A 62,500-nucleotide genomic window follows, 5' to 3' on the forward strand; every position below is an offset into this window, starting at 1 on the left:
CCCCAGTCTTCCTCCAGACTCTGGCACCTTGATTTCCGAATGACATGCAAAATTTGCTTTCATCCGAAAAAAGTACTTTGGACCACTGTGTTTTATCAAGGGCAGGGTCAATGCAGCTAGCTATCAGGAGATTTTGGAGCACTTCATGCTTCCATCTGCTGAAAAGCTTTATGGAGATGAAGATTTCATTTTTCAGCACGACCTGACACCTGCTCACAGTGCCAAAACCACTGGTAAATGGTTTACTGACCATGGTATTACTGTGCTCAACTGGCCTGCCAACTCTCCTGACCTGAACCCCATAGAGAATCTGTAGGATATTGTGAAGAGAAAGTTGAGAGACGCAAGACCCATCACTCTGGATGAGCTTAAGGCCGCTATCGAAGCATCCTGGGCCTCCATAACACCTCAGCAGTGCCACAGGCTGATTGCCTCCATGCCACGCCGCATTGAAGCAGTCATTTCTGCAAAAGGATTCCCGACCAAGTATTGAGTGCATAACTGAACATAATTATTTGAAGGTTGACTTTTTTTGTATTAAAAACACTTTTCTTTTATTGGTCGGATGAAATATGCTAATTTTTTTAGATAGGAATTTTGGGTTTTCATGAGCTGTATGCCAAAATCATCAATATTAAAACAATAAAAGGCTAGAACTACTTTCAAATGTGTGTAATGAATCTAAAATATATGAAAGTCTAATGTTTATCAGTACATTACAGAAAATAATGAACTTTATCACAATATGCTAATTTTTTTTAGAAGGACCTGTATAACGGCGTGGCTCTGGTATGAGACGGGATCGATGGGCGGAAGGCACTCTTTTATGTAATGAAGATAGACAGCTTTAAGCCTGACAGTGAAGCTCAGCTTTGATAGTGCCGAGTGCTCCGCTGGAGCAAAGCCAGCACACACACGCATAAAATCACACTGCTCCTATAGGCAGATTTCAGACGTATGCAGACGGAAATTCATTACTTCAGTATATGTTGTTTCTAGGAGATGAGCCACATGCTCCATGTCATATTTACCCTCATGACCTCTTCAAATAGAAGGTCTGGCCTTTATCTAATAGCACAACAGCGACTGCCCACTTTTTCATCAGCATACCGGAATTATTTTTCAGATTAATATTTTCCCCATAAAACGTTTTCGATACAGAATTCTAAGCCTTAAACTAAGCCAAAATAAATTATAAATGATATTTAAAGCAAAAAGAGAAAGGTAGCTTACATGACTAATGTATACTTGATGTATTTCATGATTGAATAAATTATTAACTTAATAGTAATAATGACTGATTTTAATGCATACCATTGATTTTAATATATACTGTGAAAGTATTACATAATAGCGTATGTTAATACCTTACGATACTATATATCACTTAAGTATTCATAATTTTTTTTTGTACTTTTTATTAACAAACATCTTCTTGCACGACATATGAGAATAACATAGTATTCATAATTATATTAATATATTATATTATATATAAGCTTACATTTTGTATAATAATTTTGAAGCTCCAATACTAAGCACAATGTTGTAAACTTTATAAAATGTAAAGCAAAAAGACAGACAATCAAACTATAAAAATAATGTTTACTTGATATATTAGAAAATTATGTATTATATTGTAATATATATCAAATGTAATATTAATATTATAATGAACTATTTCATAATTCATTATATTGATATATAATAATATAATATATTTCGCAGCTTCAATACTAATCACAATATTATAAATTATTTAAACTATTTAAAGCAAAAAGTCTGCAAAATATAACTCTAAAGTATATATTATAATGTATATAATTGTAGAAGTACTCCTAATTAATTATTATATTATATTATATTATGTTATATTATATTATATTATATTATATTATTATTATTATTATTCAAATATATAATTTTATATAATACATTTGAAATATTCCTAATGAATTATGTTATATTATATTATATATTTGAAAGCTTAAATACTAATTACAATATTATTATTATTATTATATATTATTATTATAAACTAAACTATTTAAAGCCAAAAATAAATAAATCAGCTAAATATATGTTTTAAATATATTATATATTTTAATAGTAAAATAAATTTTTAAATATTTCTAATTATATTATATTATATTATATTATATTATATTATATATTTGAAAGCTTAAATACTAATTACAATATTATAAACTAAACTATTTAAAACAAAATGACTGCACCATATACTTTTGATAATATGTATAATATATATAATTTTATTTTAATAGTATAATGCATTTTTAAGCATTCCTTATTAATGACATTAATCTATTATATTATGTTATATTATATTATATTATATTATTTTTTATTTTAAAGTTTAAATACTAATCACAATATTATAAGCTAAACTATTTAAAGCCAAAAATAAATAAATCAGCAAAATATATGTTTTAAATATATTACATATTTTAATAGTAAAATACATTTTTAAATATTTTTAATTATATTTTATTATATTATATATTTTGAAGCTTAAATACTAATCACAATATTATAAACTTTAAGGCAAAATTACTGCAAAATGTACTTTTAAAGTAAATATTATATTATAATGTATATAATTTTATTTTAGTTGCATAATGCATTTTTAAGTATTCCTAAATAATTACATTATTATATTATATTATATTATATTATATTATATTATATTATATTATATTATATTATATTATATTATATTATATTATATTATATTATATTATATTATATTATATTATATTATATGCATAATTTATTTTTTACTCTTTAGGTAGATTCTTCTAAGAAAATTGATGTAATTTCAGCTATCTACACAGGTGAAGAATCCCATATTGCTTATCGTAGCCTTTCACTTTTTTTTTCAGCAAACAGAAGGCAGACACTTGTGCTCGGATGAGATTAATTAGGTCTTATTTTTTGTAACAAGAGATCCATTTTAGATACAGAAACAGATGGTGGTGGAAAAAAGGTGTGTATTCTTTCTGCAAGCAAAAAAGGGGCCAAAGAGGGCAAAAGTGTGCTTGTTTGAGCAAATGAAACCATCCCGACATAAGGTATTTTTACATCCCCTATAAAGATGCAATGCCACATCAAAGTTGATATAAGGCATCTTGTAAAAGAAATGCTACTTATTTTTACTTCTTTACTTTTCACTGTATAAAAGCCCATATTGCTTATTAGAGCTTTTTCACATTTTTTTCACCAAACAGAAGCCACTTGTACTCGGATGAGATAAATTAGGCTTAATTTTTTGCAACAAGAGATCCATTTTAGATACAGAAACAGATGGTGGAGGAAAAAAAGTGTGTATTCTTTTTGCAAGCAAAAAAGGGGCCAAAAAGGCCAAAAGGATGCTTGTAAAAGAAATACTACTTATTCTTACTTCTTTACTTTTTACTACAACTGAGCTATTTGTAGGTTGATTGCCCTGAAACACTTCTCTTCTTATTAGACAATTCTGATATAGCAACATTGGCTCAACCAATGGCGTGAGTTTGGGGCGGGACTATCTATTTTGACCGACCAATAGCAAATGGGTGAGTGTTAAGGAAACCTGTTCAAAAATACTCATTATTTTGCCATTTCTGCACAAAAAGGGCAAATTTCTTCTTTTAAATGCATATTTATTTTAAAAAGCTACCCTTGACTGTCCATTCTCCTATTCACCTTCAGTCCTCCTTTCAAACCTGTCTCTCCCTCCTTTCTCCATTCCTGTTCCTCCGTGTTTGTTCTCAATAATCCTCCACACTAATGTGGACGGATTCATAATTAATTTTCTTTCTGTGGTCTGACCTCGATTCTCTCCAGCGCCCCTCCACCCGTTCCCGGTTCTGTCTCTTTCGCTTGCCGTCTCCGCACAGGTCTATTTATAAAATGCTTTTGGGAGGGTCCAGACAATCCTGATGCCTAATACTCAGACTGGGCATCCCAAGAGATGCCATTTTCATCGCCTTCTCGTTTTTTTGCTCGTTTTTCACTCCGTCCTGTCTCTTTGTCCCACGTCAATATCTAGTTCATCATTTAGTCTCTCCTCTGGTGTCTCTATCCGCTTGTCTCTCTGTTCTTCAAGGAACAGTCATCATTTACTCCCAAGATGTCATTCCAAAGCCTTATAGAACACAAACGGAGAATCATCACACAGTCCATATAACCACATCACAACAGAAGAATCGGAAAAGTGGACCGTATAAATTATTTCCAAGTCTAAGCTAAAAATTTGAACAAATAATTTTGCTTGTTGTGCAAGACTTTTCAGAGAACGCATTCTTAAAACATGATTTTTTTCACATGATTTGAATAACAGTGTTGAAAAGAAGACTTAATATTTTATGCAGCGTTGCATATTTAGTAAATTTAGCTTATTTTAAATATTTTTAGATACATATCCAATGTGCATCTTGTCAGAAAGCCGCTTTTGGTTTTGCACAGTTTGCCAATGAACTACAGCTCTGTGTAGTAAATGCTGCTCTATCTGAAAGCACACATGTGAAGATTTACTACTGACTACAAAACCAGCTTTACTGACAAGACGCGCATTTTGATATTGCATGTGATTTATCCTACTAGATATACACTACCATCAATAAACACACTGCGGGCTAATCCTTTTATATAGAAAGGCTGAATTAAAATGATCAAAAATGACAGCAAAGTCATTTAAAATGTTAAAAAAGATTTATATTTCAAATAAATGCTGTTTTTGTAAACTTTTTTCTTAGTAATCTTTAAAAAAGTATGTTAAGCATTAAAATTGAAAATGGTTATTTTAAATTGCAATAATACTGTTTTTATTGTAGTTTTGATCAAATAAATTAAGCCTTAGAATGTTAAAAAACATAATATTTTATTTATTCATTTTTTATTACATTTTTATATGATAATTTTTTTAACCAAATGTACACTTTTTGAACACAGTTTGAACTAAAATGATCAAAAATGACATTTAAAATATTACATTTATATTTCAAATGATTGCATTTAAAAAAAAGTTTCATAGTAATCCTGAAAAAAGTAATTTAAGCATTAAAATAGAAAAAAAGTTATTCTAAATTAAAAATTCAATTTTATATATATATATTTATTTATTTATTTATTTGTTTATTTTTTGAAAAAATTCAATTATATACACTGCCGTTCAAAAGTTTGGGGCCAGTAAGACTTGTAATAGTCTTTAAAGAAGTCTCTTATGCTCATCAAGGCTGCATTTATTTGATCCAAAATACAGGGGGAAAAAAACAGTAATATTGCATAATGTTTTTACAATATAAAATAATGTTTTTTATTTTAACATACTTTAAAATTGAATTTATTCCTGTGATGAAAAGCTGAATTTTTATCAGCTGTTACTCCAGTCTTAAGTGAAACATGATCCTTCAGAAATCATTCTAATGCTGATTTATTATTAGAATGATCAATGTTGGATAATATCAACAGTTGTGCTGCCAAATATTTTTTGGAACCTGTGATTTTTTTTTTTCAGGATTCTTTCATGAATAACAAGTTTAAAAAGTACAGTGTTTATACAAAATATAAGTATTTTATAACAATGTAAATTATTTATTATTAACTTTTAATAAACTTTTAATAAACTTTTAATTATTAACTTAATGCATCCTTGGTGAATAAAAGTATTCATTTCTTAAAAAAAAAAAAAAAGAAAGAAACTAAATAAAATAAAATAAAATAAATAAAAATGTACTGACCCCAAACGGTAGTGTATTTGAAAAAATTCAATTATATATATATATATATATATTATATATATATATATATATATATATATGTATATGTATGTATATATATATATATTTTTTTTTTAACTAAATTATATACATATATAATTTTTTATTTATTTTTTTTTACCAAAAGTTTTTAAATTAATACATTTTTTATTTTTTTATTATTATTATTTTAAACCAAAAGTACACTTTTTCAAAGCACAATTTAAACTAAAATGATCAAAAATGACATTTATAATGTTAAAAATTATTTATATTTCAAATAAATCTCCTTTAAATAAATATTTCTTTTAAACATTTTACATAGTCATCCTAAAAATATATATATTAAAATAGAAAAATGTTATTTTAAATTGCAATAATATTACATAATAATAATAATAATACTATTTTTGTTGTATTTAAAATAAATTATATTGTATATTATCAAATAAAGAAAGCCTTGAGATGTTCAAAATCATTTAAATATCATACTGACCCCAAATGTTTCAATTGTAGTGTACTTATATATATGCATACATCTAAAAAGCAAAATGTGTGATATCATTGTTGTCAGGTTTTATATTGCTGATTTAAAACATCTTATTAATGCATAATCTTGACATATGTTTAGATTTTTTCCATTTAAGTAGACATGAGCTGCACTGGAATGAGAAATAGCTGCTGAAAGATGGCAGCCAAGTAAACTGATTTTGAAAACAACTTTCAATCTGTTCATCTCACAAAGTTATATCATATGGCTTCAGAAGACTTGGAATGTAGCACACCTAACTTTTAAGGTTTTTGTGTGTGTGTGTGTGTTTTTTCATTATTAGGACCAGAACTTGACAGTTGTGGTCATTACGAACGGCCATTTGTTCAACAAGCTGAGTGAAGTTCCCTCAAAACATCTCCGTTTGTGCTCCACAGAAGAAAGATGGTTGGGTTTGGTTTTGAGAGTGAGTAGATGATGACAGAACGTTCATTTTTGGACAAACTATTCCTTTCACCCTCTTCCTTTCTCTCATGTGACGTTTCATCATTCTATTTGGCAAACCGGAGAGTGATTATTAGTCACTGGCCCCTGCGTGCACTGGCGTCAGCAGCAGCCATCAGTAAACACACATGCATTACTACAAACGCTTCACAGAGTGACAAATACACCTATCACCGCTCCACATATTACACGCCACATTCTTGATGTCACTCGAATAAACATTTGTCTGTGTTATGTGTTAATCATGGCGTTTCAGCGCACTGCTCTCAATTGCTTTATATATCACTGTCTCTGCACTGTTCTTCTGCCACTTTGGTATTCATTGCATGCAAACTTTTTTAAACAGATGCTCCGTTCCTGCATGCAAGTACAAGAGTTATTGTTTTCTGGAAAAAGTGAAAGGTATGTGGGACATGTTTATACATCTGAAATAGAGTGCAGACTTATTTTTAAATGTGGTGGAGACAGTGTTATTTTAGTATCAGTGAGATACTGTTATAGTTTTATCAATATTTTGAATTTGTTTAATTTTAGGTCACTTTTTTAATAATTTTGTTGCGTGTTGTCTTTTTTAGTCATTTTTAAAAGTGTTTATGTAATTTTTATTTCAAGTTTAACAATAAAAATTAGAGATGTTTCCTCTGCAACTGGCTAAAATAAAATAAGTTTAAGGGTTTTCTTAATATTTAATTTAATTCATATATTTATTTGAAGTAATACAATTTTTTATGGTTTTAATTTTAGTTAACTATAATAACCATAAATGAAAATGATCTGCTGTTCAATTATGTTTTTTATCTCTCAATTTAGCTAGAGTTTTAACCAATTTGTTGAACACAGATCTAAACATTAGAGTCATAAAGTATTTGAACACTTAAACATTTATGAATTTCATTGCATATGAAATTGTGTTGATTTTAAAGAAGGATGGAGCATGCATGGTTTCATGCAAAACATTTCACACACACAAAATAACCATAAATGAAAATGATCTGCTGTTAAATTATTTAACATATATTTTATATATATTTTATCTCTCAGTCTAGCTAGATTTTAACCAATTTGTTGAACACAGATCTCAACATTAGAGTCATAAAGTATTTGAACACTTAAACATTTATGAATTTCATTGCATATGAAATGACATTTATTTTAAAGAAGGATGAAGCATGCATGGTTTCATGCAAAACATAAATTTGTTATGTTTTTAATGATAAATAAGTAAATCTGCTGTTTAATTATATTTCTATCTCTCAATCTAGCTAGATTTTTAACCAATTTTTTGAACACAGATCTCAACATGAGAGTCATAAAGAATTTGAACACTTAAACGGTTATTAATTTCATTGCATATGAAATACCATTGATTTTAGAGTAGGATGAAGAATGCATGGTTTCATGCAAAACATTTCATACACACAAAAAATAATATTGTTTTAAATGATAACTAAGTAGATCTGCTGTTCAATTATATTATTATCTCTCAATTTAGCTATATTTTTAACCAATTTATTGAACACAGATCTCAACATTAGAGTCATAAAGTATTTGAACACTTAAACATTTATGAATTTTATTGCATATGAAATACCATTGATTTTAAAGAAGGATGAAGCATGCATGGTTTCATGCAAAACATTTCACACACAGAGTAGATATGCTGTTTGTAATTAAGTATTTGGAATCTTTTTTGATGTCAAATGTCAAACCCATTGATATTTTTTTGCTAGCACACCTGTGTGAACCTGAGGGCATTTACTTTTGCACTCATATTTACTTCACTGCATTTTAGTTCCTGGCTGTTTATAAAATATCAAATATAATTTTTTTTATTTTATTCAGGACATCAAATATCATCATATTTTTAGTCCATGCACCATGAGCAGTTCTGCTTTTGGAGTTATAATTAGGGCGTTAGATTGCTGCTTTCTAGGGCATTTTGACAGGTCCATTACATAAATGTCACTAACGTGACCTCTTTCGCACTTCTTGCTCCCCAAATAAGACATTTTTACTGTCAAAAGTGTGAGTTCTCCTGGTCAGAGATCCAAGAGATCTTTGGAAGAGTAACTCAGAAAATGCATCAGTCTTTAATGTAAAACTGTAAAAGCACCTATAAAAGAATTATAACAACTATGCTTTTTTATAATTTTTTTATATATTATAATTTATAATGTTTATTGATCTTTATAAAATTTGCAATACATTTAAATGTAAGGTTTTGCAGAAGACAACTGTCAAGAAATAATGCTCTATACAATTTTTTAATATTTTTTTCCTTTTCAATTTTTAAAAATGTTTTAATAATGATTTTTCTAATGTTCAATTATCTTTTTTAATTGTAGTCTTAAAAGTGCATTAAAAACAGTAACATTTTAAAATATTTTTACTATTTAAAGTAACTGTTTTCTATTTGAATATATTTAAAAAATATAATTAATTCATGTGTGTTCAAAGCTAATTTTTTTTAGCATAATTGTTCCAGTCATATGATCCTTCAGAAATTATTGTAATATTCTGATTTGCTGCTCAAAAACAACAAAGTAGATTTTTGTCAGGTTTCTTTAATGAATGTTCAGAAAGTTCAGAAGAACAGCATTTATCTGAAATAGAAATCTTTTGTAACATTATAAATGTCTTTATCATAATTTTTGATCATTTAAAGCATCCTTAGGAGGTATTATTAATAATAAATAATAATAATAATTAATAAAGGTATTCATTTCAATAAAAAAAATATTAAATTTAAATTAAATTCAAAAAACAAAATTATACTGCCTCCAAGATTTTGAATGGTATCGCGTATAATGTTTATTTCTGATAAATGCTGATCTTTGGATTTTTCTATTCATCAAAGAACCCTGAAAAAAAACTTTTTAAAATATTGATAATAATAATAATAAAAATGTTTCTTGAACAGCAAATCAGCATATTAGAATGATTTCTGAAGGATCATGTGACTGAAGACTGGAGTAATGATGCTGAAAATGTAGCTTTGATCACATAAATAAATTAAATTTTAAAATATATTCAAATAGAAAACAGTTATGTTAAATAGTAAAAATAGTTCAGAATTTTACTGTTTTTGCTGTACTTTGGACCAAATAAATGCAGGCTTGGTGAGCAGAAGAGACTTTATGTCAACTTTATCTTGTCTAAACGGCAAGTTACAAACAATATCCAATGGAAACAGATGAAATAAACACTAGATACTGAATAAATAGAAACCTCCATCAAAGTATATCTGAAAATGCCACTGTATCAAATCAGCCTTGCTCAATGACTTTCTGTCAGTTGTTGTCAAAGCCCAGACTGACAGTGAGCGTTTATGTAAAATATGTTTTACTCTATTATGTATTCATAAGATGCATAAGATGCAATGTAATATGGTAAAATATCCTCAGCGGCAGCCAAAACTGTAATCCCCGTGCTCCATAAACTGCACAGTAATCCTGCTGAATTGGGCTGGATTTTACTCCCATGATGGAGATCCACAGGAAGAACATCTGACTATATTACATAAGGTTTGCAGGGAGTTTTTGTCTGTTTGTGAATTTCTAATGGCGCTCTGGGTATTGGACAAAGAGTTTGAGCGGAAATATATGCAAAATAGACCAGCGGTTGAGCAGAACATATCGTTATAATTATGTAACTGAACATATTGTTTGGAAGTGAACTACAAGCGCATTTCAGAAGTTTGGTCATTAATGAGTTCTTATTTTAATGGCTTTGTCTGAATAATCTTAATGAATATATTTAAAGTTTACATCATCTTCCATCCTCTCTTTCAGTTTTGTCCCAATACGTTTTGTCTTAATTATCAAATTCAATGACATTCATACTTTATAAGTGTGCCTTACATGTCCAAATAGTTTTGGGCCACAGTATGTCTAGTAATAGTTGTTAATTAATTTAAGGTGAGACACTGCAGGTGAATGCAGTAAAAAAAAAAAAACCTTACTTACCCAGTTGATTGATTATACATTGATAATTGCAAACACTTTTTGTTAAGCTTTCTAAAATGCAAATGAGGTATTGTTTAATGAAATATGCACTAATTTGCATAACTTTCTGGTACAAAAATCTGAACACTGGAGGAAGTCAGTTTTAAAAATCTTGTTTAATTTTGTTTTTGACATATTAGAGTCAAAAGTTTTTACCAAGGGAATTTTGGTTATCTTATTTTTGTCACTCCATAATTCCGAAAATACTCAGAACAGACAGAAAGCAGTATAGTTTCAAAATTTTTAGGGAAATGTTAAAATGTTGTATATAATCACACAAATTATACATGAACAAATACCTCTGTAAAAACCTTCAGGATACTGACAGGAATAAAAATGATGGAGATTTATGGCTCAGTGTAGGACAAAAACTCATTTTGAGAAAATTTTTTAAATAGCCTTTAAAAAGCCTCTAAAAGTACATATTGTAATTAAAATCTATTGAAACAACTAGATAAAATGCTATGAACAAACACTTAACAGTGTCTTTTGGATGTTTTCTTTCCACTAGTCTGAAAAAACATTTTATGAAAAACCAAAAAGCCCAAAATCTCAGATTTGACAGGTACAAGAAAAAAACGTTTTTATTTTGCCTTAAAAAATTAATTTGTTCAATGAAAAAATAGCAATATTATTTACTATATTGTGATAGTCATTAATATACTATTATGTTTTTAATTAATATTTTGAATTAGATTTTGTTTTTTGGTGTGCATTTTTATTCATTTGCATTCATATTTCTATTTTAAACATGTCTATATCATATTTATTAAATATTATTTTCTTATTTATTTTGTTTATATCATTTATTTAGTTTTAGTTATTTTAGTACTTAACTAGCTGAAATAAAACTATTTTAAAAATATTTTTTACTTACTATTTCAGTTAATGTTTATTCAATTCAAGTTACGGGAATGTTTTTATGGGTTTAGTTTTCGATAATAATAAAAGCCCTGGTTCAAACTAGCCTAAACCTGCAAATATTTTCTTCATTTATGTATAACAACTTTCTGGCACATTGGAACTGAAGTTAAACAGCTTTTGTCCTCACAAATCTAAAATAAGACTGCATCACGCAAAACCCAAAACCTTCGTCTTTGATGTGACACAACTGACAGTGTCCAGATCAGAAATGAGTTTACAGTTCATCAACACAGAAGGTCTGATCTCTGGATTTCATTCAGAAACGGAGCAGACAGAGAAAAGGTTTATTACTGAGAAAGAGGGGTTTATATTGTGGGTTATGTAACTTATGGGAATACCTCAAAGACTTTTTATTTATTGCTCAATATAAGATATAAGCACAGTCTCCTGAGAGTTATTGGATGAACATCCCTGTTTCTAGAGAAATGTAATGCAATAACACATACGATGTATCCCAAACCAATAAAATGGGAATGGAGACCTGTAATTCCTGCAAACAGTAATTCACAACCGAGGGTTTTTAAGTCGATTCCAGATTTTAATTTTGCTTTGTTATTCTGGTAATACCGAAACTATGATTTTTAATGAAAATACTAAGGTTGTCAAAAGATAGACAAAGAAAAAGGAAGATTTGTCTGGATGAAACTTGTAGCTGAATATATCCAAAGGCTAGAGTTCTCAAGCTCTTTTCTCATCTCACCTGTGCTTTTCGTCAGTAATGCAACACCCTTTCCTATATTTATCCCATCAAATGTATCACCTGATACAAAAACTGATAACAAACGGAATGCTCTCGCAAAATAACAGATTCTATATTTGTCAGATTTCTTCAGTTTGAGAGGAAGCAGTCAGTGTTGATTGCTGTCTGTAGATTTAAAGTGAAACGCAGTGTAAAAATGGTTATTTTTACAGTATTAGTAAATGGGTGCCGTCAGAATGAGAGTCCAAACAGCTGATAAAAACATCACAGTAATCCACAAGTAATCTATACCACTCCAGTCCATCTTATGATGTGAAAAGTTGCATGTTTATAAGACACAAATGCATTATGAAGAGGTTTTTAACTTCAAACCATCACCTCCAGCCAAAACACAAGTCCTTAATATCTATAATACTGCTTACACTAGTGAATCAGAAGAGAAATATGCAACCGTTGACAAGTTAAAACAGTCTAAAACAGACCTAAACAAATATGTTGGTGTATTTTGATGTGAAAGGACAACTTTTTACTGGAGGAAACTTATTATGCAATATAGTTAAAAAAAAAAAAAGTCTTAATGATGGATTTGTTTCTTACAAACATGCAGTTTTCACTTCACTAGATGTTAAAGGAGAAGTTCACTTCCAGAACAAAAATGTTCAGATAATTTACTCACCCCCTTGTCATCCAAGATTTTTATGTCTTTTTTCTTCAGTCGTAAAGAAATTATGTTTTTTCAGGAAAATTTTTTAGGATTTCTCTCCATATAGTGGACCTTCTATGGTGCCCCCGAGTTTGAACTTCCAAAATGCAGCTTAAATGCAGCTTGAAAGCGCTCTAAACAATCCCAGTTGAAGAAGAAGAAGGGTCTTATCTAGCGAAACGATTGGTTATTTTCTAAAAAAAATTGTCAATTTGTATACTTTTTAACCTCAAATGATCATCTTGTCTAGCTCTGCATCAACTCTGTGTATTCCAGTTCAAGACAGTTAGGGGATGTCGAAAAACTCCCATCTCATTTTCTACTCCAACTTTAAAATCAAAATTGTATACATCCTACAAAGTGAACGTACAAAGTAGATCAAACGGCCTTTACAAAAAAAGGTAGAACAGCACTGAAGATGAATGAGATGGGAGTTTTTCTACATACCCGAACTGTATTGAACTTCACAGAAAAGACGAGCATTTGAGGTTAAAAAGTATATAAATTGTCAATTTAAAAAAAAATAACCAATCGTTTTGCTATATAAGACTCTTCTTTCTCGTCTGGGATCGTTTAGAGCACTTTGAATCTGCATTTAAACTGCATTTTTGAAGTTCAAACTCAAGGGCACCATAGAAGTCCACTATATGGAGAGAAATCCAAAATGTTTTCATCAAAAAACATAATTTATTTACGACTGAAGAAAGAAAGACATGAACATCTTGGATGACAAGGAGGTGAGTAAATTATCTGTAAATTTTTGTTCTGGACGTGGATTTCAGTCCATCCTTTACCTGATGGACTAAAGTGGTGTGGATTATTGTGATGTTTTCTTATTAGCTGTTTGGACTCACATTCTGACGGCACCCATTCATTTCATTGGTGAGCAAGTGATGTAATGCTGAGTTTCTCCAAATCTGTTCTGATGAAGAAACAAACTAATCTACATTTCAGATGGCCTGAGAGTGAGTAATTTTCAGCAAACGTTCATTTTTGAGTGAACTATTTCTTTAAAATGAATTAGTATTTTAAGATTTATAATACTCACTTTCCCTCTGAGCCGTAGCTGTTCATGCTGTCCTCTATAGATTCGTGGCTCGCCTGCCGGACCGTACGGCTGGGCATCTCTACGGCCAGCCCTGTCTCTGTACTCCTCTGAATGCCCTTTAACCTGCGACCCTCTGGATCTGAAACAAAGAAAGAAAGGTAAGTTCACCTGAAACTATTAAAACCAAGTCTCTGATTTTAGCCCCTCCTTCAGTGTAATTTTGTGGCAATGTTTACTATCCAGTAGGTAAAAATTGTGTTTCATCATCACACATCTCTTCATAAGCCGCGTGATTCAAGATATCATTCATGTCTGTAGCACAAACTCTGTCTGAACGGCAAGGCATGGAAAAAGCAAGTTCTATCCTCTCCATATCAGACTGAATAAAAATGATGCGATAACATTGCCGCCAGGTAGAGCACTGGTTGTATTAAAAATAAATCCTTTGAAAAATATAATCTTCTTGTATAATTCAAGTATGTAGTGGTGCCTTACTGAACTCAGAAGGCTTAGAGGACAGATTCACAAAGCCTGGACTTTTTCCTAGTAAAGGTGAAGGGGATCAGCCACAGCCTGATCGCTTTACTAGCCCATGACCTCATGAATAAATTTCTATTCAGAGAATGAGTTTCAGAGTCATTTCAAAGCTGAATGTCATCTCGTAATGGTTTTGTTACTCATATTTTTGCATGCACTTTATATAAATCAACATATGTCCACAACCCATTTTGCTTTCAGTGACTAACATATTTGTGAATGGAAATATATATGGTCAGTAAGATTTTTTAAATGTTTTTAAAAGAAGCCTCTTATGCTCACCAAGGCTGCATTTATTTGATCAAAAATACAGTAAAATCAGTAGGATAGTGAAATGTTATTACAATTTAAAATAACTATTTTCTGTTTTAATATATTTTAAAATGTAATTTATTCCTGTGATACAAAACTGAGTTTTTAGTATTATTACTCCAAATTTCAGTGTTACACAATCCTTCAGAATCATTCTAATATGCTGATTTGCTGCTCAAGAAACATTTATTATCAATAATTTAAAACAGGTGTGCTGCTTTTATTTATTTTTTTTTTTTGGAAAATTATTTACTTCAAATAGAATTTTTTTATTATAATTATAAATGTAACTTTTTATCAAAAATAAAAATAAAATCTTACTGACTTCAAAATGTGAAATTATACTATATTTTGTATTATTTTTTATTATCAATATTTTTAATACATTACATCACCTTTGATTTCACACTGATTTTAAATGTTAATTAGAGAAAAACATTTTTGTTTTTGATCATTGATCAAATTATTTCTATTTTCCGATGACTAATTAATACATATCTTAATTTCAAATTTATTTATTTTTTTTCTTTAAATGCAACAGCAAGTAAGATTGATACATATTTCTTTTTTGTCATTCCGGAAGGCTGCATGTTATCTACTGAAATGCGTTCGATCCACATGAAAAGCACATGCTCTCTGCAGTGATGGGAATGCAGCCATTTTCACAGCTTTCTCCTGGACGTGAAGCACATGGCCTAGTTAGGCCATTCCTAAAAATACAGTCCTCTTTTGTCTTTTCCTGCATTTCTGGAGCACTCGGCACATGCTAACTAGCATGTCAGTGTAACCTTCCAAAACAGAACATCATGTATCAGGAAATGCACTAGAAATGCCAGGGTTGCTATGGGAGACAAGCACAGTGTGTGCTTCACTGCATCTCTCTCTCTTTCTTTGGCCTTTTTATGTTGGATGAACATGCCTGAAAAAAGTGATTTCACCTTTTCACAAAAAATCAGTCAAATCCTAGCAAAACTCGATTTTTACATGTGCATTTGGGTGGTCTTCAGGGTGTTGCCATGTGGTTGCTAAAATGTTTTGATTGGTTGTTGACATATTGCTTACAATTTGTAAGTTTTTCGCCGATAGAGGGCGCATATTCAGAACATTAGAAAAACAAAGGCATAGTTTGACGATGCCATGATTTAGTGTGGAATCATGGGAGTTGTTGTCTTCATCCCCCATGCAATCTGACGGGACTCGGGCGGAAATCATGTTCATGGATGAGCTAATGTATTAAAGACTTATTAAAGTCACTGTACCACAAAGCAGGGTGAATACATTTGAGTGTGTTTAAAGTTCTGTTATAAAGCTACTCTGTGGATAATGCTACTCTGTTTTCTACAAAATAAAACCAGGTAATCGGGGATGTACAGTATGACGTCATTGGCAGGCAACGCAATGACATGGTCCGTTAAACTAGTTAAAATTGCTTATTTCTCTGGATTTAAACGTACTTTCTAGATAATTTCGGGATAATGTAAGTACACAAGTCAGCAAAATATATAACACTGTTTTAGCATTTTTAACATATTTTAATAAAAAAGATATTGTGCCTTTAAAGGAGTAGTTCACTTTCAGAACAAAGATTTACAGATAATTTACTCACCCTCTTGTCATCCAAGATGTTCATGTCTTTCTTTCTTCAGTCATAAGGAAATAATGTTTTTTGAGTAAAACATTTCAGGATTTCTGTCCATATACTGGACTTCTATGGTGCCCCTGAGTTTGAACTTCCAAAATGCAGCTTCAAAGGGCTCTAAACGATCACTGATGAGAAAAGAAGTGTCTTATCTAGCAAAACAATGGTTTATTTTCTAAAAGAAATTACAATTTGTATACCTTTTAACCTCAAATGCTTGTCTTGTCTTGTTTGGCAAGACAAGCATTTGAGATTAAAAAGTATATAAGTTGTTAATGTTTTTAGAAAATAACCCATCATTTCGATAGATAAGACCCTTCTTCCATGGCTGGGATCATTTATAGCCCTTTGAAACCACATATAAACTGCATTTTTGAAGTTCAAACTCGGGGGCACCATAGAAGTCCATTTATATGGAGAGAAATGCTGAAATGTTTTATTTAAAAAAACATAATTTCTTTATGACTGAAGAAATAAAGACATGAACATCTTAGATGACAAGGGGTTGAGTACATTATCCGTAAATTTTTGTTCTGAAAGTTAGTGAACTACTTCAGGCCTACATTTATTATAGCTAAAGTCCGTAATTTTTTTGTGTTCAAAATGTACATTTATATAATAAGTGAGTACATTATGAATCCATTTTCCAAACCGCGTTTTTGGCTTATCCTGAATCACTACGGCACACCTATAATACGTTTTTATATTCGGACTATTTCAGGCTGGTTCTGCGGAGTAGCTCAGTACCTGCGTGATTCGTCATAGATGTAAACAGAGAGAAGTAGCTCCGGCTACAATGTTCTTCCGCATGTTCTGTTTATTAACCGCTAGAGCGCCAAAACGTTATCGGAGTATTTTTATTTTGGGAAACTTCACTACATTCCAAATCATAATATCGTTTTTTTTTTTTTCATTTCATTTCTTAAAAATATGTCGTACTTCGTTATTTTGAAGCGACGAAATCGTCAACACCCGTTTGATTCATTAAAGAGCCGATTCTTTTCTGATTCGCAGACCGCACTGAATGATTCGTTCACGAACTGTTCAAATGATTCAGTCGAGTCTCCAGTAAACAATTTAGTTAATTCACAAGCCTCAAAATGAGCCGAGACTGGGATATCCTCGGAGGTCGACTGATGGTGCGAAAAGTAAGTTACTATTGTAGAATTTTAGGATTTATTATTGTAAATGAAAATCATTTTTAGGTCACCACTGTCGGTTGTTTGTGGACCTGCGTGCTTGAATGAGAACATGTGAATCACAATTATGTATTTTGCAAAACAATTAAACAATACCGTAATAAAATAACGAAAATTAATGCTCAAGGATCTTCCCCACTGCCGAACAGTTTAAAACATGTATGTTTGCATAGTGTTCTGCTTAAAATTGTATATATTTTTGCCCCACGTGACGTCTGTATATTGTCAACACACATTCTGTTTTTCCTCATTTTAAATGCTTTTAAAAAAATAGTGTATGACAAGCCCCCCTTCCCCAGATATTTTGAGAAGTAGGATTATATAAAATATATAATATGAAATGATCAAATATTAAAGTACACTACCAGTAAGATTTTTATTGTTTGCTGAAATTTGTCTCTTCTGCTCATCAAGTGCATTTATTTGATCCAAAGTACAGCAGTAAAAATTATGAAATATTTTTTCTATTTAAGATAACTGTTTTCTATTTTAATATATTTAAAAATGTAATTTATTTCCATGATTAAAGCTACATTTTCAGAATCACTATTCCAGTCTTCAGTGTCACATGATCCTTCAGAAATCATTCAGATATTCTGATTTGCTGTTCATTTTTTTCATCAGTATTTAAAACTGTTTGATGAATAAAACTCTTTGGTGAATAGAAAGATCCAAAGATCAGCATTTATGTGAAATAAAAAGCTTTTTTAACATTATACACTAAACCATTCAAAAGCTTCAATGTAATTTATTTTTTATTTTTTGGGAAAGATTATAGAATTATAAATTACAGAAATTAATACTTTTATTTAGCAAGGATGCTTTAAACTGATCAAAAGTGATGATAAAGACATAATATTACAACAGATTTCTATTTCAGATTAAAGCAGTTATTCTGAATTTAACTGAACATAATAATAATACATGTTTTTTTAAGCAGCAAATCAGAATATTAGAATGATTTCTGAAGGATCATGTGACTGGAGTAATGTTAAAAATTCAGCTTTGAAATCACAGGAATAAATTTCATGCTTTTACTGGAGTAGGTACTTGAAACTTCATACACCACTGGTTATGAGTTGTTGCTAGAAAGTTATTGGGAGTTTTTTCAAAATAAGTATGAGCAATAATGAATTTGCTCTGTAAATACTCCATTTTGACATTAATTATATCTTGTGTAAGTGTGATGTTTCTGTTCCCTGGACATCTCACTGGCGTTTTCTGCGCTGTCAAGTATTGTGCAACCACAAGTAGATCTCACCAACCAGATCCCCTGACAACAGATAAAGCATCTAATTTTATCAGTATGGCCAACACTCATTAATCAAAGTGACATTCATGAATTTACGACGAACAAGAAAGAAATAAGAGGCTTTTCTAACAAGCCCTTTTAGTTGCTATCTCATCTGGCTTGCATTTTATGACCCAAGCTTGTCACTTGTCAGGGTGCTCAAATTTTTTTCCTATCAGTTTGATTACAAGAACAAAGAGGCTTCTAGAAAAACCTATTATAAGACTTAAAGGTCCACTGAAGCGCCTTGAAACACGCAGCGTTATTCTATGTGGTGACGTACTTTTAACTGAAACAAAAACATATCGCCCAGCCCCGCCCACTAATTTTGAATAGCCAATAGCGTTCCATTTATATCTGCTCGGGCAAGAGCCGTTGAGCTCGGTAAAGCCGCATTTGTAAGCTTATGACAGCCACAGACTAATAAATTACCCCACAGATTCAATATGAAACTTGCTTAAACGAAATAGTGATCATTATCATGCTGAGGCTGTGTAGTTTAATACATGCCGACCGCACATATCTCCTCCGCGTCTCTGTGTAGGGGGCGGGACACTACGGACTCTAGAGAGCATTTGATTGGACAGAACGTTTGATTAGAAACTGAAGTGCACGGTGATATCATCCAAATCCTTGATTCATATTGGCGGAAGTGACGAGAATGTAAGTTTTGAATGCCCATATCTTGTAAATGCGAATTTTGTCTTTGTTTTGCAGCACACTAGCTTATAGATCACCTTAAGGCTAATATATTCATACTAAAAGCCAAAAAACTTTAATTTTGATTTCAGGGGGACTTTAAGACTACAAGGCCTATTGTTAAAGCAGATATGAAAATTTAAATGCAAACAGATGCATCGTTCACTTAATTACAGTCAAGCCTGAAATTATTCATACCCCTGGCAAATTCTGACTTAGTTACTTTTATTCAACCAGCAAGTTTTTTTTGACCGGAAATGACACAGGCTTCTAGACTTTTGTTTACATTTTAACAAAAAGTGCCATGTCCAAAATGATTCATAACCTTTGCAAACTGTCACAGTCTATGGGAAAATCCAAAGTTCTATACTATTCCAAATAGTCCATGCTGTTCTAAAGCATCCTAATTACCCTGATTCATTGGGAACAGCTGTTTTAATCAACTCAACAGGTTAAAAAACAGAAGCTCTCTGCTGTTGGTTTGTGGACAGTCATGGCTAAGACAAAGGAGCTCACTTAGGATCTGCGGCTGCGCATTGTGGCTGCTCACAAAGGAAAGGGCTTTAAGACCATATCTAAATGTTTTGAAGTTCCAGTGGCTACAGTGCAAAGTATTATTAAAAAATACAAGATGTTACGCAATGTGAAAAATCTCAGAGGACGTGGTCGGAAGCCAAAGTGACACCTGTGCTGGCCAGGAGGATAGTGAGAGAGGTAAAAAAGAATCCAAGGATCACCACCAAGGTCATCCTGATGAATCTGGGCTCTGCTGGTGGCAACATCTCAAGGCAGACAGTCCAACAGACACTGCACACCACTGGGTTCCACAGATGCAGACCAAGGAGGACACCACTTCTCCAGATAAGGCACGCAAAAGCCCACTGTGCCTTTGCAAATGCTCATCTGAACAAAGAAGAAGACTTCTGGTCTTCTGTTTTATGGTCAGATGAAACAAAAATTGAATTGTTTGGCCACAATGATGTAGCCTTCATTTGGCATAATAAAGGAGAAGCCTTCAACCTTAAGAACACCATCCCCACTGTCAAACATGGTGGTGGGAACCTAATGTTTTGGGGGTGTTTTTCAGCCGGTGGACCAGGGAACCTAATCACAGTAAACAGCACCATGACAAAGGAGCAATACATCAAAATTCTCAACAACAACAACATCAGGCAGTCTGCAGAGAAACTTGGCCTTGGGCACCAGTGGACATTTCAGCACGACAACGACCCAAAACACACAGCAAAAGTGGTGAAGAATTGGTTAGCAGAAAAAAACATTAACGTTTTGCAGTGGCCCAGCCAGAGTCCTGACTTAAATCCAATTGAGAATCTGTGGAGGGAGCTAAAGATCAGGGTGATGGCAAGGAGACCCTTCAACCTGAAAGAGTTGGAGCTCATCGCTAAAGATGAATGGGCAAAAATACCAGTGGAGACATACAAAAAGCTGGTCAGCAATTATAGGAAGCCTTTGATTGCTGTAATAGCCAAATAAAGGCTTTTCTATTGATTATTGAGAAGGGTATGAATAATTTTAGACATTCCACTTTTTGTTCAAATGTAAATAAAAGATGAGTAATACATTTTTCCACATTGATGCGTCTTGTACATCGTCTCATTACCTTCTGGGAAACGTCTGTGTCATTTCTAATAAAAAAAAAACAACAACTTGCTGTTTGAATAAAAGTAACTATAAGTCAGAATTTTCCAGGGGTATGAATAATTTCGGGCTTGACTGTAAATGCTTCATCCATAAATGATTTTTTTTTGTCATTTACCATCTGTCATGTTCTTATGAAACTATATTACATTTTATTTAACAATAGGACATAACCTTGTCCATCAAGAGCTTTCAAACTCCAGAAAGGATCAAAAATAGGCTACTTTTATGTTCTTTCAGAGCTTAAAGCTGTAAAAGAACATTGAGAACATTTTCTTTTGTGTTGCACGGCAGAAACGAACAGCATAATTGAAATTTTTGTGTGAACTGTCTCTTTAAGAGTGCAATGTTTTGATGTGTTGCTAATGGACTGTGCACGTCCCAGGTTAACAGGAATAGGATGCTCTTAACTTGGATCTGATTTAAACATAGCTTGCTGAAGATCATTAGGCCAGTCATTGATTGTCATCTTAATGAGCATGTCAGTTTTCTGGTTTGTCCATGCTATTGATCATGCCATTACCTCTCATTACCCCAGCCTGCCTTAATTACCTATTAACTCTTTGATAAATCAGAAGCACTAGAGGCCTATTGATCTACAGTGATGTTGATTGATGCCTGGTTAGAGGCTATAACCTCTGCGCTCTCTAATCAGATGCCAAACCTGCTTTTGAAGTAAATACCAGAGCTTTCTTTCTTGCCAAATTTCCAAACCAAAGCACTTTTCTTAAAATTACTTTTACTACAACTACTTGTTAGTGGTTGATACTCATTTTATTCTCATTACTTTAATGCAAAAACATGAGAAATAAACCTTTTTTTTTATTTGTACATCATATAACAGTTCTTCAATTGCCTTTATTGTATAGAAATAGTTTATTGTATTTTTGTCATTTTTTATTTTACTTATTTTATTTTTTATTTTATTTATGTTTTTGTCCTGTAAGGATTTTAGGTTTGCTCATTACCTGTCAGTATTTTTATATTTATTCTATATAACCTGGACATTTTTTGATCTGGTAAAGTTTTTTGCTAAATTCCCTGTCAGCTCCTTTATACAATTATTTTCAGTAATGAGAACAACTACTGAATGGAATTATTAAAAGAAAGAAAGAAATAAAGAAAAATTGATTATAAATTTAATTTACACACACACAAAAAAGAAAAACTCAAAACTATAACTTACAGATGCATTATGAGAAAAATACATTTATTTTTTATTTATTTTTATGTATTGGGTGTATATAAAAAAATATAAATAGTTTTGAAGATATTTAAATAATTTTTATAACCTGATCATATTTTTATCTGTAAAGTTCACTTTAAGTTTTAATGCTCAATTCGATCACAATTCATACTAAAATTAATAAATAGGCTCTTTTTTTAAAATACTTATTTAGAAGAATTTTCTTAGTTTAGTTTAGTTTAGTTTAGTTCCTATTTATGTTAATATAATAATCAATAAAAAATGTATTTACACACATTTTAAAAATAACTCTCAAAACTGGAACTTACAGATGCATTATGAGAAATATACATTATGGACAAAACACTGTTATGTTGTCTAATTAAAATTAATAAATAATCTTTAAAATATATAGATTTTTTAACCTAGGTTTTTATCCTGCAAAGTTCACATTTATTTTATTTTATTTTATTTTATTTATATATTTTAATGTTCAATTCCCTGTCAGATCCTTCATAATATTTTCTCAGGAATGAGAACCACTACTGAGAATAATTGTAATTATAAAAAAAAAAGAAAAAAAAAAAGAAAAAATGTAATTTGCATTCAAATTTTGAGGTTTGATGTTCAATTCAATCACAATTCAAAAATCTTAATCAAAATAAAATTAATTCTTAGGCTCTTTTTTTTCTCAAATTACATTAATTTTTTTTTTATTGATTAGAAATATTTAATTTTATTGTGATGCTCAGTTTCCTGTCATCTCCACATATGGATGTATTAAAATCCTTTTAAAAGGCCCAAATACAGAAGTGTTTAGCATTTGCTGGTTGTTAGATGAGGGCCCATCTGTTTACTCACAGTGGAGGATCTGATCATACACAGATGTATCCTTCTCAGCCAAAAATCATGCCAAATATTTACACATATACTGCCCAACTCCGATGTTTTGCGCACAGGCTCAATGAGACGTGCGCTTTAGGAGTCAGGAGACAGAGAACAGCGCTTTGATCTGAGCTATAAATGGATGCAAGGGGGAAAAATGACCTCAGAAGGTCATTTATCAGAAGCAAATAAATGAGAGTTATATTAATATACCTGAGATATTTCTGGGATTTTATGAGTTTGATTTTTCATACTGGCGCTTCGGTAACTGCAGACCAGAGACAAGACGGCGGATATGAGATGAAAAACATTTGTCTTGTGTCTTATAATTTGAGTATTTTATCATTGTTTTAGTTTAAATTGATCTATATTCATATGATTTATATATTTTTTAAATGTGACCCTGGCTCACAAAACCAGTCATAAGGGTCAATATTTAATTAAATAAATAAGTTCTTCATTGATGTATGGTTTGTAAGGATAGGACAATATTTGGCTGAGGTACAATGAAACGTGAGGGTTCAAAAAAATCAAAATACTGAGAAAATCACCTTTAAAGTTGTTCAAATGAAGTTCTTAGCAATGCATATTACGTTTTGATATATTTACAGTAGAAAATTGACTGAATATCTTCATGGAATGTTATCTTTACTTAATATCCTAATGATTTTTGACATAAAAGAAAAATCTGTAATTTTGCCCCATACAATGTATTTTTGGCTATTGCTACTAATATATACCTGTGCTACTTAAGACTGGTTTTGTGGGGGCCACAAATAAACATAACATGTAAGATCAGAAAGTCAAACAAGCCAGGTTCAAACTCATATTCCCTGCATGATCACCACTTTACAACTAAGTCACGGCTCTGAATTAATTTCCTTTCAGAACAATGCATTCATTCAAAATATGGGCCAGCGGATGCTTTTTCAGATACTTCAGTCATAACGTGTGGGCGGCAATAATTGAGCGAGTGAGTGTCGACATTGTGTGAAGCTTCTAACGGTCTCATTGTGCAGATCAGCTCAGAGTGGCTTATATAAATGCTATAAGGCAGACGAACCACGCTGTGATTTACTACACAAGTCAACTGCTACTTAAACTGATGTGCCCGCCGAACGCTTCTGCCAAGCGGCGTATTAAAAACAAATGCATGTTTGCTTAGGATTTTCAATTATGATCTTCATTTGTTACAATGGGTGATTAGCATTAGAGCACACCTGTTATTTCATTATTCCATCATTATGCAGATATAATTGTCATTGTAGTATTATATTGACTATATTGATTATATTGATATTTAACCACACTTCTAAATGAATGAATTAATTTTGAAGGCTTAAAGTTATTGGATGTACTCCCTGCGAGTATGTAATGTGATTATTTTGTTCTAGTGATCAATAATGGTGAAGCTCATGAAAAGCTGTCAAGAGCATGATCATATTTCACCCCATAGACGTTATGTTTTATATTATATTTATAATTTATGTTATGTTTAAAATTATTCTTAAACATTTCAGTAATATTTTGCATAAAGAAGGATATTAAGCCTAGAAATATTGTATTAAAGTAATAAGATTTGAATTATATTTAACTTAATTTCGAACTTAAAAGAAAAAAGAAAAGTATGTTTTACATTTTATTGCATGTATAATTATATTAAAAATTATGTTTGGTTATATTATATTATATTATATATTATATATAAGGAAGTTAGGTTTATTGATATAGTATTACAGTAATAAGATTTTACTTATTATTTTTCAGTGTTTTAAATAAAAAATATTATTAGAGTGTTTTACAGGAAAATACTATTTCAGTCTTTCTACTTAAAAACGGAAAACTTAATTTCAAAAGAAACATATAAGTATGTTTTATATTATATTGTGTTTGCAATTATATTTAAAAATATGTTTGGTAATATTTTGCATAATGAAAATTAGACCTAAAATATAGTATTACAGTACCAAGATTTTAATTTGATTTACTATTCAGAATAGTTAAAATGACAAGAAAATATTGTTACAATGCACTGTAAAATAATTTTTTAATGTTGAAAATAAAAAGAATAATTGGAGTATGTTTACAAGAAAATACTATTTCAGTCTTTTTACTTAAACATTGAAAACTTAATTTCAACCTTAAAAGAAAAAAAAATGTTTTATATTAATTTGTATATGATTTACTTTAAATTTGAATTTAATTCTATTTTAAAAATATTTTGCATTAAGAAAATTAAGCCTAAAATGCAGTAATACAGTAACACGATTATTATTAATTAGATTTATTATTCAAAATAGTTATAATTTTTAAAAAATAATGTCACAATGCAAAAATGTGAACAAATTATTTATATTTTATATTTGATGTTGTAAATAAAAAAAAAAGTTTTGGAGTATGTTTAAAAAAAAAAAATGTTTTAGTCTTTCTACGCCATAATTTCAAACTTAATTTCAAACTTAAGAAAAATACATGTTATGTATTTGTATTACATTGTATTATATTTAATATATATATATATATATATATATATATATATTTGGTTATATTTTAAAGAAATTAAGCCTAAAAATACTGTATTATAGTAATGAAATTTAATTTATATTTATGTTTTAGAATAATAGTTAAAATGTCACAATGAAAAAAAACTAAACTACTGTATTACAAAATTGTACTTTTAATTCAATGCCTTATTTGCTATTGTAATTAATTGTCAAATTTACTAGCAATTTCTGAGTGAAAAAAAAATCTACTTCCTGTTTTTCTGTAGGCTTCATTGTTTCAACATTTTTTACTTTATAATTTTTTGGTGAAATATGGCCTGGGCATTCACTTGCAACCATAATGATTATTGATGATCAAAATAAAAGTCCATTATTTTCATTTCCAGACTGTAGTAAAGGACATGACAGCAGGTAAATCTGAGCATTTGTGCACAACCATCTGTTCTTCCTCCCGCGCGTCACTGTATCGCTGTGCTTTCCGACTACATTTGCCAACACAAAGGGTGCAGACCAAATGCACCTGCACGCTACACTACCAGAGGTCACGCTGAGAGAGAAAAGAGAGATCAATCAGAGCAGCATTTGCCAGGCTTGTGTGTGCAGTAATCTGAGGCACAAGACAGATTTTTTAAAAATAGTTTTACATTGCGATAAAAAACTATTCTTGGTCAGTTTCTTTTTGTCTGTCCTTTTTACCTACTTAAAATCCAATCAAACTGCATCACTTATTTTGTTTTCAGAGAATGAGGAATGTTTAATTATATTTATTGTTCAGACTAGGTAAAATGTCAAGAAAATAATGTCGCAATGCAAAAAAAAAAAATCTTAATGCACTGTAAAAAATATTTTTCAATGTTTTTATTACATTATATTATATTTAAAATTATATGAAAAATATTTGGTTATATTTTGCATAAAGAAAATTAAGCCCAAAAACACTGTATTACAATAATGAAATTATTATATAAAATATTTATATATAAAATTATATTTATTCAAAATAACACAAGAAAATAATGTCACAATCCAAAAAAAAAAAGTCTTAATGCACTATAAAAAATATTTTTTAATGTTTTCAATATTTGTTACATTATATTTAAAATTATATTTAAAAATATTTTGTTATATTTTGCATGAAGAAAATTAAGCCCACAAACACTGTATTACAATAAAATTATTATAGAAAATATTTAAATTTAAAATGATTTATATTTATTCAGAATAATAGTTAAAATGTAAAGAAAATAATGTCACAATGCAAAAAAAATAATGCACTATAAAAATATTTTTTAATATTTTCAATATTTGTATTACATTATAGTCAAAAATAAAATTATATTTAAAAATATTTAATTATATTTTGCATAAAGAAAATTAAGCCCAAAAACACTGTATTACAATAATGAAATTATTATATAAAATATTTATATATAAAATTATATTTATTCAAAATAACACAAGAAAATAATGTCACAATCCAAAAAAAAAAGTCTTAATGCACTATAAAAAATATTTTTTAATGTTTTCAATATTTGTTACATTACATTTAAAATTATATTTAAAAATATTTTGTTATATTTTGCATAAAGAAAATTAAGCCCACAAACACTGTATTACAATAAAATTATTATAGAAAATATTTATATATAAAATGATTTATATTTATTCAGGATAATAGTTAAAATGTAAAGAAAATAATGTCACAATGTAAAAAAAGTTATGCACTATAAAAATATTTTTTAATATTTTCAATATTTGTATTACATTATAGTCAAAAATAAAATTATATTTAAAAATATTTAATTATATTTTGCATAAAGAAAATTAAGCACACCAATACTGTATTACAATAATGAAATTATTATATAAAATATGTATATATAAAATTATTTATGTTTATTTATATTCAAGAAAATAATGTCACAATGCAAAAAAAACCTCAATGCACTATAAAAATATTTATTTATTTAACAATTATTTATATTTATTTATATTCAAGAAAATAATGTCACAATGCAAAAAAAAATGCACTATAATTTTTTTAATGTTTTCAATATTTGTATTACATTATATTTAAAAAATATAAAATTATGTTTAAAAATATTTGGTAATGAGTAAATCGCTTTTAAAAAGAAATGCATATTAATAATCAAAAAATAAGTTTTGATATATTTACAGTAAGAAATTTACAAAATATCTTCACATGATTTTTACTTAATATCCCAATGTTTATTGGCATAAAAGAAAAATCTATAATTTTGACCCATGCAATGTATTGTTGGCTATTGCTACAAATATAATTGTGCTATGGTTTTGTGGTGCAGGGTCACATATATAAAATGTTACTTTACATTTCAACATGTAGGTGCAGTATTAAAACCAAGAATTTAGTATTTTAGAGATGCTTCTACCATTAACAGTGAATGTTGATTATATGATGAGTCAGACTATGCATCAGTGTGAAACAGGAAATTTCATTATCTGATTGGACAGACTGTTGTCTTCACATTGGCATCATGTGATAGATTTCTCCTGGCTGACTTTTTCTCTTTTTCACTTGGGAAAAAAACGACAGATTGCTTTCTCACCTGTGCCTGATGGCTGGGAATCGAACAGCACTTCAGCTGCCATCGATTCAGGATCAGCACACAGACACACAGCGGCTCACACCGACCGATGAGAATCGACCACTGCACACTTATCACACTGACATTTTCTAAATAATTGAACTTGTGCAGTGGAAACAGATATGCAGTCTCGATGATAAAATATGGTTTCGTGACATTTTCAAAAGAACGTAACATTTGATAAAGTGATGCCACTTCAGGTTGTCTTTCATGATATGACTTCATAACCAGACCTATTTGAACGAGTCCCGATTGCGTCTGATGATATGCTTGCCATTCGAAAATAAGAAATGAAACTTGATTGATCACATTTTCTGGAGATTGTGAATGGTGCTTGGTCATGCCAGACTAACTGCTAAGGTGTTCAGGGTGGTTTGTAATGCTTAGCTAGGATGTTGTTTACTTGATTGAGAAAAAAGGAAAAGAAAAAACAGCTCTATCACAAGTCATGAGTGATTTTCATGGTTTCTGGCTTCCTCAATTGGAAAATTATAAGAAAATATGTTGAAACACTAGTAATAGCACACCTCTGTTTAATAAGCTGTGTAATTTGTAGATCTGTCATGACAATGCTCTGAGAGTTTTAGTATGGTAATATACATGGCAATGTTAATGTGTTTAGTCTTGGCGGAATAGATCTGCTACACTGCTGCTGCTGCAGAAGAGCAAGTACCGATACTTGTTACTACCAGTACATCCACATGGAGTATGTAGGAAATACTGACCATAAAACCAGTCATAAGTGTCAGTTTTTCAAAATAGAGATTTATGCATCATTTGAAAGCTGAAAAAATAAGCTTTCCATTGATGTTAGGACAGGACAATATTTGGCTGAGACACAACTATTTGAAAATCTGGAATCTGAGGATGCAAAAAAATTAAGAAAATCACCTTTAAAGTTGCCCAAATTAAGTTCTTAGCAATGCATATTACTAATCAAAAATGAAGTTTTACTTAATATCCTAATGATTTTTAGCATATAAAGAAAAATGTATAATTTTGACCCATACAATGTATTTTTGTCTATTGCTACATATTTTGAAACAATGAAATTTCAGGGCTGTCATTTGATTCAATATTTTATGCAGTTGAGGTCAAAAGTTTACATAAACCTTGTAGAATCAGCAAAGTGTTAATTGTTTTACAAATAGGAGGGATCATAAAAAAATCATGTTATTTTTTATTTACTACTGACCTGAATAAAAGACGTTTACTTATAGTCCAAAAGGGAAAATAATAGTTGAATTTATAAAAATGGCCATGTTTAAAAGTTTACATACACTTGATTCTTAATACTGTTGTTACCTGAATGATCCACAGCTGTTTTTTTTTGTTTTGTTTAGTGATAGTTGTTCATAAGTCCTTTGTTTGTCCTGAACAGTTAAACTGCCTGCTCTTCTTCTTCTTCTTCTTCTTCTTCAAAAAATCCTTCATGTCCCACAGATTCTTTGTTTTTTTTAGCATTTATGTGTATTTAAAATTTTCCAACAATGACTGTATGATTTTGAGATTCATCTTTTCCCACTGAGGACAACTGAGGGACTCACATGCAACTATTAGAGAAGGTTCAAACACTCACTAATGCTCTAATATGCATTTTTGAATTTGAAGATTATGGTAAATTTAACTAATTTTGTCTTCTGGGAAACATATATCTTCTGTAGCTTCTGAAGGGCAGTACTAAATGAACAAAAACTGATATTTAGGCAAAATGAGACAAATGTACACATCTTTTTCCTGTTCAAAAGTTTTCACACCCCGGCTCTTAATGCATTGTATTTTCTTCTGGAGCATCAGTGAGCATTTGAACCTTCTGTAATAGTCACATATGAGTCTCTCAGTTGTCCTCAGTGTGAAAAAATGGATCTCAAAATCATACATTCATTGCTGGAAGGGTTCAAATACAAAGAATTTGTGATACCTAAATGATTTTTTTGAAGAACAGCGGGCAATTTAACTGTTCAGGACAAACAAGGTACTCATGAACAACTATCACAAAAAAAAAAAAACAGCTGTGGATCATTCAGGTAACAACACAAAATTCAAATCATTTTCTCTTGTGGACTATATGTACACATCTTTTATGTGAAATATCTTATTCAGGTCAGTACTAAATAAATAAATAACATGCATTTTGTATGATCCCTCTTAATTTGTTCAGATAATTAACATTTAGCAGAATCTGCAAGGTGTATGTAAACTTTTGACCTTAGCTGTATATCATTTCTTTTTTTTAAGCGTTGGTGTTTCTTGTCTGAGATCTTGCTGTTTTCAGCATCGCTCATTGAATGACACATTCTCTAAATGTGACGTCTTAATTCTATATTTCGATTCCCAATAGATCGCATTCAGAACACTTTTTTTTTCAGCCTGACCCTGCTTTTAAAATATAAATATCATCACCCATCATCCTTCAGCAGCTTTTTAAAACCATATCCATAAACACATGCTGATAATCAGTGTCAGCATTAAATCCCAAGCACACAGACACACATGCACTCAGAGTGGAGACGGATGCTACGAGTATCAATCATCCTGACCTCCTTCTATCTTTTCCTCTGTCCTTGATTCACTACGCTCTTATGCAACACAGAATGTGCGCCTGCCGCCATATGACATCTCACTGATGCCGTGCGTGTGTTTGTTTGCGAGTTATTTTGAGCAGCAGCATCAATGCAGGACCTGTCAGTGTAGGAGGGTTAATAAGCCTCGAGACTTCAGAGCATTCGCTTTTCTTCAGCAGAGATTTGTTCCTGTGTCGGTGGATGGGGGGAGCTGAGACATGTTGTGCTTTGGGATTCTTAGTACACATTGCATCAAACAGCGCTAACAGCAAACAGGATATGAAAGATGAAGTCTGAATGCGCCAAGACAAGCGGTGGGAGGCGACGTTGGGTCTGAAGCACGTCGTAAAGGCTTTGGGCCCTTCGTGTCAAGGTGGCTGGGGAGTGAGTGTGTTATATAGGTGTTGAACCCCCTTGTGTGGCTGTTAGATTAAGTCTTGACACAGAACGAAGGAAAAAGCAATGGGTAAAAGCAGTCTGAACAAGCTTTAACTCAGTTGTTAAAGCTTGAGAAGACACTAATCAAAAAGATCATATGGAATAAGTGCTTTTTGTGATCACAAAGCACTTATTGTATTTTAGCTTAAAAGCAGACCTGAAAATGTGACTTTCTAGCTCTTATTTTGTATTTTCCAAACTGTAAATATGTTTTTTTACATTAAATAGCTATTTCTACCTGATTTAACCCATTAAATTTAGTTTTGTTGGTCGGCAAATAACCATATTAAATAAGATTTTTGACTGAGATGTCATCATTTTTTGTCGGTGCATTAAAAAAATTGTAAAATATATCTTTTTTTGCTTATGCAGGTTTGACGCCATTTCCTATCCGGATGGGATGCAACAGGTTTTCAGCAAGTTTTTCTTCCCTCCAAATGCTGCGAAATGACAACATGAAGTCCAGGAGCTGTAGGGTAACAATTTGTCACTTTATAACTCAAAAGCGCCACCTATATGCCTTGTATTGAGCTGCATTTAATAGTGGTCTATTGTTTTGTTAGCATTGAAGAGAAATACAGTAAGATAGAGTACCACAAAATTCAACAATTCAAATACCAGAAAGCCTAGAGGGTTTTAATGTTTTTTTATTTAAAATAAATAAATAAAGTATTTAAAAATATATAAAAAAAATACAAATCTTGAAAAAAATAAATAAATATAAAACATATAAATAAAATTTAATAATTTAGTGATAAATAACTAATAAATAGGGCTGTGCAATATGGACAAAATAATCATATTGCGATTTTTTGAACGAATATTGCGATTGCGATTTTATTTGCGATTTTTTTTTTTTTTTTGCTTTTTCAAACAAGCTACATACATACATTCTAAATGTATTCAGTGCACAAGAAGTGCATAACAAAACATTTCACAATGAAATAACATAGTGTTAAGTTTAATAAACAAAACTGTAGTAAAATTGTCTTTAAAACAGACAACATAAAATAAATTAGCCATGTTACTTTTTCCCCCCGGTACTTTAGCCTACTTTGTGTAATAACAAAAACATTAATTTCAGTGGAAAAATAAGTCCAAAACTATCTTTTTAACATTTTGAGGGCTCTACAATCTTTTGCTTTTTTTTTTTTTTTTTTTTTTTTAATTCTTATGTGTTTTAATTTTTCTGATAATCAAAAAGCATAAACATTTATTTATTTTTAATCAAATGAAAAATAAACCCTTTTAATTTTTGGCAAACAAACAGAAGTTTACTGTTAAAATCAATCATGGAAGAAAAATTATATTCAGTTTAAAACGTTTAAATAATAATTAAGTGGTTAATCTTGTTGTAATATAATTTTTTTTATCATATATATTGTTTTATGTAAATTATTTAAATAGGAATATATAAAAACCTACATTATACTGTACAAATGTAATACAAGACTAATATTGTTCTGCTTCATGTTAAACCGTGCTTTTATTTTGACAGGTTGCCGTGAAGTTTCTGTGTGCACAGTATGATATGATGCTAGTTTTCTCAAATGAAACGGTTAAAGTGAAACTCACAGCAGCTTTGGAGATTGAGTGTATCTGTTCATGTGAGATGCAAATGCCAAAAATTAGCGGGAGCGTCACGTGTGCTTCAGTATGCGTGTAGTAAAGAAAGAAATATGCATCTCCGCCATTCAAACATACAGAGGCAAACGGAACATGCAGGATTCATATTAAAACGGTCTTTTTGCGTTTCAGTTTTCACAGACACTAGTCAATATCGCGTTTTGAATTAAGTGACAGACCAACTTTTGATTTATTAATTCAAAAATCGACGAATTACGTGGCATTCCGCGCTATAGTAGATTCCGTTTTTATGAATGGAGTTCGCGATCCAGTCCGTGTTTTCCCGGAGGAGACATTGTAAACGCGCGACCATGAAGAGACAGAAATGACATGCCTTGTAAATAAGATAAATAACATAATGCAATTTAGTTTCTTTAATAAAAGAACTATGTATAGACCTGTTCTATAGGAAAGATCACCTTAAATGACTTCTATTGTGATCTGGCGCTATATCGAAAATAAAAAGAACTTGACGTTCAAGGGGGGCGGGGGTGCCGTTGGGGGGGGATAGATAAAATCGCAGCCTTATGCGGTTTAGAAATCGCATGTGCTTAAATCGCGATTTTTTTGCGATTGCGATTAATTGCACAGCCCTACTAATAAATAAAAATATATAAAATATTTAAAAATGACAAAAATGTTTTGAAAAAAATATAAATATACAAATATAAATAAAATAAAATAATTTTATGGTAAATAATAAATAAAAATATAAAAAATGTAAATATAAATAATAAATAAATATTAAAAAAAATCTTGAAAAAATATAAATTATTCGATGACAAATAAATAAATAAATGTAAAATATTTACAAATATTTAAAGTAAAATATATATTTTTAACACATTTAAATAATTTAATTATAAAAAAATAATAAATAAATATATATAAGATAAAAAAAAAATTAAAAATAAAAATCTTAATGAAAAAATATAAATGAAATAAAATTATTTAATGCTAAATAAATATTAAATAAATAAAATAAAAATGATACAAAAATAAAATAATGATAAAACAAGATCAAAAACTATCTATGTTGTGTCTGGTTAGGACATGTGCTTATCTGGATAGATCATGTTTGAACAAAGATGAGAACACAGCTGGCTTGTTAAAAAGTGAATTGTAGTCATTAATGGCTCATTATTTAACACATCTATTAGCCCGCAGACTGCTGCAGTCGCCTCTCTGATAGCTTCAGTTTCATACTTCTGTTTTAGTTTGAGTCTTTTGAGAACACATAATGTTTATGCACTGCAATATCACCCATGCATTTCTAATAAAATATCAGAGAAGTTGCAGGTGACTAGACATGTGCGTATAACAACCAAAGGACCTTCACATTCAGCAGTTCTCGTCTGAAATGGACTGACAAAGACATCATTAACTCCCCTCGTTCTTCTGATGAATGGATCCGTCCGAAAAGCATTAATATCATGCGGGAGTTCATTTTTTTTCACGAGATAATTTCACTTCTATATTTGTGGTCAGAAATGTCCCGGGGTTTGAGCAGTGAGTAATGGGTGTTATTACGAAATCACTGGCGAGTTCATTTATTACTGCGTTTGTTCAGCAGAAAATCTTTTCGTCCATCTTCATGTTCACAAACGACAGGTTTAAATGGCTGCAAGCCATCCCAATATCAGAAACACTGTAATTTGCACAATGTATTTGCTATTAAATCACCAATGCATTTGCAGTCATCTGACAGTCAGCAATAGGTGTTAAACTAAAGCACTTGCGACGTGTTCGTTTGTGTTCCAGTAATTAACATATTCATTAGTGTGATTTGCATTGATTAAGTTGATTTATGCAAGTATGTATCAGCATAAAAAGAAGATGCACTGAGCTGATTAGTTAAATGACAGGCCTATAAGTTTAAAAACCAATAGTGTGCACTATAAATTCAAACATATTTAAATGCACGTCCATATTCTTTATTACCATGCAGTATTGCATGATAATGCAAATATATGCAATAAAATTGAAGATGCATATGAGGTGCCACAAGCGTGCATCGTTTTTGTTACGAGTGTGTGTTTGTGTGTGATGCACACATGTTGAACCAAGATGATCGCCAGCCAGGCACAATCTTTTTCCTCTCCATACTAGTCTCTCTCCTGCAGAGAAGTCTGTAATCAGGCCAAGGGTAGAGAGCGAGTGTGTGTGAGCGTGGGTGGGTGTGTGGATGTCTCGGATAGACGTGGCTGTGTAAAAGGTTTTTTGGGTGAGTGGACGAGGAAAAAAAGGAAACGAGGCCGATCAAGAAAGGAAGAGAGCACACAGGGACAGAAAGAGAGGGAGAGATTTATAGCATGCCTAGACTAAAAGCACTTGGGAAATTATGCAAAATTGCAGCTCAAAAACACTCAGCAAGTAGCGCGCCGAGCAGTCGGAATATTTCTAATGAGCGCTAAATTAACGCCTTGATGTCTGCTGATGGATTTGAGACAGACATTAACCTGCAATCAAACGTTGTTTGAAATAAGCCGCAGCCGTACCTGGAGAAAATCACAGCTATATTAGCATTTGAGTGTCAACGCGGTGATTAAACGCCTTCATTAATAAAAACGTCTGTCTGATTAGAATGCCGGCTGCATGTATTCATCATAAAGATCAATTGTTTTACTATTTCACATTTCACGTGGCACCTTTTTTCAAGAGTTTGCGGGCTTGCAAAAACCCCAAGACTGCGAAAGGACCCGAGCATCATTTTGCACCAATTAATTGCTGCAATAATGCGTCCCAAACCCACAGGATAACCATTATTGTCTGTGTTATCTGAGTGAGAGACGCTTTTATCCAAAGCATATTCCCTGTAGTAACCTGAGGTGTCTTGCTTAAAGAAGTAGTACACCTAAAATTGCAAATTCTGTCATTATTTTCTCAACTTCAAGTCATTTCGAACCTGTTTGACTTTCTTTCTTCTGTTAAACACACAGAAAAATTATTTGTCAATACAATGAAAGTCAGTGAGTCCAATGTTGCTTCGGACCCCGTTGGCTTTGATTGCATAGAGAAAAACAGGTGCAACATTCTTAAAAAACAAATTTTAAGTCATACACTCTTAAAAGTAAAGGCTCCAAATGGGTGTTTTTGCAGTGATGCAAAGCAAAAAAAACAAACACATTTTTGGTTCCCAAAGGACCCTTTCAGTGAACTGTTCTTAAATGATTTTGAAGAACATAAAGAACCTTTTCTGCATTTAAAAGGTTCAATGGATGTTAATGGTTCGTCATGGAAACATTGATGCCAAAAAGTATCCTTTATTTTTAAGAGTGTACAGATTTGAAATGACACAAGGGTGCGAAAATGATGACAGAACCTTCATTTTAGGGTCAACTACTGAATCTCAAGGCAATTCGTAACTAATTTGTACAATCTAATTCCTATGTTTTCATACAATCTGCTTACACCCTACTAATAGTTATTTTAAGGAACCTTCATGCATGCTTTTTGCCTAAAAACTGTTGCTGTGTCTCTTTTCAAAGACTGTCTCGACTTGTCAAATGTATATATTAGTAAAGCTGCCTAATTTTCAGAAAAGTAACCATTAAATTCAAAAGTCAGTAAGAAATTGCAATAATTAGCAATTTTATAATGGTTACTTTTCTCAAATGACACCTTGATCTTCATATGTAGCTGACATGCAACCTCTGGAGGGCGCAGCCTATGAAATGAGATAAATCACATTGCACAAATTCATCCAAAATTGCCACCGTTATGTTTTGGAACTGTCCCTTTAAGGCCACATTGGTGAAACCTCATGCCATCTTATGGGATTCGAACCTATAACCTTTTGGCTTCCAGCCCAGGTCTTGACCCACAAAGCCATATCAAATCTCAACCCTCACTCTTACTTGTACTCTAAGTTCCACACATATACGTCCACTCACCGCCATCGTCCTCATCGAAAGAGTTCATGCAGGGGAAGTAGATGGCCAGGGCCTCGAAGGACGCGGACAAGCTGATGCGACTCTGTGAGCGTTCCATGTAAAGGCCCGGCGTAGGTGCCGGCGTCTCCGCCGGCTTGGGCAGGCGCGCCTGGGCATTCTTCACGCGGAGCACGGCACGCGGCGTCTTGGCTAACTTTTACCGGCCCCTTCGCCAGCCCCGTACAAGACAGAAAAACAAACGCTAAAACACCCTCGTAAGTCCCGGTGGACCTGGTTTGGGTTCGAGAATCCTGATGTCCAGAGTTCTTTTGGTGTCTGCAAAGTCCTTGTTTTGTTTCTATCCAGGTCTTCAGGACGAAGAATTAGGATGTATGGAGTCTCATCTCAGTGGCTGATGTCTCAGAGCTGTGCTGGATCTGATTCAGAGAACATGATCTGTTGCTTTTCCCTGTCTAGCTATTCCCTCACAAGGATGGATGGATGGATGGATGGATGGATGGACAGACAGTATATAATGCCGTTTGTGAGGAGAAATGGAGAGAGAGAGAGAAGAGATGGGATTTAAGAGACAGACGGAGAGAGAGAGACAGAGAGAGACGGGGAGAAAAGGTTCTTACTATTCTAGCAGTCTGAGGCTGATTCACTTCATTCAGCGCTGAGCTCTTTGTGGAGACAAAAAGTGGGAGGAGACAGCCGAGAGCTGTTGCTGGGATTCAGGATACTGGCCAATCACAGGCTGCATGTCAGGATGTGGGCGTGGCCACCGACTACAGGCACAATAGCTGTGAATATCTTTCATCCTTCACAGACATCGACCGTCTCGCTCTCTCTCCGCTAACACGGTGAAGTGGGTATCTTGAAACGTCGGGAAGCTGATAGATTACAGACATGGTTTGATTGCTGTATGTTTGTGCCTCTCTTTCCAATCATACCTAATTATTGTAGCAGTAAATCACACATATTTGCCAGAAACGGCAATAGTTGGCTATATATTAAGACCTATCAAGTCAATAATGTTGTGAATATTCACATGAATTATTTAAACAACTAATCTCACATGCAAAAAACTAAAAACTTGTCCACCAGATAAAAAAAAAAATTAATAACTAAATGAATGCATGAATAAATGAATGATATAATATAATATGTAATATAAAAGATGTAATATAAATAGGGCAAGACATTCCGGAACATTTAGAAATAGAGATGTGAGATGTGCTTTTTATTTTTCATTCTATTATTGCTGTTTTTAGTTAATCTATCTCTGGTTGTAGGAAATAGTGCTACATAAAAAGAAAAAAAGGTCAAATTAAAAAATTAGATGAAAAAATTAAAATAAAAAATGTCTTGACAAATAACTGAAATAAAATAAGTTAAAATACTAACATAACTAAAACTGAAATGAAATACAATAAAATAAAGCCAAATTAAATATATTTATTTATATATATATATATATATATATATATATATATATATATATATATATATATATATATATAAACTAATAAATATGATAAAAGTGCATAAAAAAATTAATTAAATTTCAAATTAAAATGAAAACTGAAAACTTGGATATAAATGTCACATCCTTAGTATACAGTTGAAGTCAAACGTTTACATACACCTTGTAGAATCTACAAAATAATAATTATTTGACCAAAATAAGAGGGATCATACAAAATGCATTTCGTATTGACCTGAATAAGACATTTGAATTTATTTAGTTTAATTTTTAAAAATGACCCTGTTCAAATACTGTATTAAACTTTTGGTTTGGGGAACGGGTAAGTGTCTTCTGTAGCTTCTGAAGGGCAGTACTAAATGAAAAAAAAAAGATATTTTGGCAAAATAAGAAAAATGCACAAATCCTCATTCCGTTCAAAAGTTTTCACCCCCCGGCTCTTAATGCATCGATTTTCCTTTTGGAGCATCAGTGAGCGTTTGAACCTTCGGGTAATAGTTGCATATGAGTCCCTCAGTTGTCCTCAGTGTGAAAAGATGGATCTCAAAATCATACAGTCATTGTTGGAACGAGTTCAAATACACAAAAATGCTGAAAAACCACAGAATTTGTTGGACCTGAAGGACTTTTCTGAGGAACAGCAGGCAGTTTAACTGTTCCGGACAAACAAGGGACTCATGAACAACTATCACTAAACAAAAATAACCCTCATCATTCAGATAACAACACAGTATTAAGAACTTTTGAACAGGATCATCATTTTTATAAATTCAAATATTATTTTGTCTTGTGGACTATATGTAAATGTCTTTTATGTGAAATATCTTATTCATGTCAGTACTAAATAAAAAATAACATGCATTTTGTATGATCCCTTCTATTTTGGTCAAATAATTAACATTTTGCAGATTCTGCAAGGTGTGTGTAAACTTTTGACTCTATTTTTTTTTTTCAAAGCATCAACAAACATGCCTATTGCATTTGATTCGAACATTGCATGATGTACAAGTAACTAGCAACAAAATGACAGTAAAACCACATTTCTTAGTGAATAATCTCTTATGATTGGCAATTTAAACAGCCATTGACAGCACCTGTGGGCTTCAGCTGTATTTAAACCACAATATTTCTTTAAGAAGCGGAATAAAAGAATGACACTGCTAGCTGAGAACAGTCATCTTCTGTTAAAGACGCATTTTGTCTTCTATGTGTCTGGCAGGAGAGACTGAGAATGTGTGTGTGTGTGTGTCTGAGAGGGCTGAAAATGTCACCTGTGCCACCTCAATGAACAATCACAACTCTACTGCAAATAACAAACGCAGGAGCATCACTCATGGTTATGAATGCCTCATAACCGATGCTGACAATCTCAGACTCTCTCAAAGTGCATCCTGTCAGATTTTGTATAGATTTAGTCTTTGTATAGGGTTTAACCTCAGCAGGTTCATCAGATTGTATGCTAACCCTCTTTTTTATTAATTAGAGTTAATTATGATTAGGTTATAGTAACAGTAAAACATTAAAAGTGTCTATTCTATCAAATTGTATCTGTGTGTGTGTATTAGAGTTGTCTTGTTCACTATATTGTAGCCAATGGCAGATGTGCTGTTTCTTGTTCACTGCTTCACTGACCTTTTACCATGTCGTTCCATCTACCAGCGGGACCCTGGGGAAGGGGCCGTCTCACGGTGATGACATCTTAAGTGCGAGACACCAATGAAACCTGACAGATGCTGAGAGTAAAAGTGAGGACAAGTTTTTGGGTGTGTGTGTGTAAAAGACAGAACATCCAGGAGGAAGAAAGACGGTCAAATTAGGGCAGGGATTTTTCTCTCCCTTCTGGAAACAAACAACATGTACTTGCAACAGTTGACACCCCTTCTGTTCAAAGCCCATGGCCGAAAACCATTATCATGCTGTAAATATTCCAAAAAGGATAAGATCATTGTAATGTTTTTCTGTGATGCCCAGAAACACACTTGCAGTCTTATATGACAGTAGTTCATCAAACGTAGCCCTTTTTCTCATTAAGTTGGATATTTTTATTCTTCTGAGACTAAATTTGTGATTGAAACTCATCCTAGAGTTTTCAGGCTAGAACCACCAAATATACTCAGCCTGTACGCTGTATCTTTTCTAACTGATCAGACTTACGGTTTTCATAAAACTGAAGATTAAAAATGATCAGAATCCCATTGACTTGCATTGATGGAATGTTCAGATGGGCCAAGACTACTATTTATTCTCATGCGAACAATAATCTTTTTTTTCTTTCTTTTTTTTCGCTAAATAACCTGGGTTTTAGCTGTTTTTTGCTAGATGAACCAGATTTTTACTGGCTTCTGGGTGCTTTTTAAACTGGTTTATACTGGTTTTAGCTGTTCTTTTAGTTGCTAGCAATATGTTTTTTTTTTTTTTTTGCTAAATAAACAGTTTTTAGCTGTTTTTTGCTAAATTAATTGTTTTTTTAGTTGGCTTTTGGGTGTTTTTTTAAGCTGGTTTATACTGATTTTAGCTGGTTTTGTGTGGTTTTTAAGCTGATTTTAGGTAATGTTTATCTGATTTTTTGCCAAACAAACTAGTTTTAGCTGACTTTTGGGTGGTTTTTAAGCTTGGTTTTTTACTAAATTAACAGATTTTAGCTCGTTTTTAGACGGTTTTAACTGGTTTTAGCTGTTTTTGCTAAATTATCTGGTTTTAGCTGATTTTTGGTGGTTTTTAAGCTTGTTTTTTACTACATTAAGTGATTTTAGTTTGGTTTTTAGATGGTTTTAGCTGTTTTCTACTGGTTTTAGTTGTTGTTCCCTAAATGAACTGGTTTTAGCTGTTTTTACTGGTTTTATCTGGTTTTAGCTGTTTTTTAATAAGTAACCTAGTTTTAGTTGTTCTTTAGCTTTTATTGCCATAAACTGGTTTTAGTTGGTTTTAAGTTGTTGTTTTTTCTATATGAACTGATTTTAGATGGTTTTTAGATGGTTTTAGCTAATTTGAGCTGTTTTTGGGTGGTTTTAAGCTTGTTCTTTACTAAATTAACTGATTTTAGATGGTTTTAGATGGTTTAAACTGGTTTTAGCTGTTTCTACTGGTTTTAGCTGTTTTTACTGTTTACTGTTTTTCTAAATGAACTGATTTTAGATGGTTTTAACTAATTTTAGCTGTTTTTTGGGTGGTTTTTAAGCTTGTGTTTTACTAAATTAACTGATTTTAGTTGGTTTTTAGACGGTTTTAGCTGTTTTTGCTAAATTAACTGGTTTTAGCTGATTTTTGGTGGTTTTTAAGCTTGTTTTTTACTACATTAAGTGATTTTAGTTTGGTTTTTAAATGGTTTTCTACTGGTTTTAGTTGTTGTTCCCTAAATGAACTGGTTTTAGCTGTTTTTACTGGTTTTATCTGGTTTTAGCTGTTTTTTAATAAATAACCTAGTTTTAGTTGGTTTTTAGCTTTTATTGCCATAAACTGGTTTAGCTGGTTGTAAGTTGTTGTTTTTTTCTAAATGAACTGTTTTTAGATGGTTTTAGCTAATTTTAGCTGTTTTTGGGTGGTTTTTAAGCTTGTTCTTTACTAAATTAACTGATTTTAGATGGTTTTTAGATGGTTTAAACTGGTTTTAGCTGTTGTTTCCTAAATGAACTGGTTTTAGCTGTTTTTACTGTTTACTGTTTTTCTAAATGAACTGATTTTAGATGGATTTTAGATGGTTTTAACTAATTTTAGCTGTTTTTTGGGTGGTTTTTAAGCTTGTGTTTTACTAAATTAACTGATTTTAGATGGTTTAAACTGGTTTTAGCTGTTGTTTCCTAAATGAACTGGTTTTAGCTGTTTTTACTGTTTTTATCTGGTTTTATGTGTTTTTTTTACTAAATAAACTGGTTTTAGCTGGTTTAGCTGGTTTGAAGTTGTTTTAACTGGTTTTAGCTGTTTTCTACTGGTTGTAGCTGTTTTTTTGTTAAATGAACTGGTTTTAGCTGATTTTTACTAAATAGCCTGGTTTTAAGATTTTATTGCCAAATAAGCTGGATTTAACTGGTTTGGCTGGTTTTTAGTTGTTCCCTTCCGGGAACTCGAGCCGCGTCTAGAAACGCTATGGGGAACGCCATTGGCGGGCCGCACTCTGAATCATGTCTACAACCAATGAAATGACGGGAGTGACGTCACAGGCGCGGTGACGTCATCGACCAGGAAGTATAAAGCACGTGCGTTCGACGCCCGCGGCAGCTTTTGTCATTCAGCGAGAGCGCTCTGTGTCTGTGTCTGTCTCGGTCATACTGCTGTTTTTTCGTGCCAGTTTGCACGGCTTTTATTTGAGTAGTATGACCTTTAAAATGCAACCATGGGGGAAAGAAGTGTTACCAAACTAGGCGGTACAAGCAGCCACATAGATAGAGTAAGAACACACAGTCTATGTGTGGTCTGCTTGAGTGTAGAGCACGCAAAGTCAGCCCTCGAAAAGGCTGACTGTCCACAGTGTGAGCGTAAATAGCTCCACTGCGGGTGCTCCACGGAAGGCTCTCTTTGAGGAGGGAGCTTTCGCCAGCGTTTCCCGCGGGTCTGGCCCCGCTGCCGCGATGCGGAGCGGTTGCTGCACTCGCTGGGATCGCGGCTCGATCCATTAGAGGGACGGCAGACGGGTGTTGAAAAATACCCCATCTCCTCTCCTATCTCGTGGATCGGTAAACCTTATACTGGATAGGAAGTTCGCAATGCGGTTACTTCCCTCCAGGAAAGGTTTTCAACGCTTTCCATATCTTCCTCTGAGGAGGTCGATGTGAAGTGTGTTGTCAAAGTGTTTAACCGCCCCCCCTGATCGCCTCAGTATGATGAGCTGGTGGTTGTGCTGACTAATGCATTAAAAGCTATATAAGCAATATGAGCCGCAGAAAAGCAGACGTTATGCTTCCTGCGGACTAAGTCAGCACTTCCAAACGGAGCTTTCCTTCCTTTTCAAACTAAGAAGCTAGATGATACTGCGGGTTGGACAGACGCTATCTGCTATCTGTCGCCCAGTCTAGCATCATCCTTGAAGGCTCCGTCTTTGCTTTTTAAGCCGCCTAATAAAAATTTCAGGCTTGATCAGCAAATATACACGTCTGGAGTTCTTGACGGGGAAAATAACCCCAGCCGTGTACCAGCTCCGCATCATAGAGGCTCATAATAGGAGCATTGCAGCCCGTTTCCCTCCGGTGACACCTAGAGGGCGGGATTAGCAACACTCCTGACCGGGGGCTTCCTTGACTGAGCACGGTCCGAGGATCGCGCTTCGGTCTAAAAAGCCCTTGGACCTAACGGCCCGACTTTAATAAGAATAATATATTTACATAGGGCCGATGAGGGCAGCCCCTCTCGGGGAGATTTGTGGTGCACCATAGAAAAACACGGTGACCACATCTTCTCGGGCCCTCAGGAGTTATGTCGGTGAACCCCGTCAGTATTATAGGGTGCGGCAATCTCCCGCGAACATCATTCTCTAGCTGTTCCGCCCGGAAACGTAGCGGCCCTAGGGAGTTCGCAACCCCCACGGGGGTCTTCATAGAGGCTAGTTCAGGATTATCCTGCCAGCACGCTGTTACAGGTCCCTGAACTAGTCCCTCAAATAAACCCAGAGGCCAGTCTCGAGAGACTGGTTCCCTTAGTAGATTTTCTGGCAGCGTGGAAACTACTGCCGAATGTCTCCACATGGGTCCTGCAGACTGTAGAGAAGGGTTACTGCATTCAGTTCGGCGCCAAGCCTCCACCTTCCAACGGGGTATTCCTAACTCTAGTAAACCCCGAGCAGGGTCTGGTAATCGAACAAGAAGTAGAAACTCTGTTAAGGAAGGAGGCCATCGAGGTGGTCCCTCCTCAAGACAGAGAATCCGGGGTCTACAGCCGGTACTTCATAGTTCCCAAGAAGGATGGAGGGCTCCGGCCCATTTTAGATCTCAGGCAATTGAACCGCTCAGTAAAGAAACTGAAGTTCAAAATGCTCACTATCAAGCAAATAGTGTCACAAATCAGGTCCGAGGACTGGTTTGTCACGATAGATCTAAAAGACGCATACTTTCACGTCTCCATCCTTCCTCAACACAGGAAGTTCCTCAGGTCCGCTTTCAGGGGCGAAGCTTACCAATACAGGGTACTTCCTTTCGGCCTAGCTCTCTCTCCCCGTACTTTCACAAAGTGTGTGGATGCTGCTCTGGCTCCTCTGCGACTCCAGGGCATCCGCATACTCAACTACATAGACGACTGGCTCATCCTAGCCAGCTCAGAGCAGTTAGCGGGTTCAACACCGAGGTGTCGTTCTCGCTCACATGAAAGAATTAGGGTTGAGACTCAACGCCAAGAAAAGTGTACTTTCTCCATTACAGAGGACCACTTACTTAGGCGTGGTGTGGGATTTGACCACGATGCAGGCACGAATGTCTCCTGCTCGGACCGAGTCGATCCTCACTGCAGCGAATGCGGTCAAGCTAGGCCAGTCACTCACTGTCAAACAGTTCCAAGTACTGTTAGGTCTTATGGCAGTCGCATCCATCGTGATTCCTTTTGGACTGCTGCACATGAGACCACTACAGTGGTAGCTCAAAACCAGGGGGTTCCCCCCGAGGGGAGACCCGCTCCGCAAGATCAAGGTCACGCGGCGCTGCCTACGTACCTTGGCTATGTGGAAGAAACCCTGGTTCCTCTCTCAGGGTCCAGTTCTGGGAGCTCCTTGTCGCCGCGTCACGCTAGCGACGGACGCATCCCTCACTGGTTGGGGAGCGGTCATGAGTGGCCGCTCAGCCACTGAGAGCAGTCCAGTATCTCTGGACGTGGGAGCAGACGTCCTGCTGAGGCAGGGGCCGAGGCCCGGGGAATAGATGCTTCACCCAGAAGGTACAAGAAGCAGATCTGGAGAGTGTTTGTCCAGGTTCAGTGGACCTCTTTGCGACTCAAAAGATATCGCAATGTCCCCTTTGGTACTCTCTAATGCCCCCAGTTCCTACAGGACTGGACGCTATGGTACAGATGTGGCCGAGGCCTCGTCTGTACGCCCTTTCCCCGATCGCTCTGCTCCCGGGAGTTCTGGAACAAGTGTGACCCCGAGGGGGCACACCTCATAGAGGCCGGTCTCTCAATCAAGGTTGTCGAGACCATCCCTCACTCCAGAGCTCCCCATATGAGGAAACCCTATGACCTTAAAGGAAGTGGTCGACTGCACGGTGTAACCCACACCAGTTTGACCCAGTTTACTGCCCGTTCGGTACAGTACTGGAGTCTCTGCAGTCTCACCGTCCGCAGGACTAACCCACTCCACCTGATGCAAAGCCGGTTAGTGGGCAAAACCCCCTGGTCACACGTTTCCTCCACGGTCGGGAGATCTAGGCTTCATCAGGAAGTATGAAGCATGGAGAATTCTAAGCATACAGACTCAGAAGATGGGACCTCTGGCGACTCGATAGATATCGCAAGGTTCTCTCTGGTTCTCCTTAGTGCCTCCAGGTCCGCCCGGACTGGACGCCATAGCACAGACGTGGCCGAGGCTGCGTCCAAAAGCATTCTCCCGATCGCTGTGCACCCTGGAGCCCTGGAAAGAGCATGCCGGCATCGATTCGGCTAGTCCGACCATGGTCTCGAACCTCCCCTCTCAGGCTGGGGGCGCGGTTCGCTACCCCCACATGGAGAGGTGGAAAGTTATGGCCCCTAGGGGGGCGCAACTCATAGACTCGGGTCTCTCAACCGAGGTTGTTGAGACCCTGCTCCTATCCAGAGCTCCCTCTATGAGGAAACCTTAAGTGGAACTTGTTTGCTCCATGGTGTCACGAACACCATCCAGACCAAGTTACTGCCACAGTACTAGAGTCCCTGCAAACTTACCTGTCCACAAAACCAGCTCACTCCACCCTGAGGGTGTTCGTGGCGGCTTATTGGCCTACCACGCCCCTCGTGGTGGCGTGTCGATATGGTTTCCTTGGTGGTGCACTCAGGTTGAGACCCCGAGGGGTCTCAAGCCTCTATTACCTCCATCCTTGGAGTGCGACCCATGGGAAGTATATTTGTCCAGTGTGAGCACTGGACACATGCGGCCACAAAAGAAAGCATGTGGCACGATCAGAGCTATCAGTAGATGGAGCACGGATGCCATTCCTACTACTTCCAAGCCCTCTGGTCTCCCAGCTCCATGGGGAGCCAAGACTTACTCCTACTGAGGCTGTCTGCCTCGAGAAAGCTCTGACGGCAGGTGTCCCCATTCAGGACATCTGCAACGCTGCGGGTTGGTCCTCGCCCCTGACGTTTGTCAGGTTATATGGAATTGACCTTGAAACCGCTCCAGGCTCCTTCGTCCTCTCGGCGTAGCAAAAAGCCACTAAGCCCAAAAGAAATCAGCCATCTCCCTAGCCAGGAGGAGACTTCTCAAGGCGCATTCTTTTAGTTAAAAGAAGAGAAGTTGTTACTCGCCACACCCTCCTCGTGTGCCTGAGGGCCGAGGAGTGGTTCCGGATCCTCGTGAGCCCGAGGGCCGAGGGTCACACTACTCTGCTAGTCCCCCCTGTGCTGGCCAATCCCAGACAAGGGACTGCTATTCCCCGTGGGCCTGAGGGCCGGGGACCATGTCACCTTTTGTCCGTAGAAAACTAGACAAAGGTTCTTTCTCTCAAGCCCTGGTAGGTCCACCAGGCAGAGATTTTTCAGTCCCTCTTGCTCTGGCGTATCCCCAGACAAAGGACTAAGACTCCTCGAGTGCCTGAGGGCCGAGGAGTACCTCTCACTACGGTTTATGACTCAGCAAGGCTAAGATAATTATAGTTCGGTCCCTCTTGTTCTGGCCCTCTCCAGACAACGGACTAAGACTCCTCGCGTGCCCGAGGGCCGAGGAGTGCTCCTTGCACTAACTACGTAAGCCAAGTAGAAGGTCTGCTCTTATCCTCGTGTGCTCGAGAGCCGAGGATCATACTACCCTCTTGTCCGCGGAATGCTAGACAATGGTCCATTCCCTCGCGTTCTGGCAAGTTTACCAGACCGAGTGTAATTCGGTCCCTCTGGTTTCTGGCTTTTTCCAGACCACGGATTAAGACTCCTTGTCTGCCTTCAATAAGGCCGAGGAGTGCCTCATGCTCTGGCTGGCTACCAGGCAGAGGCCCATACTGTCCTCCCCGTGTGCCCGAGGGCCGGGGATTGCAGTGCCCTGTTGTCCGCATAAGGCTAGACAAAGGCTTATCTTCTCGTGTCCTGGCGGAGCACCAGGCCGAGCCTTGAGTCCCTCTTGCTCTGGCAGAACCCCAGACAAAGGACTACCCTCTCCTCGTGAGCCCGAGGGCCGAGGAGTACCTCTCGCTCTGGCTGGCGACCAGACAGAGGCGGACCACCTGGCTGAGGTCCACTTCTCCCTCTGCACTTATCAATGTCAAGCAAAGGTTGAGAACCCTATCCTCGTGAGCCTGAGGGCCGAGGATCTTGTCACCCTCTTGTCCGTAGAATACTAGACAATGGTTTATCTTCCTCGTGTTCTGGCAAAACCACCAGACCGAGTGTAGTTCGGTCCCTCTGGTTTCTGGCTTTTTCCAGACCAAGGACTAAGACTCCTCGTCTGCCTAAGGGCCGAGGAGTGCCTCCTGCACTGGCTGGCTACCAGACAGGGGCCCATACTGTCCTCCCCGTGTGCCCGAGGGCCGGGGATTGCAGTGCCCTGTTGTCCGCACTACGCTAGACAAAGGCTTATTTTCTCGCGACCTGGCGGAGCACCAGGCCGAGCTCTTAAGTCCCTCTTGCTCTGGCAGTACTCCAGGCAACGGACTACCCTCTCCTCGTGAGCCCGAGGGCCGAGGAGCACCTCTCATTCTGGCTGGCGACCAGACAGAGGTGGACCACCTGGCTGAGGTCCATTTCTCCCTCTGCACCTATCAATGTGAAGCGAAGGTTGAGAACTTCATCCTCGTGAGCCTGAGGGCCGAGGATCCTATCACCCTCCTGTCCGTAGAACATTAGACAAGGGTTTATCTTCCCCGCGTTCTGGCAAGACTACCAGACCGGGCGTAAATTCGGTCCCTCTGGTTCTGGCTCTTCCCAGACCAAGGATTAAGACTCCTCGTCTGCCTAAGGGCCGAGGAGTGCCTCCTACACTGGCTGGCTACCAGGCGGAGGCCCATATTGCCCCCCCGTGTGCCTGAGGGCCGGGGTGCTGCAGTGTCCTCTTGTCCGCGTAAGGCTAGACAAAGGCTCATTCTCTCGTGTCCTGGCGGAGCACCAGGCCGAGCTCTTGAGTCCCTCTTGTTCTGGCGGAACCCCAGACAATGGACTACCTTCTCCTCGAGTGCCTGAGGGCCGAGGAGTACCTTGAGGTCGAGTACTCTGTCCTCGTGGGTCCAAGGACCGAGGACCCCTTTCCTACCACTTAGACAGTGGCTATTTCAGTCCCTCCTGTTCTGGCTACTCCCAGACAAAGGACTAAGACTCTGCGTGGGCCTGAGGGCCGCGGAGTACCTCTCGCTCTGGCTGGCGACCAGAGAAGCAGAGGCAGAACCCCGTGTGCCTGCGGGCCGGGGAGCACTCTCGAGGTCGAGTGCATTGTCCTCTTAGTGCGAGGACTACCTTACACCGTCTGTCCGCGGAATGCTAGACAGTGGTCATTTCGGTCCCTCTTGTTCTGGTTATTTCCCAGACAAAGGACTAAGACTCTGCGTGTGCCTGAGGGCCGCCGAGTACCTCTCGCTCTGGCTGGCGACCAGACAGAGGAAGACTACCTATCCTCGTGTGCCCGAGGGCCGAGGACCACAGGGCCTTCTTGTCCGCGGAATGCTAGACAAGGGCTCCTTTCTTTCCACCTTGTTTTTCCAGACACAGCGCAAGGTGTGGAAATTATGGGGGCGTTGGTAGTCTCGTTCCCCATAGCGTTTCTAGACGCGGCTCGAGTTCCCGGAAGGGAACGTCTCGGGTTACGTATGTAACCTTAGTTCCCTGAGGGAACGAGACGCCGCGTCTCGGACCATAATTCCCGCACCCTGCGGCGCTCGCTTCATTCCTTAAGAGCTGCCGCGGGCGTCGAACGCACGTGCTTTATACTTCCTGGTCGATGACGTCACCGCGCCTGTGACGTCACTCCCGTCATTTCATTGGTTGTAGACATGATTCAGAGTGCGGCCCGCCAATGGCGTTCCCCATAGCGTTTCTAGACGCGGCGTCTCGTTCCCTCAGGGAACTAAGGTTACATACGTAACCCGAGACGTTTTTACTAAATAAACTGTTTTTATCTGATTTGTAGATGATTTGGTTTTGACTGATTTTTAGCAGGTTTTTACTGGTTTTAGCTTTTTTTTAGCTGGTTTTGTGCTAAATCATGCTAGTAAGTAACATGCTCAGTGACTGTATAGCAACCAGCCCTATAAACTGGTTGTAATCAAGTTGTCATTGCTTCTAGTGATGGAATATAACATAGATAGATGGTTGGTATTCTGATTATCTAAACAGCAGAGAGCTTAAAAAATTGTTTGCTACTTAAAAGCTCTGGGGTCATTTTCGGTATGTTTCACACAGAAACATGTTTTAATCTGGTCAGTAGCCTAATGTTGATGTTTGATGCCATGATATATTATATTACTATTATATTTATATGTTTTATTTTCGACAGATGATGCCGGCCTGCACAATCCATGTGGAAGGAACAGCTTTTCCTGCTAGGAGAGCACACACTATGGGATTAGAGACATAACAGCAGGTGACAACAGCAGGTTTATTTTTTTCAGCTGAGTAGCTTCCTGTCCAAACACATCTTCTACTATTATTCTGTCTGTAAAACAGAAATATATATCTGGATCTTTTACATTTTTTAGCTCAAAAATAAGAAGTAGTAGGTAAATCATATAGCAAATCAATGAATGAAAAATCATCTGGAAGGAAATGTCACAATCAAAATAATCTTTCATTTACAAGTTCATGGATTTTCTACTAGCAGTGGTAACTGTGATGTTGGGCTGCAGAATGGATCATTTCAGGTGACTGTATTGCATCAGGGAGATGTTTGAACACGTGACTGGCTGAGATACAGACTCGGACACACGTGTTCAGGATGTGTTGCTCCACGTACATGAGCTGCATTGAAATTCTGGGTTGCATGGTGGAAGAACGAGAGGGCACCACTTATAGGTTTTAGTGGTTTTGTGAAGGCTCAGAAAGCATTGTTTGATGCCATTAAAGCAACAGTTCACCCCCCAAAAATATGTACTCACCCTCATGTCTCTTTAAACCTGTATGCTCATATTTTTCTGTGGAACTGAAAGGATGTGAACATAGACAGCATCTCAGATCATTTGGAGTTCATAATGCGATCAGATTTTTTTGGAAGCTTATTTCTGCACCTGAAAATAAATAATAAACAGGTAATTGCAAATTTTATCTCACAATTCCGTTTTTTGCAATTCAGTATATATCTCAAAATTCAGATTTTTCTTCTCACAATACTGTTTATATCTCACAATTCAGACATTTTCCCCATAATTCCAAGGAAAAAAAATCTGAATTGTCTGTTTGTGTGATATAAACCCAGAACTGCAATATATAAACTCAGAATTCCAAGATATAAACTCAGAATTGCAAGATAAATTGAGATTAGCAAGATATAACCTCAGAAAAGGGGAATATAAATTGAGAATTATGATATAAACTCAGAATTTTGAAATATAAATCAATATGAACTGAGAATTCCTAGAAAAAGATCAGAAATGCGAGATAAATTCAGAACTGCAATATAAAAACTCTGAATTTCAAGATAGATATAAGATATATAATTGCAAAAGAATTGCAATAAAAAGGTCAGAATTGGAAGATATAAACTATGGAATATAAACTACAGATTTACAAGATATAAAAATGTTGAATTGTGAAATATAAATTGAGAATTATGATATAAATTAATAATTGCAAGAAAAAGGTCAGAATTGCGGGATTATGAAATATAAATTGAGAATTACAAAATATAAAATTTAGAATTGGGAAATATAAATTAAGAATTATGAGATATAAACTCAGAATTGCGAAAAAAAAAAAAACGGTTAGAATTGTGACAAATTCGGAATTGTGAGATATGAACTCTGGATTCTGAAATATAAATTGATAATTCTAAAATATGAACTCAGGATTCTGAAATATAAATTGAGAATTCTGAAATACGAACTCAGGATTCTGAAATATAAATTGAGAATTCTGAAATATGAACTCAGGATTATGAAATATAAATTGAGAATTCTAAAATATGAACTCAGAATTATGAGATTACAAGATATAAACAGAATCGAAAGGAAAAGGTCTAAATTGTGAGATATAAACTCAGAATGGTGAGATATAAAATCAGTATTATGAAATGAAAATTAAGAATTAGAAATAATTGTGAAATAATTGTGATAAATCGAGAATTATGATATAAACTCAAGAAAACTTGCAAACTTGCAAGAAAAAGGTCAGAATTGTGAGATATAAACTCAGGATTATGGAATATAAATTGAGAATTATAAGATATAAATTTAGGATTATGAATTATAAATTGATATAAATCAAAATAAAAAAAATAAAAAGGTCAGAATGGCGAGATATAAGCTCAATCAGGATTATAAAATGAAAATTAAGAATTAAAAATGAACTCAGAATTGTGAAATATAAATTGAGAAATATGATATAAACTTAAAATAGGTCAGAACTGCGACAAATTCTGAATTATGGGATATGAACTCTGAATTCTAAAAAAAGGCAAAGTTATAAACTTAAAATATACTAGTAAATCAGAATAGTAAGGAAAGTTATGATTACATTTTTATATTTTTATTCTGTGGTGGAAATAATTTTTAATAGACTTACGATTACAGACTTTAGTATCTTGGTAATTTGAGCACATTGAGTTTTTTTTTTTTTTTTTTTTTTTTAAATAAGAAAATTAGGCCATATACATAAACTTTAACCTCAATTTAATCGCATTGCTGCCTAGGAGAAACAACTAAGATCAACTGAGAAGAGATCTCATCTGTGATATTTCTTCTCTGCGGAGCAGCTCAGTGTGGATGGCCTATATTTTCTGATCAAGTTGTCTGCATTTTTTTATTAACATACTGTCTTATTCTGAGAGCAACTTGTGAAAGTGGAGCTCAGCTGGCATCCAGGTCAAGCTGATGTGGGCCAGGAAACACTTTCAAATTTGCAGACTCATTTTCAACCACCAGCATCTCCGTTCAGAGCGGCGGCTCGCGGTTTGCCAAACCTTTTCATACTTTAATTACCTAATAGTGCTTCAGTAAAGGTAATTACAGTAAATATATGGTTATTTGATTAAAAAAAGCGGCCCTCGCTGTTAAAAGCGCCACACACACAAACCCAAGTGATGGTCTGGTTCTTTTTGGGGGCGTGTCATATTGAAGCTTTGCTTGATCACATCATTTTACCAACCAAGCAAAAGCGCTCAGTCTATCACAGTATTGCAAAATCCACTTACCGGATTTACAAAGCGCCGTGTCCATGGGCCAATCCCTCTAACAGCTTTTAATATCACCATAGTGCTACGTTTATCTCTCTTTCTCTTGTTTTCCTAATATATGCAAACCTCCCCCTACTTAAGCTCTTTGTTTTAGCGTTTAACTTTAATTAGAGCATGTTTCTTGTAATGTCACGTGGGTCGACACAGAATTTCAGATTTGCAAATGTACGAAACTGCAAATGCTGAGGTAAAATCTGGGATTATTTCCACAGATTTATGTTATTCCCTGCATGTCAAGCCTGCTTTTGCCATCTTAAAGGGATAGGTCGTTTAAAAATGAAATTTTTGTTGTCATTCATTCTCCCTCGTGTCCCATCCAACATGGAATCACTATAATATCATTGATTTAATCCAAATATTTGTGAGCCAAACTGGCATTAGTCATGTCTGTCTAAAAACAGACTTTGATGAACTGAAGCTGTTGATTTGATAGACATAAACCCACCATTATGACCGTGGCTGACTGATACCCGTAAACATGAAACAGACGGGCACTCTTCACAGGAAGTGGATAGACCGTCTCAGGCTGTGTGGCATTTAGAGCTGTTTAGTTCAATGAGTCACGAGTAATTTCAGGTGTTTAATGTATAGGCACTCGGCAGGAGGTGTAATGTCACAGATCGGCTCATTCGAGATGCTAAATCAAACCAGTTCTCGATTCGTGGTTTCTAAATTTTCTAAATTTTCTAAATTTACTGCTATTCTTAGTTAGCCTGCCTACTGAACATATGGCAGCTCCAGGTCCTGTTACTTTAATAGAAAAGTTTCCAAATGCCAAGATGTTATTCTGACGACCCTAAAATCCAAATCAAACCAAATCTGATACCTTTTGACATCTTGCATTTAATTACTTGCTCTTTTGTAAATGGGACTGCCATTAAAATAAAAATCCTCTTTGTGCTGTCAGCATCCCAATGTCTCAACAGATAATACCTTCTTAAGCTGTCAGTTATAAAGATTGCTTAGTTGTCCACAGACTTCTAAATAAATAAAGATTTAAAAAATAAGAATATTGTGTTCACAGGAGATATTTTCTTCTTGTTTGTTTGCTTCAAGGTATTTACTGAAACTGTTAATATATGCTGACATTTTTGTAAATCAAGATAATGTTTATATAATGTATATTACAAATATATAAAAAAAAAACTAAATGTAAATGAGAAATATTGAAACTCAAGTTTAAGTAAAATATTCGAATTAAAGTAAAACTAAAACTAAAATGAATAATCTATCTGTGTATATGCATACATGTGAGGTTCGAAAATTTGCATACACCTTGCAGAATCTACAAAATGGTAATTATTTTACCAAAATAAGAGGTAATAGTTTTATTTAGTACTGACCTGAATAGGCTGTTTCACATAAAAGACATTTGCATATAGTCTACAATAGAAAACAGCTGAATTTATAAAAAATGACCCTGTTAATTCTGTGTTGTTACCTGAATGATCCACAGCTGTGTTTTTTTGTTTAGTGATAGTTGTTCATGAGTCCCTTGTTTGTCCTGAACAGTTAAACTGCCTGCTGTTCTTCAGAAAAATCCTTCAGCTCCCACAAATTCTGTTTTTTCAGCATTTTTGTGTATTTGAACCCTTTGGAACAATGACTGTATGATTTTGAGATCCAACTCGAAAGGGACTTATATGCAACTATTACAGAAGGTTCAAATGCTCACTGATGCTTGTCAAAAGATGGATCTCAAAATCATACAGTTATTGTTGAAAAGTGTTCAAATACGCAAAAATGCTGAAAAACCAAAGAATTTGTGGGACCTGAAGGATTTTTCTGGAGAACAGCAGGAAGTTTAACTGTTCAGGACAAACAAGGGACTCAAACAACAAACAGCAAACAACACAGCTGTGGATCATCCAGATAACAACAGAGTATTAATCAAACCTGTGTAAACTAACGGGGTACTTTTTTATAAATTCAACTGTTATTTTCTTTTGTGGACTCTATGTAAGTCTTATGTGAAATATCTTATTCAGGTCAGTACAAAATAAAAAAAGAACATGCATTTTGTACGATCCCTCTTATTTTGGTAAAATAACTAACATTTTGCAGATTCTGCAAGCCAAGGTGTATGTAAACTTTTGACTTCAACTGCATATAAAGTACATTTAAAAATCAGCAAATATAAAGGATGAATGCCTTTTAAATGTAACTTCATATAAAACAATTTTAAAGCTGAAATCCGTTTCAATAAAAAACAGATTGTTTATTATAGTTCTTCTTAGTTGTTCTATTCAGTTATTCCATCAAATCCTTTGCCAAATGCTTATTATATAACAGGTTTTTGTTTAGACCCGCATCATTTCAGTTATTGAAACACTGCTTAATCCACAATCCTGTTGGCTTCACCCTGATTTTCTATGGTAATTCTCTAATCTTGTTACGTTGATGGCTGTGCGAGTTGAGCAACATGCACAGATGTAATCTCGCCCGTTTACTTCTGCTGTCTGTTATTGTGTGGTTTCCAAGGGTACTGATGGTCTGAATGCTGGGCATCTCGTAAAAAGGCATTGCAGAGCCACTCACTGGTTTACTCGCTGTAGATGTGTAGCAGCTCCTGCTCTAAAAACTTTCCTGCTTTTAGGACACTGCCTTTGGTTGGCACACAAGAGACACATGAGAGAGTCCCCTTCGTGTCGGCCTATTTAAACACGTCCTACACTGAACTCAAGACTGGGTTACACAACACATCTGGAAGGGTGATTATATGTGCAACACAATTTTATTGCAAAAAATGCCTAATATTACTTAATTTGTTGAGTTAATACAGTCAAGCCTGAAATTATTCATACCACTGGCAAATTCTGACTTAAAGTTACTTTTATTCAACCAGCAAGTTTTTTTGACCGGAAATGACACTGGCTTCTCCCAAAAAATAATAAGACAATGTACAAGAGGCATCATTGTAGAAAAAAATATTACTCATCTTTTATTTAAATTTGAGCAAAAAGTCGCATGTCCAAAATTATTCATACCCTTCTCAATAATCAGTAGAAAAGCCTTTATTGGCTATTACAGCGAACGCTTCCTATAATTGCTGACCAGCTTTTTGTATGTCTCCACTGGTATTTTTGCCCATTCATCTTTAGCGATGAGCTCCGACTCTTTCAGGTTGGAGGGTCTCCTTGCCATCAACCTGATCTTTAGCTCCCTCCACAGATTCTGTGGATTTAAGTCAGGACTCTGGCTGGGCCACTGCAAAACGTTCATTTTTTTTGTCTGCTAACCATTTCTTCACCACTTTTGCTGTGTTTTTTAGGTCGTTGTTGTGCTGAAATGTCCACTGGTGCCCAAGGCCAAGTTTCTGCAGACTGCCTGATGTTGTTGTTGAGAATTTTGATGTATTGCTCCTTTTTCATGGTGCCGTTTACTGTGATTAGGTTCCCTGGTCCACTGACTGAAAAACACCCCCAAAACATTAGGTTCCCACCACCATGTTTGACAGTGGGGATGGTGTTCTTAGGGTTGAATGCTTCACCTTTTTTACGCCAAATGAAGACTACATCATTGTGGCCAAACAATTCAATCTTTGTTTCATCTGACCATAAAACAGAAGACCAGAAGCCTTCTTCTTTGTCCAGATGAGCATTTGCAATGGCCAAGCAGGCTTTTGTGTGCCTTATCTGGAAAAGTGGTGTCCTCCTTGGTCTGCGTCCGTGGAACCCAGCGGTGTGCAGTGTCTGTTGGACTGTCTGCCTTGAGATGTCGCCAACAGCAGAGCCCAGATTCATCAGGATGGCCTTGGCAGTGATCCTTGGCTTCTGACCACGTCCTCTGAGATTTTTCACAGTGTGGAACAGTGTCTTGTATTTCTTAATAATACTTTGCACTGTAGCCACTGGAGCTTGCACAATGCGCAGCCGCAGGTCCTCAGTGAGCTCCTTTGTCTTAGCCATGACTGTCCACAAACCAACAGCAGAGAGCTTCTGTTTTTCACCTGTTGAGTTGATTAAAACAGCTGTTCCCAATGAATCAGGGTAATTAGGATGCTTTAGAACAGCTTGGACTATTTGGAATTGTGTAGAACTTTGGATTTCATCTTATTATCTTTTGGGAGAAGCCTGTGTCATTTCTGGTCAAAAAAAAACTTGCTGGCTGAATAAAAGTAACTTTAAGTCAGAATTTGCCAGGGATATGAATAATTTCAGGCTTGGCTGTATATATAAAGAAAAACCAAGGTCATGAATGACATGAGGGTGCGTAAAATATGAAAGAGCTTTCATTTTTGGAGTGTCAGGTGTGCTGTAGTAATATGAGTGGATCTGTGCAGAAAATGTTCAGAAGTGTTCTTTCATAATGCTGAGCAAAATCAGTCTTTATCAAGCTCTAATGTGAGTTGCTCCAAAATAGGCTCAGACCACCTGTGTGTGTTTACATGTGCAATCAGTGCGCCTCTCGCTGAGATTCGCCGCGCCACAGGACAGCAGCAGCTACTCACTTCCTGTGGATAACACATTTGTGAAGTCAGGTGAAAAAATAACTTCACTCTTGTGTTGCGTTTGAACTTTGGATCTGTAAATTTAGATGCAAGACTCCAAAGTACCAAAAAAAACATATGTATGATTCAGTCAGTGTGGAAAAACTTGACTGGTCTGCAGAAAGCAAAGTCCTAATCCCAGCTGAACACCTCTGGTGTGACTTTAAATGCAGACCTTCACCACTTATCACCATAAATGCATCATTCATTCATTCATTCATCACCAAACACCAATGACTTATACGTATGGCTACAGCCATTTTAGACACGTCAAAAACGGTTCCAACAGAGATGGAAATACAATTTTTAAATTCATGAATTATGTTTCCATCTTTGTTGCCACTGTTTTAGAAGTGCCTTTTTTTGCTCTAAAGGAGGGGGTGTCCCAATACATTTGTCCATATAGTGTATGTACAAGTCATTGATGTTTGGTGATGAGTTTTTGGCTCAAGGTTTGCATTTTAAGTCACACCAGAGGTGTTCAGCTGGTTTTAGGACTTGGCTTTGTGCAGACCAGACAAGTTCTTCCACACTGACTCAATCAATCATTTCTTTTTAAACCTTGACTTACACAGAGGCTTTATCATGTTAGAATTAATGGTGGGCCGTTATCGGCGTTAACGTGCTGCGTTAACGTGAGACTTTTATCGGGCGATAAAAAAAATATCGCCGTTAATCTATTCTCAAATTTGGGTTGGGAGCTGGGTCTAAACTATGCAAGCTATGATGACTTTCACCTTGATAGTTTAACGCGGATGTATACCAAAGACTATAGAATATGGTCGCGCGTTTATGTCTCCTCCGCCAAAACACAGACGGGATCACGTCGTCCTCCATTCATAAAAACCGAATCTACTATAGCGCGAAATGCCACGTAAATTCGTCGTTTTTTGGATTCATAAATCAAATATGGTCTGTCACTTAATTCAAATCGCGATATGGACTAGTGTCTGTGAAAACTGAAATGCAAAAAGACCGTTTTAATATGAATCCGGTATGTTCCGTTTGCCTAGCTGTATGTATGAAATTCATACTATGAATGGTGGAGACGCGCTTTTACTACACGCATACTGAAACACACGTGACGGTAATTTTTGGCATTTGCATCTCACAAGAACAGATAAACTGAATCTCAAAAACTGCTGTGAGTGTCACTTATACCGTTTCATTTGAGAAAACTCGCATCATTTAATACTGTATGTTCACGGCAACCTGTCAAAATAAAAGTACGGTGTAACATGTTTGGGTAGCACACATATTCTGAATGCCTTCATCAGAATTCAAATTAGCCATTTTAATCTAGATTAATCTAGATTAATTCCAAGATTTAATCTAGATTAAAAAAATTAATCTATGCCCACCCCTAGTTAGAATAGAAAAGTTTCCAAACCGATGTGTAAAATTAGACACACACAATATCATTATATGCTTAAACATTAAGATTTGTACTCATGGAAATTATTAAATTAGTCAAACCTGTTCATTCGAAGGGGGCGTCCTAATACTTTTGGCAATATAGTGTATGTTAGAAATAGAATAAAATGCTAGTATAATGTGTTTAAAATTAAATTGCCTATTGCTTACTACAAGTTGGATAGTATACACTAAATACTTCTTTATTATTTTTAAAAAATGGTATGTAAAACAGAATGCATTATGCAGTGTATTAATATTAGCATACTACATTGCTGTCACATGAGCTCATTGCATGCAATATAATTCAACAAATGGTATTTAAAATGTAAAAATTGTAGTTATTGTTGGTCACTCTGGAAATTGAAGGTGAAATCGAGCACATTGTATGATGGGATACATTATTTCAAACAGTCTGCATGTTACAAAATGAACACTATAGTAAATATTGAAAAATACAAAAATTTGCTTATTGAGTATGAATACAAATACAGACTTTGCATTGTTATTGTTAACTAAAACCATTAAGCTGAAATAAAATGTAAAAACTTAACTTAGAAAAACATAAATTAGAAATGTTGACTAAGCTTCTAACTTATGTTTAAATTGAAATACTACATTTACTAAAAGTACAATTTTAAAAATCATGTTTTACAGAAATCTTAAAATAATTACATAATAAAATTGTAAAATAATAATAAAAATGACAAATGTACAGAACAAAATTATTAAAATTAAATTAAAATTAAAATAAATATTTAAAAAATAAAAATACACTTCCAGTCAAAAGTTTTTGAACAGTAAGATTTTTAATGTTTTTTAAAATAAGTCTCTTCTGCTCACCAAGCCTGCATTTATTTGATCAGCAAGTATTGCAAAGACAGTGAAATTTTGAAATATTTAATATATATTTAAAAAAACTGCTTTTTTATTTGAATGTATTTTAAAATATAATTTATTCCTGTGATTTCAAAGCTGATTTTTTAGCATCATTCGTCCAGTCAGGCTTGGTGAGCAGAAAAGACTTCTTTAATTTCACATTAAAAATCTTACTGTTCAGAAACTTTTGACTAGTAGTGTAAAAGTTAATTAAAAAAAATAATAATAATAATTAAAAAAAAATTATATATATATATATATATATATTTTTTTTTTTATTTCTAATTATATGTTATTATACATAAAATTAAAAAAGACTGTGACCCGTTTTTGGTCCACCAGTTAATGTATTATCATATAGAAAAAATACAGACTGAAGAATAAGACTGAGAAGGAGTAGCCTTCGTGAAAGTACGCTGAACACGTTTCTGGCCTCATAGTGTGTCCTAATGCACAACGCTCACAAAAATAGAGAAAATAGTTGTGTCTAGCCTTATAATAATGAATAAATAAGGGGTTGAGGATGAATAAATTACATGAGCATTGTTTTTTTTATCTGTTTCCCCTCCGTCTCTGCCATTACCTTCAACATTTACAGAGGTCATCACCTTGCAATCAGGTGGTGGGTGTGTGTGCGTGTTTCTTGTCATCAAACAGCGCAAAGTAATTAAATAGGTACCCAGGAGACACAATTCTCCAGCAGAACGAAATGAGGATGTCTCTGCCGATGTGTCCTTGTGACATCTTGGGTGGAACGGTGGAGGGAAGCGGGTGAGCGACTGAGAGGGAGGGAGAGGTACGGCTGCATCTGGACGTTGAGCACTTGCTGATGTTGTGGGATTTGGGAGAGGAGCTAACATAAATCATTCCGCTGTAATTTGCACTTACTCTGGCTGTCTACAGTAAAGGTCGAGCGTTCTCTCTCTGTCTCGCTCTCTGTGTTGGTGATAGTGCAAAGCAAAGTAGGGAGAAGACACTGTGCTTTCATTAGTTGCTGTCTGAGGTGCAGATGTTCAAGTCTGCACTCATTTGACATTGGTTTGTCTTTGAGAGCTGCTCTCATCAGATCCATGTTTACCTGCGCATCTAGAAACCTCTTCAGCCCGCAGCTGTTTTCAGTTTTTTTTTTTTTTTTTTGTAAAAAAAAATTAAGCATCCTGCGTTAGTTCAGGCAGGTCTCGTAGTCAAGCTCTGCTGTCAGCTGATAGGGAATCAAACCCGGCCCCCATCAGCTGATTAGACACCCAAGCTCTCTATTGGCAAATCACAAACAGGGCGCCTTATTTAAACACTGCTTTCATCTGCTTGCTTTGCTGCTTCCTCTGTATGCTGCTAACAACCCACCCCCTTCCCCATCTCCTCCTGTTTCTTGTGTCTAACTTAAAACAATGTCATTCTGTTGTCATTGTTGCATGCTCTGTTCCGGGGGTTTGTGCTATTCTGCTATTCTTAAAATAGGAGGGTTGCCCCTGAAATGGCTGCTCCTTCCCTGTCTTGGCTTCCATGGAGCTCATGGAAAGGACAAGGAACTTGGAACAGAGCCATACCGCCAAATGTAACTTTAGTATTATGCAAATAAAAAGTCGACTAAAGTTTGCCTATGCCTATCTATCTATCTATCTATCTATCTATCTATCTATCTATCTATCTATCTATCTATCTATCTATCTATCTATCTATCTATCTATCTATCTATCTATCGTTCTATCGTTCTATCATTCTATTGTTAATTTTATGATTTGTTTTATCATTCTTTTGTTCTATCAATCCATTACCAATCTATTGTTCTATCGTTCATTCTGTCGTTAGTTTTATCATTCTCATCATTTGTTCTATCTATCGTTCGTTCGTTCATTCTATCGTTCTTTCATTCTATCAATCCATCACCAATCTATCGTTCTATTGTTAATTTTATCATTTGTTTTATCATTCTTTCGTTCTATCATTCTTTCGTTCTATCAATCCATCATCTATCTATCTATCTATATCTATCTATCTATCTATCTATCTATCTATCTATCTATCTATCTATCTATCTATCTATCTATCTATCTATCTATCTATCATCTGTCTATCTATCTATCTATCTATCTATCTATCTATCTATCTATCTATCTATCTATCTATCTATCTATCATCTATCTATCTATCTGTCTATCTATCTATGTCTATCTGTCTATCTATCTATCTATCGTTCTATCGTTCTTTCATTCTTTCATTCTATCAATCCATTACCAATCTATTGTTCTATTGTTAATTTTATCAATTGTTTTATCATTCTTTCGTTCTATCAATCCATCATCTATCTATCTATCTATCTATCTATCTATCTATCTATCTATCTATCTGTCTATCTGTCTATCTGTCTATCTGTCTATCTGTCTATCTATCTATCTATCTATCTATCTATCTATCTGTCTATCTATCTATCTATCGTTCTATCGTTCTTTAATTCTTTCATTCTATCAATCCATTACCAATCTATTGTTCTATCGTTCATTCTGTTGTTAGTTTTATCATTCTCATCATTTGTTCTATCTATCGTTCTTTCATTCTTTCATTCTATCAATCCATTACCAATCTATTGTTCTAT

The 62,500-nt window shown here is 34.8% G+C and overlaps 2 protein-coding genes across 2 annotated transcripts in view; one reads left to right on the top strand and one right to left on the bottom strand.

Moving 5' to 3' along the window:
* Positions 1-1,006, top strand: part of LOC141347599 (extended synaptotagmin-1-like) — a 36,374-nt gene extending 35,368 nt beyond the window's left edge. The window contains exon 42 of the mRNA XM_073852589.1: positions 1,000-1,006. Within this exon, the coding sequence (XP_073708690.1) occupies positions 1,000-1,006 (7 nt within the window). The remainder of the gene's footprint in view (positions 1-999) is intronic.
* A 3,074-nt stretch (positions 1,007-4,080) lies between these two features.
* On the bottom strand, positions 4,081-37,836 carry LOC141347600 (regulating synaptic membrane exocytosis protein 4-like). The gene is made up of 3 exons (XM_073852590.1): positions 37,192-37,836; positions 14,133-14,271; positions 4,081-4,147 (listed from the first exon to the last, which is right to left on the bottom strand). Exons 1-3 carry the CDS (start codon positions 37,286-37,288, stop codon positions 4,081-4,083), a joined length of 303 nt encoding a protein of 100 aa, XP_073708691.1. The 5' UTR covers positions 37,289-37,836.
* Positions 37,837-62,500: the final 24,664 nt, after the last annotated feature.

Source organism: Garra rufa, chromosome 12 (assembly GCF_049309525.1).
Source record: "Garra rufa chromosome 12, GarRuf1.0, whole genome shotgun sequence".
Lineage (NCBI taxonomy): Eukaryota > Metazoa > Chordata > Actinopteri > Cypriniformes > Cyprinidae > Garra > Garra rufa.

Coding starts and splice junctions, on each gene's coding strand:
- LOC141347600 (XM_073852590.1), bottom strand. CDS start 37,288: ATGGAACGCTCACAGAGTCGCATCAGCTTGTCCGCGTCCTTCGAGGCC. Junction 14,272..37,191: donor TTTCGATGAGGACGATGGCG/GTGAGTGGACGT, acceptor TCTTTGTTTCAG/ATCCAGAGGGTCGCAGGTTA. Junction 4,148..14,132: donor AGCTACGGCTCAGAGGGAAA/GTGAGTATTATA, acceptor GTGTTCTATAAG/GCTTTGGAATGACATCTTGG.